Source organism: Anastrepha obliqua, chromosome 6, assembly GCF_027943255.1.
Source record: "Anastrepha obliqua isolate idAnaObli1 chromosome 6, idAnaObli1_1.0, whole genome shotgun sequence".
Lineage (NCBI taxonomy): Eukaryota > Metazoa > Arthropoda > Insecta > Diptera > Tephritidae > Anastrepha > Anastrepha obliqua.
The window spans coordinates 7,825,384-7,897,472 of NC_072897.1; the positions used below are offsets into that span (position 1 = coordinate 7,825,384).

Below are 72,089 nucleotides of genomic sequence, written 5' to 3' on the forward strand. Positions count from 1 at the left end.
AGATTTATGGATTGGTAATACTGAAGTAAAAATTAGTAATAATGATATTATTTTAAATAATAAAACTTATAATGGAACAAAATGGTTATGGGAATTAATAACTTTAAAAGAACCATCAACATCTGTAACAAATAATGAGTTACAAAATTATGAAGAAATTATATTATCAACATATGCTTACATGCAAAATAATGATAAAAATTCTAAATGTATTAAATCTAGCGTTGGAAATAAATATATGAACTTTATTAGACCAATATTGATTAAAAATAAAATTATAAAAGAAAAAGTAGGATCGGGCTTAAATTCAAAAAATAATCTTTCAAAATCATTAAAAAATTTAAAAATTAAAACTAGTTCACCTACTGAATATGTTCGTTTTGCGAACCGTTCACAATGTGAACGTGTTTATTGGAATGATATTGATGAATTAAAAGATAGATGAAATTTTTTCTTAGGTGAGTATCATGCAGGAAATGATAGTCCAGAAATACATAATGAAATTATGAATATTATTGAGAAATTAAGAGAAGAAAATATATTGACTGTTTAATTAAATTAAACATAAATTTAATAAGTTGAAAAATTTGGATTCTAATAAATGGGAATTGATAAGTTTGGACAAAAATCTCTTTCAGAATTAAATTCATCTAACGAATATTCTCTTAATAGAATAATATCGTTAGAAAATGAAGTTGAAGAAATTCGTTCAAATGGTGATAAATCAAAAGAAAGTATGTATTAGTAAATTAGCAGATTTGAATCAGGCAGCTTTTATTATTTTAAATAAAGAAATAGAACAATTTGAAAAAAATATAAATCCTAATAAGTCTAATATTATTAACATAATTAAACGAGTAGATTTTATAGATACACACATTGAAAATTTTAAAAACAGTTTAGAAAAACAATTGGATAGTTATTCAGAAAAACAAATTTTAATTGATAATTATCTTAAAGATTTAGTTTTACAAAATAAAGATAATATAATATTAATAAAAATAATACTACTAACCAAAATGATGAAACTAATAATAAGGTAATCAAGTAGATGAATTTATAAAACAATCAAATATTGAAAAAAGTGAAACAGATATTGAAGAACTTGAATCAAATATTGAAAAAAGTGAATCAGAGATTGAAAAACGTAAACTGCAGATTGAAACAAATATAATTGAAAAATAATAATATAATTGGAAATATAATTGAAAAATAATATAATTGGAAATATAATTGAAACATTTTAAAAATTTAAATATCAAAACACTATCTAAATTAATATTAATGTATAGTGGAGATGGGGTTTGTTTTAGTTACCTACATTTCCTATTTCATAATGTCCCTTGGGTAATTTATAAGTTGACAGAGTCAATATTATTTAACTTATTTTGTATTTCATTATTATTAAACTTTTTATTAAAATAAAACTTATCATCATAGGGTGACAATCCTATTTTATTTTCTTCTATAGTATATAGTTTCATATTATATGATCCAATATTATGAACAGTTTCATTTTTATTTTCTAAATTAATTAAACAATTCTTATAATTTTCAATTGTTAACTTTTTGATATTATTTTTCTTTATTCCTTTACAAACTTTTTTATCACAAACGTCTGTTTTAAATGCAAACATTTTACTTCTTAGTCCACAAAATTCTCTAATCGGTATTCCATTATATTCATCTTTGAGTTTTCCTGGTACTTTTTTGTTAATATTAGATTTTAAATTTATAATTGGAAAATTATCTATATAGATCTCCGAAGAAATCTGAGTAGATCTTGTGGTGCCAAGGAGGCACGATGGTCGCTGCTTAACACATCAGTACCAAAGACCTCAAACCTGATTCGAGCGAAGGCGGGGCAGACACACAGGAAGTGGTCCGCCGTCTCATCCTCCTCTTCACAAGCTGGGCAGAGTACACTGTCTGAGATGCTCAACCTTTCCATGTGCTTTGCCCACAGAAAGTGGCCCGTCATCAGTCCAACCAGCCGTCTGCACTCCCCTCTGCTTAATGACAGAAGGGTTTGCAACAGTCGATCGGACATGACAGGTAACATCAGTTTAGTCCATCTGCAGCCTCTCTCAGCCTGCCAAGCTGGCTTGTGGGTGGTAGTTACCCATTTACTAACCGAAATAGTTCAGCCTGGATTTACAGGACTTGACTACCCCTGATGTGGTTGGAGGGCTGTCTAAGGCTATAAACGCAGCTTGGCTGTCGCTGCAGACACATATAGATCTGCCTCTCTATCGTTTTTCCACAACAAAGTTCATCGCTTCTTGAACTGCATACAACTCAGCTTGAAACACAGATGCATGCATTCCAAGAGCAAAGTGCACTTTTGTCACGCTGGATTCCACGTAGACTCCAGAGCCGGAGCCATGCTCGGTCCTGGAGCCATCTGTAAAAATGCGAAAACAGTCTTTGCCGGGCTCATTTACTCTTGATGGCATGGAATCAAGGGGCATGGACAGAATCGTTGGATCGACGTCCATGCCTTCTCTGTGCTCCAATGCCGGACAGGGGGCGTACCAGTTCCCATTGTGTTTCAGTCTGCAGATGGCCTTCAAGGTCTCTCCTTGGACGAAAGCATCAAGTGGTGGTAAACCAATCAGAGCATCTAATGCCGGGCCTGAAATAGTCGGAAAAGCTCCGCTGCAACAGATGGCCACAGTGCGTTGAAGTCTCGATAAGGTCCTCCTGACTCCCACTAGGGAGAGTCTACTCATCCAGACCACTGATGCATAGGTCCAAACATCCATAGGACCTTGCTAGGAGAGAGACCCCACGTTTTCCCAAAGACACCTTTGCACTGCCAGAAAGCTGTCAGCTAGGATGAGACCCAGATTGCGCCGCTCACAGAACCTCACGAGACTAGTGGCCTTCCCGAGTGGTGGCCCTTCCAGAGCATCGTAAGGAAAATAAGCAGATGCAATCACAAACTTCGACCATCCGCATCTACCTCTGTAACACACATCAGCCGCTACCAGGTCTTGGCAACATAATTGCTCAAGACCACTCACAGTGAGATGGGATGATGCTATAAGACCGGTCCTAGGTCTACTCGAACTCCTGTCATATAGTAATGGGGCCCCTTTCAGCGCACTTAAGCCACAGAGACGGCCCCTAAAGACCCAGGGCTCTTGCACTGCTGTTATGTGGGGTAATGTGTGCAGCTAGGGAAGCCTTCTACTTAGTAGTGCAGTAGCGGCTTTGGAATGCTGCAAGTTAATCTGCGTCACCGTCAAGGGACGGTAGCTACAGGAACCGTCCGAGCCAATCCCAAAGAGACTCAGACGGTTCCCGTACCGTGAGCCCATAGCATCAACACTGGCCTCATCTACTCTCACCACAAGAGCAGCACCTTCCTTTCCTTCCCAGTTTTTGCTCTTGGTGTACGAGAGGACTCGCCAAAGCCTCGTGTTGATGCCCGGATTCTGAGCACGTAGACAGGAGAGGACATCCGCCGTAGACAGGTCTGGATCCGGAATCTAGCAGATGGCCTTCCTGAGGGGTACATTCTCCTCGCTGTAGACTGTGAAGCGGTCCTGATCCACTCGAAGTTGGCAGAGACGCGCACGTCACCTTTATGGTGCCGTCCTTTGTCTCGTAGCCCTTCAGGACCGGAGGCAATAACCTGACGCATCAGCTGACTTTTGCAGTATTTGATTTCTGCATCCGTCAGCTGATGGTCAGGCCCCAGTTTTCCAATCACAGTCACAGGTCGTGGGCCAGCTGCCTTCTCGCTATAGGATGGCTTCGCCGCACCCTTGGATGTGCTTGGGCGAAGGTCCAGCGCCCGATCCTCCGCTGACGAAGATTTCGCCGGGCAGACAGCTGTGCTGGACATTTTGTCCAGGCGCCGATAGGGACGTGGCTCAGCAGAACCTTTTCCCGCCACATTGACTGGCGCCAAGACCGCGCTCGTACCTTGAGGGGTCGTGGCTCGGCCATTGGCGGCAACCGCAGGGCAGGGAGGTGTGCTGCTTTCAGCCACCGTCCTTCTCCGCTTACCTCGAGAGCGGGACAACTTGGGAGCGCCCGTGCCCACCGAGGATTTGGTAGCTTCCATGGGTGTCACTTCCGCTGACCGAGGTCTTTCAGAAGACACAGACGCAGAAGGGCCGGCAGAGCCACATGAGGATTTCTCCCGCATGAGCCTTGCCCGCCGCTTTTTTCTCTGCCTCCTTGCCACGCTCTTCGATTTCCCGGCTTCTTTGGGAGGTCGTGCAGCCGCCAAAGAGACCTCACAACTCTGGCCCTCCGAAACAGGGAAACGTTTCTCAGACTCTGAAGGAGAGGAGATTGCGATAGCAACCCCCGTCTCCTCCAGGATGCGCTCTCGCTCATAGAGCTGAGAGACTTGGGTAATGGTTGGGGCCTCCAGAATCCATGCCCCTGCCACCGAAGCGGGTGGATTGCCACTTGTGTGGATTCCACCTGGAGTAATATCCTCTGTATTTTCCATTACCAAGGATGGTTTTTGTTCGGGACTCCTCCCTAGCCAGTTTGGTTCGCGATGGCACCCTGATTCTATGCCAACTTTGAGTCATCACACGAGTGTTGAACCCACCCCATGAGGGAAGGCCACTCGTGTGATGCCAGGGCTTCCCTATCCACCACCTGGGACTCGCCCGATGGGAGATCAGGCAACTCCACACGGGAGTCACTGGTATCATAATTATCTAAATCATCTTTCATTTCAACGTAAATATCAAAATCATCACCAATAAATTTTCCTTCAAAATAAAGAATAAATGCATCAGTATCTGTTCCTAATAACTTCATTCTATTACCAAATTTATTTTTCAATTGTACATACATTTTAAACATTAATAATTTTGATAAATCTAATCTAATAATTTGACCTCCAAAGACAGGTTTATTTAATTTAATAATAGAATTTTTAGCAAACACTACACATATATTACTATCTATTATTTTTCTTGATTGATATGTATTTTTATTTATTAGTTTTCTCATAAGGTTTTTCAGTTTTAACTACTCTAACATTAAGTCTATTTCTAACATTTTCCATTTGCTTACCATATACACTAGTGTTCATAACTTTGAAAAAATCTTTTTCAAAATCATTTTTAGCTTCTTTTCTAAGTATTGTATTTTTTTCAATATAATTTTTTACCCATGCTTCTTGTCTACATTTAATACCTCTATGAACTTTATTTAAAATTACACCATTCTTTAAATATTCTTTTAACCGTCCGTTGTGTGATGTGGCCTACGCAGGCCATTCCGAATTTTAGAGGGGTATATCTTTTTGTTTCGTTAAGTTTTTTTCTAAAATATACCGTACAGGTCTGTTAGATGAATCTTCTGAAAATTTTATAACCATTTCCAGCGAAGTGATTATGAAAAAAATACATTTTACACAAAAACTTCATATGTTAGGGTAAATGGCCTGCACAGGCCACCACTGCAATTTTAGTATAGTCATACACCGTACTTGGTCTAATTAGAGTACAAGAAAGAGTGAATACGGTTCTCTCTCCCTCAGAAGTTGAAACTTTAGTCGCTCTCTCGCTCTCACCGCATTTTCGACAGTTTTACTAGTTTTAGTAAAAAAAAAACACGAGAACAGGCGCCAGATATATGCCGTTAGAATTGAATTTGGTTCCATTTATTACAGGTGCACATTTTATTGTGTATGATTGATTTTGGTTTTTGCAATCATTTTTGTTTGAGTGGAGAAAAGTAAGTATTTATTAACAATTGAAATAGTGATCTGTATTATTCATAAAGCGTTTTGTGCCGGAACAGAAATGTCACTTTCAAACGAAGTAGATAGGACTCTATTAGCTATCGGTAGAGTAAGTAATCGTCTATCAAGTGAGCAAATGCGCCATCACGAGGAAGTGTTGAGCAAATTTATTGCAGCGGAGGATGAGGAAGATGATCCGTTTGTCACCGACGACGATAATGATATTGAGAATGAGCTTGAGGTTGAAGAAGAATTGCCTGAAAACGAAGAAATTTATGAAGTTGAATGGGATGAAGTAATCGAACCAGAGCCTAGTGTCTCAAATCTTGCCAGTGGAGTGAATCGATTACTAGGTGAAAAAGGTCAATGTTACGAGTGCAAGATTGACAATATGTTTTGGAAAAAGGAACTGCCAGCACCTAGAGCACGCCATTGGAACCGATTTACTAGTACCAGCACCAGACCAGTGGGACCTGCTCATCGATTTCTGCCAAATCCAGTGTCTATTTTTCGTGACATAATGTCACATAAATTAGTCGATATAATTGTTCGTCAGATGAATCGGAAAGCAGGAGAAATGATGAAGGCCTGGAACGAGGCTAATCCAACATGTAAACCAAAAGAGTGGAAGCCCACAGACGAAATGGAAATGTATGCTTGGTTTGGATTGCTGTTATTCCCCGGTGTGTTCCACTGTAATAATGTGCAAGCAAAGGATCTATGGCATTCTCGGCATTTTATAATGCAACAATGTAAGTATTTATACAAACATCCGGATTCGTACTGAAATATATAATTAATTTAAATAATGTATCTCTCACAAGATCCACCATCAACTTCGACGGCCCCAGCACAAAAAACTGCATCAAAGCTCGTAAGCTCACAGTACCGGCCATTGTGCAAGCTATGTACCAAACTGGATAAGTTTACAAGAAAGACCCGATTTACTTGCCACATTTGCAAAGATGCAATGTGCTTAACTCACGGTTTAGAAACCAAAACCTACACTTGCAGCATATGTCTAGCTGCAGTAACTACGTCAACTTCATAAGCAACTTTTAAAATTTTATATTTTTATTTATTTATTTATAAATTGAATTTTTCAAACAATTTAAAAAAAAAGTAAGAAGGATGAACCTTGATAAATAAATTTCTTTTAACACTTATCAATCTGTTTTTTTATTAATCGGTATTACACTTAAATTGATTACAGACATAATTTTCGTACCAGCCTATAAATAAAGCACGTGTTCTCATAGGTGGCCTGGCCAGGCCATTTTAAACAACGAAAGAATATAAAACTTTCACACAACGGACGGTTAATAATCTTACATCAATTATATAATTTTTCTTTGGTAACAACGTACACATTAATTTTTTAATTTTATCATTTGGTTTACTACCAATCACTTTATTAATTAAGCCTTTTTGAAGTGGTGATAAATCTTCAAATTGTGGAACATAATGATGAGGTGCAGGAGCATAGTCACTAAAAAAGTTGTGTAATTCATCAGGAATGCCGACATCAACTTCTAAAGTATATCCAATATAATTATCATCAAAATTATTATTTAAAATATTATTAATGTTACTAAAGTATTTAATTTCATCTTCATCTAACCATTTATGATCACCAACACTTAATTTTTGCGACATAGCCCATCCATATAAATTATTTGCATCTATATATAAAGTATAACTTGTTAATTTTTTAGAATCGTCTATACCTTTAAGGGGGGACTCTACTGTAAAAATCAAATTTTCATGGATTTTGTTTTCATACTTGTATTAATTTAATTAGTAAAAAAAAGTTTAGGGTTACATAAACACAGGTCTTGAGTGTACAAAAAAATTTTTTCAATTTATTTTCATTTCAAAATGGCAGCTGTACAGCCGCTTCCCCGAAACGCCTTTTGAAATCTGCCCACACTGTCGCGCATTTAAAAAAAATCTGAAATGAAAAAAACCAAATTTTTTTTATTATATATCATTATTTTTAGTTGTTAAGCCTATTACTTGCAAAAAAAAAAATTTTTTGTAAAATTTTTGAAGTTTTTAAAAAATCGACATTTTTTTGTTGTCATTTTGTTATTAAAAAAGGGGTTATAAATAATAAATTTTTTCCCACCATAGCTTTAAAAACTAGTAAATATTGTTAAAAATATACTATCAAAGTTTGAGCTTGATATGTTAATTTTTCACGGAGCTGTGATGTGGGCAATTTTGAAAACGTGGTTTCGAGAAAAACACGCTTAAACAATTGATCAAGCGCATATGACCGTAAAGCGCTCGAGCGCTCAGTTTATAGCTGCTTTGCTAAAACTTTTATAACTTGAAAACTATTCAAGATTTCTTTTTAAGATTTTCATGGAACATTCTGGAGTTGTTTCTGAGTATGTTTCAACAAAAAGTAAAAAATCGATTTTTTTTAAGTTTTACAGTAGAGTCCCCCCTTAAGAGAAGCTTCTTCTTTACTTAATTACGAAAATTGTTCTACAATGTCTTCGTGTCCTTCGGAAACGTAATAATAACAATTATTAGCTTTAGCATAGTTATGTGAAATTTGTGATATTCCACCTCTAGTTCCATTTTCATAAAATTCATATAATATGTATCTTGATCTGTTAATAATTCTAATTTTTGTTTAGTCAATTTTAGGGCAGCTGAATTACTTAAGTGTGGTGAACTTATATAATGTATAGGATCTATATAAAACATTCTTTTCTAAAATTATCTAACACATCACTTAAAAGTATAACATCTAATTTCAAATACCAATTATGATAATCTCTAAAAGTTTTACAATTACAATGTTTCCAAAATTTCTTTGCAAATCTATAATCTTTATCATTAATATTTCCATTTAATTTTGAATTAAAATCTTCATGATTTGGAAATTCTGTTATACTTATTTTTTTATAATCATCAATAAATTCATATGAATATACACCTTTAGTAGATATCATTTATCTTTTAATGGTAAATCTTTAAAAACGTTATTAAAGTTTTCCAAATGATTAAAATTAATAAGTTTTTTATTTTTAATATTAAATACTGAACACTTACTATAGGCTAGAATTTTACTCTCATTATTTACATCAAGATTCTTACAATACATATAATCTATATTTCTTATTTTCTTACATCCTACACAATATACGTTATTAACATCTAATAAATTTTTAACAGCTTTATCTAATGAAGTACTAATAAATTCCATTGAATCTATAAAACTTAATTCTATTTTTTCGTATACAGTATATAATTCTAAATCTGTTGAATTACAATTACGACAAGTGTCTCTTGTTATTAAATTATACTCATATTTACATTTACCATTTTGACCTTTTAAATAATTATTTTTATCTACAACAACACTTTTTTAATTTGTTTAAATTTTTCAATGCTTGTTGCTAAAACAGTAATTTCTGTTTCTGGATAAATTTCGTCTAAATTCTTTACAAATAACTTTGAATCATAACCTTTTAAATTATGAATACCAATTGGTAAGAATTTTGGTATCTTTAAATTTATATTACATTTATTACATAATGCCATTCTATATTTACCAGTTGTATGATCATGATCCCAACATTTTATAATATCTTTAGAAAATGGAATATTGAAAATTTCGCAATTTTTAGTATTATCAAATTTTAGTATTGATTCTTTATCTTGAATTATAATATTATTTATTTTTCTTACTTTATTATATTCTTTAGTATATTCCAATAAACCATCAAAGAATGATTTTAACAATCTTTTTTTATTAGAATCATTCTTTAAAATAAATTGTTTAGAATAAGTGTTATAAATACCATAACTTTTTGGCATATGTTCATGAAGTAATATTGTTTCAAAATCAGCATATAAAGTATATGGATCAAATAATTCTGCTCCATTAGATTTATATTTTAAAATATTTTCACCTTCTATAGGTAACTCTATATTTTGAATTATATCATTATCGTCTTTTAATGTGTAACATATTTTTATATGTTCTTCCAAGTCATTCATTGACTTATATTTTTTAAAACATTTATTACAAATATGTAGATGCTTATCATATCTGTGAATTTTACCACTAAAAAATCCAGATAAATTTTTAATTAATATATTATAAAATGAGATTTGTTATTTTCTTTAGTAATATTTTCTTCTATATATAAAATATTAATATGTTTTCTAATTAATCCATTAACTAAAGAACCAAAAGAATTACTTTTATACAGTAATTGAATTTGTTCAGTTGTATCATTTTCTTCTGAATCAAAATGATAAAAATTCATTGTAATATTGAAATAATCTTCTAATTTTTTAACATTTTCTTCATTAATTATAAATGGAAAATTTAAATTTTGAGTTTTTAAATTTATCATCATTTTCTAAATCTTCAAGATATTTTTAATATTTTGTTGGTTTTTGAGGATCTTTGGTTATTTCATCTTGATGAATAGAATATAAGATACAATATAAAATGCATTTATTATCAATATTTTTAATATTAATACAATTTCTATTAGTAAATGGAATAAATGATCCAGCAAGACATTGAGACTTATCTCTACTAAGATGTGTTTTTATAATTTTAACAAATCTAGCTGTAGATCCTTTTCTACATTTTTCTGACAGTTGACTATCTATTTCATCTGTCATTAAATCAAACTCTTTTTTATAGTTTAATTTATTAACACAATGTATTTTTGATCTATACCAAAATTCGTTTTCTTCAACTTCTTTAGTTTTAATATAAGTAGTCACAATATTTACTTCTGTTGCTAAACAAACTTTAAAATTATCATACTTTTTTAAATTTTTGAAAAAATACTTGAAACAGTCTTTTTTTACTAATTCTAAATTTTTTTTTATATTAAATTCTTCATTATTAGTAAACTCTAAATCAGCAACCATATTACCAAAACATGTATTGCTTAATGGTTTTTCTTTAATATCAATAATATCAAAATGATAATTATCAAAATTTTGAAAAATATTTTGAATAACTTCTTGGATATGTTTTTCTATTGAAATATTTATTAAACTTAATAAATTATTTTTATTATACCAATATTTTGGTAATTGAAAAATATGTTTATTTTCTCTAATATATTTTTTTAGTTTTTTTTAATTGTATAGATTTCAATTCTTTAATATTAATTGGATTGATTTTTCTTTATTTGATATTTTTACTTAATTTTTCTTTATTTATATAAAAAATTTTTTTTAAATAAATTAATTTCTCGTCTTTATATAAAATTATAATACTTTAAACTGTGATGTAAATACAATTAATTTTATTAAACTTAATTGGATATTAATTTTTATCATTAACTTTTTCATTATTTTCTTTATTGTTAATCAATTTTATTGCTCAGAGCACGCTTTATTTAATCAACAGAAAAAATTATCAAGAAACGGAAGTGCGGAGTATTGAACGTATGTTGAAAAAATATGAGACAGAATAAAATGTTGAATTAATCAAAAAATGATTTATAGATGGCGCAAAAAACTCGCAGACGAAATTGCTTCGCACTGTTGCATTTGTCCAACACCTCCCCTCGAAGAATTCCGGATGCGGCAACAATCAATTCGCATAAACCATACCCAGATCTGTGATGCACCAGTAGTGTTTTTCGGCAGGTAATCCTTTTGTGAGCACATCTGCAGGCATATCTTCAGTTGGCATAAAATTTAGTATGATATCGCCGTTTTGATGTTTTTCTCGTATGAAGTGGTGACGTACATCTATATGCTTGTTTCACGAGTTAAAAGCGTTGCTCTGCACTAACTTTTGTGCACTTTAGCTGTCATTATATATTATAATTGAGCTATGCTTTAATCCGATTTCCTTTAGAAGATTACGCAGGTATAAGGCCTCTCTTGTCGCTTCACATAAAGCCATATACTCGGATTCAGTGCTCGACAGTGAAACAGTCCTCTGCTTGCGTGCCTCCCACGATATTGCAGCTCCAGCTAGTATAAAGGCTTAGCCGGAATAAGATCGCCTATCCGCCATGTTCGCGCCCCAATCTGCATCAGCAATTGCATATCATTTTTTATTTGATTCTTTTTAAAAAATGCCGTAGTTTGTTGTAACTTTTAAGTATCTTAAAACACGCTTAGCTGCCTTCCAATGAATTTCGGTGTAGTTCGAGTTGAATTGGCTCAAAAAATTAATGCTGAAAGCCAAGTCAGGACGCGTTGTAACAGCCAAATATAATAAGGCACCAATCAAACTTTGATATGGATATTTTTTCATTTCAGTTTCATCACGTACAGCTTGTTTTTCTAGTTTAGTGTTGAATTCTAGTGGAGTTTTGACTGGTTTGCAGTCCTCCATATTAAAACGTTTTAAAATTTGTTCTGCATATTCACGTTGATTCAGGAACACACTGTGTTTTTTGGGATCTTGGTGAAATTCTATACCCAAACAAGTTTTTACTGGACCTATGTCCTTCATCTCAAAGCTTGCGGCAAGAGACTGTTTGATTTCAATTAAGAGCGATTGATCATTTGTAGCTATTAATAAATCGTCCACGTAAACGGTAATCAGCGCAAGACTCGAATTCTTACGCATAATAAAAAGGCATGGATCACATTTAGATGAATGAAATCCCATTTCACGTAATTTAGTACTCAATTTCTGGTACCACTGAAAACCAGATTGTCTTAAGCCATAAAGCGATTTTCGCAATTTGCATACGGGGTTCTTGTTTTCGGATAAAGCTGTCAACCATTTGTCTGCTATAGCTCGAATTTTACTAGCTTTTCGATCAGCTGTGTCCGGAATCTTACCTGAGATGATCTTTTTGAGGATCACTTCCATATATTCTGGTATTTGCATATAAACGCTTTCATCTAGATCACCATTCAAATAAGCAGTAATGACATCCATTTGGTGTATCTGAAGATTCATTTCCGCTGCCAAAGCTGCCATTGTTCTGATTGATGTCAATCGCGTGACTGGTGAATATGTGACGTTGAAATCCTCCCCTGGACGTTGCGAGCTCCCTTTTGCTACGAGACGTGCCTTCTTCTTATTGCCCTCTTTTGTTCGAAAAACAAATCGATTGCCAATAATCTTTCGCTTGATAGGTTGCTTCACGATGTCCTATGTTTCATTCGAAATCTGTGCGATGTACTCATTTTGAACAGCTACTTGCCATGCTGCTGCTTCGTCGCTGCTAAATGCTTCTTCCAGTGTCACTGGATCTTCACACGTTGCCATATTAACATATTCACAATCTTCAAAATCAGAGCTCGATTCTGACACACTGTCATTTGCTTGGTCCTTTGTGTTACTGGCCGCCTTTTGATATATCTTTCGAGGTCGTCCCCTTAAGCCAACTCTCATTAATCTTGGCCTACCTCTGCCGTATTTCGATTTCGAAGATGGAGAAGCATCTTCACTTTCACATTCACTGATTGATTTTTCAGCAAAGTCTTCGCAAGAAGTTTCGTTTCTAACCGCTTTGAAATCCAATTCTATTTCGAAATCTTTTTTCTCGTTATCAGATTTATGAAACATTTCTTCGAAGAACTTGACATCGCGCCTCACCAGAATTTTTTGCTTTTTGGGAGACCAGAGTCGATAAGCTTTAGCCTAATTTGAATATCCAACTAAAATACACTCTTCAGATCGTGGGTCAAATTTACCGCTTTGATTGCCTTTCATCAACACGTAACATTTAGCACCGAACGGTCTGAAATGAACAACTGTGGAGGTTTTGCCCGACCAGAGTTGTAACGGTACCTCACTTTTAAGAACTTTAGTTGGGCACCTATTCCGGATATAGTTCGCTGTGTTAATTGCTTCTGCCCAAAATGTCCCTGGTAGATTCGCCTGCGCCAACATGCATCCAGACATTTCCAAAATCGTTCTATTTTTTCGTTCTGCGATGCCGTTTTGCTGTGGTGTATAAGGCGCACTCAACCGCCTCCTAATTCGACAATCGTCCAGATATTTTTGAAAGTTGCCGTTAATATATTCTAAGCCGTTGTCTGATTGGAGAAACTTTATTTTCTTTTCTGTGAATGTTTCGGCAGAATTTTTGAAAATTTTAAACATTGGCAGTACGTCGGATTTTCGTTTTATAAAATAAACTTCACTGTAACGAGAAAAATCGTCCGTGAATGTCACAAAATATTTCGCACCTGAGTGTGAGCAAACCCTCATAGGCCCACAGACATCACTGTGCACAATTTCAAGCAGTTCTGTGGTACGCTGCTCACTTTGCTTAGGAAAGCTCTCTTGTGTTTGTTTTTGGCTAATACAAATCTCACAAGTCGCTAATTTTTCATTGCTGTCAAAATTCATACCATGTACCATACCTGCGGCACGTTTTAAATCGGTTTCATTGAGGTGACCCATACGAACATGCCAGGTGTTAAGTTTGATAGGCTTCGCTTCAGAAATATTTCCTGTCGGCTGTGAACTTTTAAGATAATATAATATAACCCACCAATGCGTGTGGCAGTAAGTACTTGCTTACCTTTCTCTATAATAAGTGCTTTATCTCGCTTAAATATTACCTCAAATCCCTTTTCTGTAATCTTCGAGACTGAAAGTAAATTTGTTCTCAGATCTGGCACGTACATAACTTGTTCGAATTTCATCGGTGCTTCTTTCCCTTCGTCGTTAATAACAACCCTGACGTTGCCTATGCCAGCGATATTCGCTGTTTGCCAAACTAAGTGTTTTGCTTATTTCTTTGAAGTTAGTGAAGTTGTTTTTGTTGGAACTCATGTGAGAAGAACAACCACTATCCATACACCAATATTCGCTTGAATTCTTTAGCAAAAGAGCCGATTCGAACAACATTGATTTTTCGATCTTTTCTTCAGTAGCGTGACGTGCATTCCAGTTGGAAGTTTTGTTATTTTGTTTTGATCGACAATATCGCGATATGTGACCAACCTCGCCGCATTTATAGCAAGTTCTATGATCAACCAATTTTGGCACTGAATTTCCTTTTCGTTTATAGTTGCTGCTAGCATTGCCGGTTTGCTTGTGAATATTTTTAAATTTTGGTTGAACATTGAATACGTTCTGTTCCGCAGCTGCCTCCTTTGCTTTTCGCGATTGTTCTTCCTCCAGTATCTTTACACGAAGAACATCCGGCTTGGGGAGTTCATCACGTGTTTCCAAGGCACATCGAAAAATCTCGAAGGAATCAGGCAAACTATATAGAAGCAAAATTGTTAAAAGATCATCACCCACAGTAACGTTTATTTCTTTTAGCTTAGTCACGGCGTGGAAAAACTCATTTAAATGTTCACGGATGTTATCTCCTTCCTTCATTCGTGCGAGGGCTATGCGTTTCAGGAGTGTTGCTTTTCTTGCAGGACCTTTTGATTGAAAAGTGGAATCCAATTTCCTCCACATATCATACGACGTTTCACATTCGGAGATCAAACCTAATTCCGAGGAAGATATTGCAAGCGTTATACCAGCACATGCCTTTTGATCGAACTCTTTCCACTTTGGAGCATTTTCGCCAGTTGGACAGGCTTTCTCTCCCGATGCGTAGCTCCACAGGTCAGCCTCTATCAGAATAGCATGCATGTGCAATTTCCAGCTACCATAATTATCCGCGTTTAATCAATCCTTATATATGTGCCAGCCATAGTTATTTTCAACGGCCGGGCTATTATCTAACTAAACTATCTGTCCCGATAGTTTTATCCAACGTAGCTTGAAAAACACTTATTTTTATTTTAGTATAGATCTATTGCTCAGAGCACGCTTTACTTATCAATAGAAAAAATGATCAAGAAACGGAAGTGCGGAATATTGAATGTATGTTGAAAAAATATGAGACAGAATAAAATGTTGAATTAATCAAAAAATGATTTATAGATGGCGCAAAAAACTCGCAGACGAAATTGCTTCGCGCTGTTGCATTTGTCCAACAAATTTAATATGAAATTGAGATTTTAAATGACGTTGTTTATTTGATAGAGTATAATTTACACCACATTCACACTCTATGATTTTATTTCTACTTGGTACTAAGATACGATATGCGAGTTTTTGATTGTAACATTTTTTACAATGCCACTAATTCAAATTAAAATAAGTTTTTTCTTCTAAGCATGAAAAACATATTTTTTCACCATTTATAATAGACAAACATATTTTTTCACCATTTACTATTTTATGATATACTATAATCTTTATTTTGGTATGTTTTTTTCGGAAACTGTTTCCTGCGCAATCATAATTTCACCCATTATTTCCAATTTATTAACAAACATTTTTTTTAAATTTATATCAATTCACTTTTCTAATATTTATCTGATACTAATTTTTTCTTTTCTAAAATCAACTAAATTATTATCCTGATCAACTATATAAATAGTTATATTTCGAATAGTATTTGTATTTACCGGATAGTATATTAAATTTTTAGGTATTTTATTTATTTTTTCAGCTGGTTTTTAGTTGATAAAAAATTCATGAATAATATTTGTTTGTTTATTATTTTCATAACTATCTCGTACAATATTACATTTTATTCTAATAGAATTAACATTCATAATATTTACTGGTAAATCAGATGGTACTAATGTATTATATTAGGTTGAATAATGTGTTCACTAAATCCTAGTAATGAAGCTATTGAATTTTTTTGTGAAAAATCATTAATATAATTACTTTTAATTTCAACTTTTAATATTGTCATATTTGGTTTAACAGTAATACCCTTTAGTTTCTCTTTTATAAAATTGTTTATATCATTTATTTCATATGAACCAGTTGGAAATGTAATTTCTTTGTTAGCATTGTCGAATGATTTCGATTCAGTCAAAATGTGTTCACTTTGTGAACCGTTAACAGAATCAACATTATGTAAAATATTATTTTTTAGTTTTTTAGATATATTCGGTATAGAATTGTAAGTAGAAAAATTAAGCAAACACATTTCAAAATCATGTTTATTATCTAAAATTGTTGGTTCATCAAAATTACATGAAATTGTTGAAGTATTTCCATCTAATGATATAGTTGGCATTATTTAATTAAGTAAAAATTTTAAACAAAGATGACCAGAAATTATTTCATTTATTTCTTGATCAATATTATTATTAAAAATTACAGTATTTTCATTAGTTTTGAAATGTTTTTCTATTAATATTGGTAATTTATTTACAGCAAAGCAATCATAGAAAAAAATATGATTATTATATTTTTTATATGCTATCCAATGTGTACCATTACCATCATTATTATCTAAATTTAATATATTATTCCACATTCTATGTCTTTTATCTTTTTTGGTAATCTATCTTTCATGAATACACCCCTAAAATTTGCTATGGTTTAATTGGAATTAATTCAAAATCAATTTTTTAAGTAACATACCATTACCAGGCTTTTTAAGTAATATACCACTACCATATTTTATATTTTTTTCTTCTAATGCTTTTTTATGACGTATTTTTTCTTCTAATAATTTATCGTTAGTTTTTTTATCATTATATGCTCTATATAATGCTCTATATAGTGCTGGTAAAAATCCACCAATTTTTTCATTATTAAAACTTTGTAACTGAGACATGGATAATTTTAATGTAAAAATTTGTAAAGTAGTTTTATTATTCAAATGTTTTTTATAGAATTAATTTGTTTTCTAGTTAATGGTAAATATATTTCGTTCATTACACTTTCTTTAGTTCTTTGTAATTGAATTGGTTCTAATTTTATAGTTATATCTGTTTTATTTTTCATTGCATCATAAACTTGTTTTTGTTGATCTTCATTTAGAGATATTGGATATTTAATATATCGTCCACATTTTGGAATAAAATTAATTTCATCTTTATTCTCATTTTTATTATCTATCAATTCTTCAGTTGATGAATTGTGAGTTGTCAAACCCATACCCATTTTTCTTTTAAATTTCATAGTATTAGTAGTTTAATATGCATTTACTTTTTCTGATAAACTAGCATCTTTTGCTAAAACTCTTGACCATGCCTTATCTTCTAAAATTTTATCAGCCTCATGTGTTTTCTTTATATCATTACTTTTAGAATATGCAATATCATGTTCTTTAGCTGCTTCATCTAATTTATTAATTGGATTCACATCTTTTTCAAGTTTTAATTCAAAATTAGAACCAGGTCCTAAATAATTATATCCTGGAGGATGTAACTCAAATGGAAGATTATTTATAAGATTATTTATAATACCGTTACCATAATATCGTACCATTTATTTTATAAAAAAAAGTGATGTATTTATTTATTTGGATAATTATTAATCATGAACTAAAGGTAAACTTGAAATATCATCATCAACTTTTTTATTTATATTAAACAATTCGTTTTTATTTTTCTTATTTATTTTAGTTACATTCTTTAAAAATCCCTCTGTTAAACTATTTGATTTAGTTTTGTCAAGAATTGTCTTCGTTTTTTTTTGCCAATAATTTCAATACCAAGTAATTTAAGTCCATTATTAAGAGAATCACGTGAAATACGATTTTCTTCGCAAAATTTTACTTTAGTTTATTTTAAAGTACTAGCTTGTTCTAAATAATTAATAGCTAAATTTCTTTCTCTAATTTGTTTAATTTAATTAGCATTTTTTGGAATATGAATATTTTTTGAATTTCTAAAACTTTTTGTTTTCCCTTGTAGTGATACAAGTGGTGAAACAGTTTAAGTAGAAGGGTTTGGCTGATTGTATAAATTAGTTATATTCTTATACATTTTGTTAATTTATAATTTATTTATTATTAGTGTTTAAATATAAAAAAAATTAAAAATTTTTTGCATAAATAAACTTTTAAAATAATTATATTTTTATTAGTGTTTCAATATAAAAAAATATTAAAAATTTTTTGCATAAATAAATTTTTAAAATATTTTTATTTTTATTAGTGTTTCAATATAAAAAAATATTAAAAATTTTTTGCACAAATAAATTTTTAAAATAATAATATTTTTATTACTGTTTCAATATAAAAAAATTAAAAGTTTTTTGCATAAATAAATTTTTAAAATATTTTTATTTTTATAAGTGTTTCAATATAAAAAAGTATTAAAAATTTTTTGCATAAATAAATTTTTAAAATAACTATATTTTTATTAGTGTTTCAATATAAAAAAATACTAAACATTTTTTGCATAAATAAATTTTTAAAATAATTATATTTTTATTAGTGTTTCAATATAAAAAATATTAAAATTTTTTTGCATAAAGAGTAAGTTTAGAGTCAGTGCGCGCCAAGATTACATTAACCATGTCCTATAGCTTTAATCACTACATTGTGTTGCACGTCAAAATTAAATTGCGCTTATCTTGCAGTTTGTGACGCATATTTACTCTGTCAATGGCTTTATGCCTTATTCTTTTTACAGTTTGTGAGTAGTGTTGATAAGATCAACTGTTCCCGAAAAAAATATATTATATCCAACTATAATTACATTATTTCTATATGTGCGGTTTAGATGAGTTGGTTTAGATTAGTTGCTTTAGACGAGTTGGTTAAGCGGTTGGAATTGTAACAATGATTTTTGTTGCGAGTTCGAATCTCGAATAAACCAACGACTCTGATTTTGGATGGAGGAGGGTCGCCGTTTTTTTTGAAAGGCACTTGTAGAAATGAAGGTGTTCTTTTTTTTTAATTTAAAAATTAACTTAATTTTTACAAATTACCTACTTGTACTATTTTAACTTTAACAATTTAAATATGGACGGATTGTCCGTACATGTTTTTTATTCATATTTTATTAAATATATATACGCTATCGTCCCCCCTGAAAATACGCGTTAAGAACATTCCAAACTTCAACGACAGTTAATTTAATATTTTAACTGTTTCTAAGTTAAACATATTAATATTTTTTATAATTTTTATTTTAAAATATATTTCTAAGTTAAATATTTGAGTTAACGTACAGTGATATTCCAGGGGGGACGCTAGCGTCCCCCTGAATATACGCGTTAAGAATATTCAAAATTTCAACGATAGTTAATTTAATATTTTAATATTTTAACTGTTTCGAAGTTAAACATATTTATATTTTTTATAATAAAATGAAGAATATGTCATCGCCGATTTTACCGGCGATGGAAAAAATTCTATTAATAATACATTTCATGTTAAATATATTCAAAATGTCAATAGTTTAGATTTTAAAAATTAAATTCAATTTTTTGAGTTGGGTCAATGAATGACAAAAAATGTTAAAATTTTGAGTTAAATATTTAAAAAATCAACCAATATGAAAAATGTTAAAATTTTGAGTTAATGAAGTTAAAAAAATCACCTAAAATGACAAAAAATGTTAAAATTTTGAGTTAAATATTTAAAAAGTTAAAAAAAATCAACTAAAATGACAAAAAATGTTAAAATTTTGTCATTACGCTGTTACCTGGGAAATTCATACTACTCACTTGGTCTTTCCTATGAAGATAAATATCTAGGAGTAATCTTGGATAAGAAGCTGACTTGGACACTGAAGGTGAATCGCGCATTAAGGATTTTTTAGCAATGCCGCAGAGCCTTTGGGCACATACAGATTGTTCAAGAATATAAAAATAAGCTTAATTCTGTTGCAAGGGTAAACAGGCTTGTACTTATATGGGTTCCAGGGCACTCCGGTGTTGAAGAAACGAAATTGCCGATGAATTGGCCAACCGTAAATCAGCGGTTCTCCCACAAGGGCCAGAGCTAATAATCGGAATCAATTCCGCAGGAATCATGAAATGGATCAGCGATTGTGTATGCAATCTACATAAAGAGCGATGGTCCGGTCCAGAACGCTGCAGAACTGGAAAGTGCTTTGTGGCAAGTCCGATTAGAAAACTGTCAAACTTTCTACTAAAACTTGGAAAGAAAGACGTTCGGTTGATGGTCGGTATCATTACAGGACACAACCCATGGGGTCAGCATATGACCATTAAGAAATTTTTTTTTTTAATGTTCATAACTTAGTCAAAAATTAACCGATTTTAATAATTCTGGGTTCAAAATGATCGCAAGAGCGACTTCATGTAGAAACAACCACGACTTTGCAATGGAACTAACTATGTTATCGAGGCAACAATTTTGACTGGAAAATTCAAAGGTGAAGACGTACTGTTGCCACGTATCCCAATAATCCCGACAGATATGCTATTCGACTCACATGGACAGCTCTATGTGGCTTGCTGACGTGTCAAAAAACCTTCTGCTTTATTCATCTACGCACTTCCATAAACATCGAATTGAAACTAAACTTTGTAATGTCACAATTTTTTCGAAAGAAACAAAATCAATAAAATGGTTTAGAATGAATTGAATATTTGTGTACTAATTTTTCTTTAGAGTTATTTTTCTTAAATTTATTGTAGTTGTTGGCGTAGCAACGCGCGCCGGGTACAGCTAGTATATATCTAGGTATATATAATTGGTGCGTACACCCTTTTTGGGTGTTTGGCCAAGGTCCTTATCCTATTTGGTGTGCGTCTTGGTGTTGTCCCGCAGACGGAGGGACCTACAGTTTCAAGCTGACTCAGAACGGCAGATATTTTTTGTGAGAAGCTTTGTCATGGCAGAAATAAACTCGGAGGTCTGCCATTGCCTGCCGGCGACCGCTATTATATAGAAAAAACTTTTTCTTAATTTTGGTGTTTCACCGAGATTGGAAAGTACGTTCTCTCTTGATTCCGAATGATAGTTACGCACCAACCCATTCAGCTACGCTGGCCGCCGTAGCCACAATTAAATTTGGAATACTTGTTTTTTAATTATATTTTATATATTATTGAATAATTTACGAAATCTGAAATGATTAACAAATAAAGATTTGTAATTGAAATTGAAGTAAATAGAGAAAATTCAAATGAATATATTATTAGTTGTCATATTAAAAAACACCTGAAACACGCCTATAGCGTTAACATTCTTTATTTCTAATTACAAACGAATTCTACTCGACTGCTGTTAATTTACGTAAGTCTCTTGATGTTAACTTTTGGTCAAAAATGTGTCTGTGGTGATTAGTTTGCGTGAGACGAGTACCTCTCAAAATTCCATGCGTTCATTTTTCATTTTTTTATTATTATTAACGCATCTTATACATTTTACAGAGATGTTGTAATATTGCAACTAAATATTGTAGTATATAAATAATTATACTAATACGCAATTTGAATTGAACTTTTCTTTTTAATTTTAAAAGGAAACATTTTTTTAAATACATGTATGTAAATAAAAATAAGATGTTTGATACTCGCTTTTCTTGAGGTTGCAACTGATATGCGCTTTAGCCATCTTTGCGTAGTATTCAGCTGAAGTAGGCTGTATGCAGCCACGTTGACATAGTTTTGTAGATGCTGTTTGTGAGCTGTGGCAAATTGTTTCCTCACCTCAGTGACAGTTAACATGCCAAGATCTCGGTGAAGATCAACCGCCCGTTCAGTTTCTTGCCAAGAAACGACGAGTTGCAAATGATGTCCAATCGCAATCAATCGGGACAGGCGGAAAGCGTATCCGCCTAAAAATGTATATACAAAACATGTCTGGTATTAGAACCAAGTTTCAACTTGTAAGATTGTTTACCTCACATCAAGAATACGACATTATTGTCATCATCGAGACGTGGTTGAACGAAAACTTCTTCAGCGGGGAGCACTTTGACTCCAACATCTACAATATCTTTCGGAAGGATAGAAGTGTCAATATAACTGGCCATATTATAGGCGGAAGGGTTCTAATCGCTGTGAAATATAACATCATGCTTCTGAGGCTGCACTTGGAAAATAGAGATGCTATGCTCGACCAAATTTGGTTGTGCTTCGTATATTATATATATATAATTGGCGCGTAAAACGTTTTTTGGGTGTTTGGCCGAGCTTATTCTCCTATTTGTGGTGTCCGTCTTAATGTTGTTCCACAAATGGAGGGACCTACAGTTTCAAGCCGACTCCGAACGGCAGATATTTTTATGAGCAGCTTTTTCATGGCAGAAATACACTCGGAGGTTTGCCATTGCCTGCCGAGGGGCGCCCGCTATTAGAAAAATATTTTTCTTAATTTTGGTGTTTAACCAAGATTCGAACCGACGTTCTCTCTGTGAATTCCGAATGGTAGTTACGCACCAACCCATTCGGCTACGGCGACCGTCTTTGTATATTAGCTACAACCGCTATACAGCCTATGCCGATAACACTCTTTCTTCGACTTTGAATAAAGTACGCGATGACAATTCTGGGCGCTGGGAGACTTTAATCTGTGCAATGTCAACTGGTCAAGAACTTTATCGAAATCAGCTCTTATTTCCTGCGATGTTAATAGTCGCATACAAATTTCTCTCTAAATTCAAAAAATTTTAAAATTCAACTTTGTTAAAGAGTATGGTGAGAAATGTATCTGTTGGATAAATGTTTACACAGAATTTATGTTCTTAGATTCGAATAAGGTTTAAAATATAAAGCGTTTTGGAATATTATAAATTTAGAAATCTGTTTTCAATATTCCGTCCGCTTTTTTTCGGTGACAAAGCAGCTAATACTCCAGATGATGTCGCTAATCTCTTCGCTGAGTTCTTTAAGTCCAATTTTGCATCTCCGACAGTGTAGGAAATGTTTCCTTCGATATATAACCATCTATTGATTTCAGGAAGCTAGTATTGGATTCAAACACTGATGTTGATGGTTTGTCTGCGATATTTCAAGCAGTGTGACTCTTTACTATCCCTCTACTGTTAATCTTTTATAAATCACTATCTTCGGGTACTTTTATTGATGCCTGGAAATTTGTTTTAATTTCACCTAATTTCAACAGCGGTAGTAAAAACGATTTTAGTAACTGCAGTTTTAATTCAAAGCTTTCCGCCACTGCAAAGCTTTTTGAGTGCATCATCCAGGACAAGTTGGTTTTTGATAGCAAGAACATGGTGCGTCCGGAGCAGCATGACTTCTTTCCGGGCCGCTCAACAGTGTTTAATTTAGCTGTGTTTTGGGATGATTGCATCGTTGCCTTCCAAACAGGGCACCAGGCTGACACCCTTTATACCGACTTCTTTAAGCCTTTTGATCGGGTTCCCTATATAATGTTAATAAAAAAAGTAGCCTGCACTGGCTTCCACTCAACCTTTTTAAGTTGGATCTCAACTTAATTGCTCAATCGCCATTAATTAGTTGTCTTCGACGATGTTAGGTCTCTTCCTTTCGATGCTTGCTCTGGGGTTCCGCAAGGTAGTATTCTGAGTCCGCTTTTTTTTTGTTATGTTTATCAATGATATTTGCTCTTGCTTCTCATCAGCAAGATTCTTGCTTTATGCTGACGACGTTAAGATTCATTCGACAATCACAAGCTCCCTCGATTCTGAATTGATGCAAATTGATTTAGATAATTTCAGTAACTAGTGCATCAATAATCGTCTGCCGCTGAACATAAATAAGTGTTTCCAAATTATCTTTTCTAAGCATGCCACTGTTATTGATTCCTCTTATCACATATAAAGAACGCCCCTGCCACGTGCAAGTGAAATTAAAGACTTGGGTGTAATATTTGATTGGAAACTTACTTTTGCCAGTCATATAACTTTTATTATTACCAAATCTTACGTCATAGCTCCGATTTCTCTGACTCTTATACGCTGAAACGTTTGTATACAGCGTATGTGCCTTCCAAACTGGAGTACGCATCCTTCATTTGGTCTCCATATTATACGTACCATGCTACTAGAATTGGACGAATCCAGGAAGTATTCTTACATTTCCCGTTGCGTAATTTACATATGAAGCGCGTATTACATATTGGCGCGTACACTCTTTTTGGGTGTTTGGCCGAGCTCCTCCTCCTATTTGTGGTGTGCGTCTTGATGTTGTTCCACGAATGGAGGGACCTACAGTTTCAAGCTGACTCCGAACCTCAGATATTTTTTATGAGGAGCTTTTTAATGGCAGAATTACACTCGGAGGCTTGCCATTGCCTGCCGAGGGGCGACTGCTATTAGAAAAATTTTTTTCTTAATTTTGGTGTTTCACCGAGATTCGAACCGACGTTATCTCTTTGAATTCCGAATGGTAGTCACGCACAAACTCATTCGGCTACGGCAGGCGCCAATGATTATTGATCAACTTAAAATCATTGCAGAGCAGGTGAATAATACTATCTTTATCTTTCTTTTTTGATCTGCCGTTCGGAATCGGCTTGAAACTGTAGGTCCCTCCATTTGGGGAACAACATCAAGACGCACACCACAAATAGGAAGAGGAGCTCGGCCAAACACCTAACAGAAGTGTACGCGCCAATTATTTATTTTTTTTTATCTTTCTTTTTTGACTTAATCCGTGGTGCCGTTGACTGTCCGGTGATCCTTGAGAGGATTTACTTTATTACTCCAGCCTACGCAGAGCTCTAGCTCGGAGTTCTTCTATGTTGGACTCTTAAAATCTCTTTAAAATCAAAATGCTCCTATTACTAAAGCCCTAATTGAGCTGAATAAAATCTCCAAATTTGTTGAGATAGATTTTTCATTTTCAAAAATCACCGATTGAAATTTCTGAATATTTATTTTATTATAAATAGTTTAATTGTACTTCCTGTTTTGAATGCCTATTAATTTAAAAATTTGACCACTTAGCCTATGAAAATCTTTTATATTCATTGGCTTAATAAATAAATAAGTAAATAAATAAATAAATAAATAAAGGATCACTGTTTCGAATGTAGTATGGCGCATTTATTATGTTTCGAAACACCTTGTTCTGCAGACGTTGAATGGAAGTTATGTACTTTTTGCTTGCACATCCCCAGAATTGGATGCCATAGGTCCAGACAGGAATTTGTTTGTGGATAAGAAATTGGTTGAAAGTTGATAATTTAGAGCGGTAATTAGGTTATGTAGTGTTTTGAGTTTCAAATCGAGCTCGTCACGTTTCTTTTTTGCGTGCGCTTTCCAACACAGTTTTGCATCAAGTATAATGCCTATTTGGCTTCATTGACGTGTGGGATTGTAGATTCATATATATGGTTTGTATTCTGTATTTTTCAAAACAAAAAAAAAAACTATTGGGCTGATTTACACTTGTTTAGTTTAATCCTCCACTTTTTGACCCTGGATGCAATTTGGTTGACAGCATCATGAAATTTAGTAGTAGCACTTTGTATTGTTTTCCACTGTAAGTAGCGCCGTATCATCCGCAAATGTTGCAGTTACATACTGGTTTGCCGATGGTGTAGACCTTGTGTGTAGAGGAGATACAGCAGATTCCCCTAGAAGCTCCCCAGTGGTCGTCAGCGCTTATTTTTTAAAACGGAATTAGCGTTTTCGTATTTAACGCAAAAGTACCTGTCATCGAGATATGACGTAAGCACCTCGCATATTTGTGCTGGCAGCATCGAATTTAGCTTTTGGAGTATCCCTACGTGCCATACCTCGTCAAATGCTTGTTACACGTCAAGAAAAACGGCGGAGCATACCTTCTTCTCTTTCATAGCGTTTTCGATGGTGCTTATAACGTGGTGAATTTGGCCGATTGCTGAGTGGTTTTTTCTGAAAGCAAATTGATGAAAGGCCAATAGTTTCTTTTCAATTAATTTTGATATCAGTCACCTACCTTCTCTTACTGAGCAGACGTGCTTTTTCTTGTGAGTTTAGAACTCAATTTACGGTGTCTATCATTTTTTCTTAATTGTTGTTGCGAACGACATTCATAAAAACAGGAAACAGCCACCTTGCTTGGTGTATTTTCTTATGCTGGAATCATGTTTCGGCGGAGTCAATCAGCCCCGGCGAAGTCGATCAGCCTCTATCCGTTTCCAGACGTTTCGTTGTGCGGGCTGAATTTTCAGACTGTGGGACCAAAAATTCCCTCCTTGGCCAACCTGGCGTTGAAGTTCCAGGCGCTCATAGAAGAAATCTTTGAGAGCATCGTCTTCTCTTCCGTCGGGGCGTGGACGCAAATGAGCGAGATGTTAAAAATTGCACTTTGATGCGGATTATTGAGAGGCGCTCGCTCACCTGAATGAACGACAGTACTTGGCGCTGAAGTCTTTCCCCCACAACAAATCCAACACCGCATTTGGCCTCCTTTACATGGCAGCTGTAGTAGACGGCGCAAGGTCCTATGGTTTTCTTGCCTTACCCTGCCCATCGCTTCTCTTGAATGGCAGTGATGTTAGCCTTTACTCTCACGAGGACATCAGCCAGCCGGGCAGAGCCACCTTCCCCATTAAGGGGCCGAACATTCCAGGTGCATGCCCTCAAATTGTAGTCCTTAGTTCATCCGAGCTTTTGTTTGTGTTTTCTTAGGAGGGGATTTTTCAGTGGCGGGTCTCAAACCCAGCGCACAACCAGCTATCCTGGGATGCTTCGCCATTTCACGTTAGCTGACTCCCGAACAGGTGTTCGGAAGCTACCCAGAGGATACTTGGGCTAGTCTCGGAAGTTGTGAGCTGCTTGAACCATATGCAGAAGAATCGTCCTGGCCACTCCCAAGTGAATGGCGATCAGTAACTTTCCCCCTTTGCGTGGACTTCTACATATGGAAGCATCCTCCAATTTCTACTATCTATTATAAATATAATAGGTCTATCGATAAGTTCGTGCGGTTTTACAACAGATGGCGTAACTTGATTATTATTCCATCGATCCACATTTCCAAACATTCATTGGAGAGCTACTGTCGTAAGGCACAAACGTCAGTATAAGTTTTTTATTTGAAGCGTAAACAACAATATTTTTACCACACTTGAAAATGTCGAATTTCGTGCCAAATAATGTGTTTTTGCGGGGAATTCTTCTTCATTATTTTAATATGAAGAAAAAAGCAGCCGAAAGTCATCGTATCTTGGTGGAAGTTTATGGTGAGCATGCTCTAGCTGAGCGAACGTGCCAGAAGTGGTTTGCACGCTTTAAAAGTGGTGATTTTGGCTTGGAAGACGAAGAACGCGAGGGTGCGCCGCCAAAGTTCATGGATACCGAATTGGAGGAATTGCTCGATCAAGATCCGGCTCAAACGCAAGAAGAGGTTGCAAAAACTTTGGGAGTTGATCAATCAACCATTTCCAAACGTTTAAAAGCCATGGGAATGATCCGAAAGGTAGGCCATTGGGTGCCGTATGAATTGAAGCCAAGAGACGTTGAACGCCGTTTTATGGCATGCGAACAACTGCTTCAACGGCACAAAAGAAAGGGTTTTTTGCATCGAATTGTGACTGGCGATGAAAAGTGGGTCCATTACGACAATCCAAAACGTCGGGCAACGTATGGATACCCTGGCCATGCTTCAACATCGACGTCGGCGCAGAATATTCATGGCCTGAAGGTTATGCTGTGTATCTGGTGGGACCAGCTGGGTGTTGTGTATTATGAGCTACTGAAACCGAATGAAACGATTACGGGGGATGTCTACCGACGACAATTGATGCGTTTGAGCCGAGCACTGCGAGAAAAACGGCCGCAATACGCCGATAGACACGACAAAGTTATTTTGCAACATGACAATGCTCGGCCACATGTTGCACAAGTGGTCAAAACATACTTAGAAACGCTCAAATGGGATGTCCTACCCCACCCGCCGTATAGTCCAGACCTTGCGCCATCCGATTACTATCTCTTCCGATCGATGCAACATGGCCTGGCTGACCAGCACTTCCGTAATTACGATGAAGTCAAAAAATGGATCGATTCGTGGATTGCGGCAAAACCGACCGAATTTTTCACAAAGGGAATCCGTGAATTGCCAGAAAGATGGGAAAAAGTAGTAGTAAGCGATGGACAATACTTTGAATATTAAATTTGTAACCATTTTACGTCAATAAAGTTTCAAATTTCGAAAAAAAACCGCACGAACTTAAACATAGTCCTATTATAATAATATTATATATAATTTTCTTCACTGTCAAAACTTTAGTTTTCCATACAAACACTATTGTATTAATAATGTTAACTAACTAAAAATTTTAGATATGTACAGTAGAAGCCCGATAAGTGCAATACCGATAACTGCAATTTCGCGGAAAGTACAATCCGATTTTGAGTCCATAGAAAACTCGAAAAGAGCAATAAAAAATTGCAATTTTCGGACGCAAAAGAATTCTTGTTCGAGGAAATTTTTTACTTAATACGGCAATGTATTTGCGTTCATCACACGCCAAGACACAGCTTTATAGGTACGCACAGTTATGGTTCTCGGAATTATTGCGACCAAAAACACTGTTCTCACGCTTTGTGATTTTTGATTTTTACAAATAACTGTAAAATTGTAGCGCTTATATCATAAAATATGGCATCGAATCGTTTGTGACATTCAACACGCGTTAGTTTCAAGCTGGTTCTTGAGAGTAAAACAATCGTTCGGAGTTTGAATCATTTTTTTTTTGCTTTCATCAAATAACATCATGGGAAAAGTGAAAAAGAATCTACATTTTCTTACATTGAAAGAAAGAGATGAGATTCTCCAAAAAATTGAAAAAGGCGTTAAACAACGAGATCTTGCATTCGAATACAAACTTGATTGCGCAACGATTTGCCGAATAAAAAAACAATCCCGTTCATTAAAAGAAAATGCATACAATTCATTTTCACTTGGAAATAAACGGAAAACTTTGCGGTTTGGCAATCATCCAGAGCTCGAGAAGCGTTTGTGCCAGTTTTTCATGAATCAGCGGCGACGAAATGCTCCTGTTTCTAGCTTGATATTGAAAAGCAAAGCATTAAAAATATTTGATGAAATAAAAAAGGATGGAGAACAATTCAATGCAAGTGGTTTTCGCGATTTCGAGGTATGAACTGCCACTCGATTCCATTCTCCAGGCATGTACGTTGAACCTCTTCTACATGTTCCTTGGTAACGAAAGCGGACAAAAGCTGGCGTAGTTCTCGATTGGCACCCACAAAATTGGTAGCATTGTCGGACACTATTTTGCGACTTTTCCCCCGTCGAGCAATAAATCTCTTTAAGGTACCTATAAATGCTTGTGTGGACAAATTGGGTACAACTTCTAAGTGTACTGCCTTAGTTACAAAACAAATAAATACTGCAATATAAGACTTAATTGGTGAACGGCCGCGAATTCGTTGAGTTATAAGGACAGGTCCACAATAATCCACTCCTGTCACTTCGTTTGCTGGACTCGATCGGCTGGAAGATGCCCCATAATTTGCTCAGCAATAATTGGGTTACTGCGGTAGCATAATACGCAATCGTGAATTACCCTTCTTATAACATGGCGTGCGTTTGTTATCCAGAACTTGTCTCTCAAAATGTTTTGAAGTGTTTGGACTCCGGCGTGCAAGTGATGATGATGAAAATGTCGAATTAATGTGTTTACAAATGCGTGTGATGATGGAAGTAGAATTGGATGTTTACTGTTAAAAGGCAATAATGAATTTTTAAGTCGCCCTCCAACTCTGAGTAAGTTCTTATGCAAGAATGGCGACAATGCAATTAGCTTTGAGTTGCGATGTTGTTCTCCAATCTCAATGGCGTGGATGTCTTCTGAAAATGAAATATATTGAATGTGTCTGCATATCAATTCTAATGCTTCATCCATTTCAGGTGCCGATATGTTGATGCAATCATTAACTGATGACTGCTTTCGACATCCACGAATAAATCGACTTACATAAGCAAAAATTCTCAGCAATTTCATGTAGCTATTAACATACTTGTGTTTACTAATGAAGTCAGAAGTTGGAATAGCAATTAATGCAGTTCTTTGAAGCCGCTGTTCTGGTAATTCGTTTTGTGGTACATGCACTGCTGAAGGCCAATAATCACAGCTCTGTTGGATAAATTTTGGTCCGTGCCACCAAAGTGTATTTTGCAAAAGTTCGCTGGCACATGCTCCACGTGATACAATATCAGCGGGATTCTGGTCTGTTGGTACGTGATTCCAGGAAAAGGTTTTCGTTAATTGCTGTATTTTTGCTACCCTGTTGGCCACGAAAACGTTCCATCTCGACGGTTCAGCTGCTATCCAAGCAAGCGCAATTGTGCTATCTGACCAGCAGTATACATTTGCGCCAGGAAGATTGAGTATGTTGTTAACTGCTGACATCAGTTCTGCGGCCATTAGGGCTGCACAAAGTTCTAGCCTAGGTAATGTAATCTCTTTCGTTGGTGCCACTCGAGATTTAGCACAGAGTAGTGACGAATGCTCACCATATGCATCACTCCATGCTGCATACACACATGCTCCATATGCCTTAGTGCTTGCATCTGCAAATGCGTGAAGTTTAGTATCGATATCAATATTAGCATACCTGGGTATTTTTAATGTTTGTAAAAGCGGTAGTTGTTTATTGAATAGTTCCCAATGAACCTTGATCCCGGGTGGGACCTCATCATCCCATGGCGACTTCAGCTTCCACAGTTGTTGCATCAAAATTTTACATGTTACAATCAAAGGATTGAGGAGACCTATCGGATCAAAAAAACTTGCCAATTTTGATAGAATTGAACGCTTTGTAGTTTTAACGCTATTATCCGCTACCAAATGAAATAGAAAGCAATCCTCAACTGGTGACCATTTTAACCCTAACGTTTTTACAAACTCAGTGTCATGGAAACGAATTGTCTCTTCCTTGTCTTCTGGTAAAATATCGGCAACAATTTCGGATGCGTTCGATGCAAATTTTCGTAAAGGAAATCCCGCGCAATTCAGTAAGTTTATGGTTTGATTTTTGATTTCGATGACCTCGCCGATACTAGCTGCGCCACTTATTAAATTGTCTACATAGAAATCGCTTAGTGTTACCTTTGATCCGATTGGGTAAGTTTTCGCTTCATCAATTGCCAGCTGTTGTAGACATTTTACAGCAAGGTACGGTGCGCAACTAGTACCATAGGTAACTGTTTGTAGCTGATATGTGGTAAGTGGTTGTTGAGAAGTGGGGCGCCAGAAAATGCATTGCCATTGGGTATCTCGTTCGTCGACCCAGATTTGCCTATACATTTTGGCAATGTCAGCCATAATGACATATTTGTGTCTTCTGAATCGGGTCAAAATTGTGAATATCGTATCTTGTAGCTGGGGACCGACTCTCAACATATCGTTTAGGCAATATCCATTTGAGGTTTTGCAGGAGGCGTCAAAGACTACCCGCAGCTTTGTAGTCGAGCTATCAAGTTTTGTAACCCCGTGGTGGGGAATATAGTTTAGGCGATTTCTTGGAGAATATTCTAAATTAACTGGAATCATATGCTTCATATTGATATATTCTTCCATGAATTCATTGTAATCTCTGCGAAGATTTGAGTTTTGATTCAGTTTGGATTCTAACGAAAACATTCTTTTGCCTGCGGTTTCTTCTGAAGCACCCAGGTGATGCGGTTCTTCACGAAATGGAAGGGGAACAATGAACTTGTTGGTAACGGGACACCTGTGAGTAGTAGAGCTGAAATAGGATTCACATTCGAGCTCATCCGATGATAGAGTCGACGATGACGATGCTGGAATGTCTTCGATTGCCCAAAACCTTTCCAGGAGCTTATCTAAAATGGACTCTGATGTGACTGATGTGAATGCTTTGTATGGAGGTGATGGATCAGCTGCTGATGTTACGTGCGCAGGAATTGCACCTGCAACCACCCAACCAAATTTGGTATTTTGTATTACTGGACCATTGAGACGTATTTGGCCCTTACTAAGTATCTCAAAAAATAATCCTGCTCCAATGAGTATGTCAATCTGTCCTGGTATGTTGAATGTCGGATCAGCGATGGAAATGGTATCTGGAATCGAAATGGTTGCCTGATCGATGCGACGACTAGGTTGACAAGACGTAATGGATGGTATGATTAGTGCATCAATGGTAGCACTATACTCTTCGGTTAGAGATTTAATCGTTATGCAACATAAATGTTGTGCCTTTGCTCTCCTTTGACCTATTCCACTGACGTCGATATCTACGCCCTTTCGAGTTACTCTTAAATGTTGTGCCAATTTTCCGTGATGAAATGCAGTTGAGATCCGGAATCTAGCAGAGCGCGAGCTCGGATGCTCACTCCCCGAGAATTAAAAACATGAATAATTGCTGTTCCAAGAATAACTTCTGATTGATCGAGACTCACCTTAAGAGCAGATGATGAGAGCAAACCTGCTCTTGGTGATATGTTGGTAATGGCTGAATCATTTCGATGTAATAGTGTATGGTGTTTTACATTGCAGTGTTTACAGCGATGGACTGAAGGACAATCATTCGATTTATGACCTGATCCAAGGCAATTCAAGCACAAGTTCAGTCCTTTCACACAGTTATATCTTGCAAGTGGATCCATGGCACGGAACGTGTCGCATTTGAAGGCATTATGATGGGGAACCGCATTGCAAAATTCACACTTTGCTTGTTTGGTACTCACCATGGCCCATTTTTCGTCACGTTTGTTGTGCCTATGTGTTGTTAGCTGAGTTCTTGGTACGAGTGTTTTAGGCTGCCCGGCTTCCAAAATATCTGCAATTTGACAACGACGTTCTAAGAATTTTGCTAAGTCCTCCCAAGTGGGCAGTTGAAAACTCATGGCAGTTGATCGCTGATCAAACAAGTGGGTAACCTCTTCCTCCCACTTGGCCTTCGTGTCTGTATTGAGCTTTGAGGATACCAGATGCAAGAGTATGCCATCTGATACTTGCTGATTTGAAGCTAGTGATTGCACAGCTCGTAAGTTGGTATTGACGACGTCTATGAACGCCCTCATCGATGATGCATTCGGCCTTGTTTCTCCCTGTACTTCGAAAATATGTTGGATATGAGCTTGGAAAATTAGCCGCTTGTTTCCATATCTAGACTGTAACAGATCCAACGCCTTGATATAATTTTCATCGGTCACCTCAAACGATTGTATGAGGCTAGCTGCTGAGTCGACGAGACATGATCGGAGGTACTGAAACTTCTCGATGTTTGCTAATTGGCTGTTGTTGTGAACGAGCGCTAAGAACATGTTGTAAAAATCCATCCAATTTCTATGATGACCATTGAATTTCGTGAGTTGAAGTTTCGGAAGGTTGACTCGATGTGACGGAGATGCAATCGCTGTGCTGTTGAATATAGTTTCTCGGCGTGCGGGGTTAAGCACATTTATGCGCTGCACTATTATTGCCTTCGCCGCACAAAAGGATTCATCGAATGTATCCCGATGTGGTTGATTGAGTTCTTCATCGTTCATTAGCTCCAATTCTGATTGTAGATGGTGAAATGATTCGTACTGACGTTCCAGTACCGATAATTTTGCCTCGAGCTCGTGCACGGAAATACTGCTAAGATGCGGAAGTATGCGATCGATGTTGATTCTATCCAGAATTTGTTGACGCTGTTTGACCTTGATGCGGTACTCATTTTGCGTTTTCAAATGAGCAGACGCATCATTACCCTGAGACCACACGGATTGGGAAGTTCGTGGTGTTCCCGCCTCATGATGCACCGAATCGCTTTCTCTAAAGGGGGTTGTTGATGGTGGTGACGTATCCGCAGGTATATTGTGAGGCTCCATTTCCAATACTTGTATGTGTTGATTAAAACTTAAGTCAATTGGTTGACAACGATGGCGATGGCTAGCTCTTCAAATCCGGCTCGAAGGACCAATTTATGGATGATGACTGGCCAACCCAGTTGACTTAGGTTTATCCGCAAAATTGAAACGAGAAAATTAGATTCAAAAACTAATTCTTTATTTTATAAAAACGTACACTATTTAGACCCGAGGCAAAAAAAGGGCGACGAAGTAATTTGCTTAATTTAATTACAAGTACCGGGGGAGCCGTGATGGCAAACGAAAACGAAACTGTCTGAAACTGTATCAAAAGGTGCGTAGGCTGGTCCTTTTATAATGGTTTTGGGCACCGCTATCCCTTTATCGATGCTAGGTGAAGGGAAGATCATGCGAAGACGATGCGACGTGGGATTTATGTATTTTTTCGGCATACATATGTATCGATGTGCATGTATGTTGTTGGCAATGCAGATGTACTAAATTCTGCACAAAATAATGATCAGTTATTGATAACAACAATGTGTAAAGCAGCGAAGAGCGAAGTGAACGATGAAATGATGAGTAAGTGATAACAACAATGTGTAAAGCAGCGAAGAGCGAAGTGAACGATGAAATGAAATGTGAGCGATAACAACAATATGTAAAGCAGCGAAGAGCGAAGTGAACGATGAAATGAAATGTGAGCGATAGAGAAGTGAAAGGAATAGGGTGAGCCCAAAATTGTGGGTGATGCGAAAATAAAGTTAGGGTGAGCCCAAATTGTGCGAAAATAAACCTTAAACCCTTAACACGCTTCGGACTTCGCTATTTGACTGTGACTGGTGAATCATTATCTTGTGATCCAGAAGCCATTGAGCCATTTAAGGAAAAATTGACGGCGGAAATCGCTGAAAAAGGATATGTAACATCACAAATATATAATGCTGATGAAACGGGGCTCTTTTGGAAACTTTTGCCAAATAAAACCTACGTTTCGAAAGATGAAAAGAGTGCTCCAGGCAAAAAAGTTTCAAAAGATCGAATCAGTGTTCTTTTGTGTGCAAATGGTGATGGCAGCCACAAAATAAAACCATTAACGATCGGCAAATCTATGAATCCGCGTTGTTTTAAAAATTTTCGTCTACCGTTGAATTATGCTAGCAACAAGACTGCTTGGATGACGCGGGGTATTTTCAAAAAGTGGTTCTTTGATAATTTTGTCGAAGAAGTGAAAAAATTCGCCAAAGAAAATGATGTTCCACCCAAAGCATTACTCTTGCTGGATCAATCCCCATCTCATCCGCCCGAAGAAGAATTAGTTTGTGGTGAGATCGAAGTGATGTATTTTCCGGCCAATTGCACAGCGATTTTACAGCCAATGGATCAAGGTGTTATTAACTTGACAAAAATTCAATACAAAACATTGCTAATGGAAACCATAATTAGTGAAAAACATTCTTCATTACATGAACTATTGAAGAAAATTGATTTGAAAACCGCCGTGATCATGTTGAGCCAAGCATGGGGGAAATTGCTCCCTGAAACGATCGCTAAATGCTGGAAAAGCGTATTGGGTACAAGCCCAACAGTTGACGCGATTATTGAATCTAATCCAGACGATATGCCATTGGATATCGAAATTGACGACGCCCTTCTTGTTGGAGGATTACAACGGTTAAATGAGATGGTCGAAAACTATGTGGGTGAAGCAGACACAGATGACATCCGCAATTGGGTTTTGGAATTAGGAATAGATGAAGGTGATAGTGAAGCCAATGAACCCGAAGATACTACTCAAGAAGAAACAACCGAAAAAGTCAAGCATGAATCGATTTTTGGCTGTGTCAATACAATTTTGAAATGGGGTGAACAGAACGATGTTCTGTCATTCAATCAGATCGCTTGTTTGCATGATATCCGATCAAAAGCACTTGAAAAGTGTTACGAGAAAACGCAATCGAAAATAACAAAGTTTTTCCAAAAAAAATAATTGAATTTTGGAGCACACACTCATATGTCCTTCCGCATTGATCTCTTTGTATTAATTTCAATAAATATGTGTTCATTTTTCTTGAATATCGACCTTTTGTGCTCATTAATTGCATTGAATAGAGTTAAAATATTTTTCCCTAGGTATTCCTCGATCCACAGGAGAAATTCGCAAAAGTGCAATTTTTCGCTAAGTGCAATCATTGCTGAAATTTTCCAATTGTACTTATCGGGCTTCTACTGTATGTTGACAAAACATTGAACTTTTAACAACATTTTATACATGTAGAAAAAAACTTAACTCTAAATTAAACAATGTAAAACAGCTTACATCTAAGTATAGTAAAATATTATTTATAATTAAGATATTATACAGGGTGGGCCAAATAAGACCTACTAATGTTAAACAAAAATAACTTTTGCAATAATCATTTATTTTGGTTAATTGTTTTTATACAATGTTTTATGAAAACATTTTATTGAAACTATGTATGAAACATTACATCAGGCAAATGTCCACCATTTTTCTCAATACAAAGATTGACTCTTTTTAGCGCGTTTTCCATTACACCACATAATATTTCTGGTTGAGGGCTCAATATTTCGTCTCGAATATTTTGCTTCAGCTGTCTAATAATCTCTGGTTTATTGAGATACACTTTATCTTTTAAATATCCCCATAAAAAGAAGTCGGGCGTAGTCAAATCTGGCGAACGAGGTGGCCAAGGGAAATCTGAATTTTTGGAAATCAGACGTTCGCCAAAAATTTCACGCAGCACGTCCATAGTTTGCCTAGCAGTGTGAGCAGTTGCTCCATCTTGTTCAAACCACAAATTAGGATACTGCTCCGTCATTGGCCGCAAAAAGTTTTCAATCAATGTTCTGTAAGAAGCTCCTGAAATCGATTCAAGCGTTTCATCCCCATTTTCGAAAATATATGGACCGATAACTCTAGTGGCCATAACACCGCACCAAACAGTACATTTAGATGGGTGCAACTGATGTTGGTGTGTTGCCCTTGGATTTTCAGAGCCCCACAATCTACAGTTCTATTTGTTGACATAACCATTTAAATGGAAATGCGCTTCATCCGACATCAAAACATTATTTAAAAAATCAATTTGTGTGGCTAATTGTGTAAAACGAGTAGCGTATTGTAGTCGTTGTTGGTGGTTCCAAAATAAATTTGCAACATTTCAATTATAACCTACAAAAGGAGAAAAATAAATATATCAAAAAATTAAAAAGGTATTTGTGCTTAACATTAGTAGGCTTTTGTTGGCCCACCCTGTACTATTATATATAACGAAATCTTTAATTTCGTATGTAATTGACTTCGGTCAAACTATTTATTGGACAGCGCACCAAAAGTAAACTGGGTACTGCTGATACTGAACTGTATCATAAGCCCTATACGCAAAAGGGATCAGCCTCTTCTTTAAGCCGACCTTTACCAAACCACCAAAGTATCCAACTTTTACCCACCATTTTTATCAAACAATTTTTGGACTACCATAAACAAACAACCAATACTTTAGTCTATCAGAAATTAGTTTTGGAAATCATAGAAAATTCAAAAACAGTATTTTGTGGTAGTATCAGAAGAGAGAAAAACAATTCAACTGGGACTGCTTTTTGCGCACCATTCAGTTTCGCGGCTAAGTCGATTGTCATAAAATTTTCTGTGAAGTGCTAGTAACGGTTTTATTATTTATTTAACTATTTAATTGTCAATTTATTATTTAATTTTGCTATAACATTACAAATTTTTCTTTTTTTTTGTGAATTGTCAATAAAAACGAAGTGGTTCTACGACGTCTACCATTGAAGCTGAACACAGCGAGGTTTTTTCTATTAATGTTTCTTCTTCATTAAAATGAAGCCGGAGCCAGGGACTATTTGAAAATTCTTAATCATAGCTACTAAATTTTTATATCGATTCAACGAAGTTCATCTACTACTTTATTTACAATAGTAAACCAGCGTTTATACACTTCGTTGCCTGCTAAGTATTCTACATTGTACCGTAGTCACGTGGATCACCTAAACTTAAAAAATGTTGCTATCAAAACGGAGTATCTTAGCGCACCGATTGAAGACCAATGAAGAACTTACTCGCACCTTCAGCGTTTCCTACATCGCTTTTAAGCAAAACCAGCTTTCACAACTTTAAACCAGGTCATGACGACATTTGCAGTCTTGCCCGATCATATGCCCGATTGACGTCCCCTGCCTGAGTGATAGAGTATTTTACGATTGCTACGACTCCCACATTACGTTAAAGCGCAAACTACTCGACTTGCAAATGAAACTTGCGCTTCGGACCTGGTACTCACCCTAGCACCTTTGCATTTAACACCACTCGCAACGGCTCTATTATTTGGAGTGGATTCCATTCCGCGATATGTTTCTGTTGCTTGTTCACAACAACGCCACCCTTACACAGGTACAAAATATTTTAACTTAAAATGTTCATGCACTGGAACTTCCAAGGAAATGGTGGAGGGGTATCCAGCTACAAATTCTAGCTTCGAACCAGCCTGATCCGCACTGGTGAATCGATACCACAACAAACGCAAACTCGTTAACCAAATCCTCAGAAAATCGTTTAACAAAACGCCTACGGACGTTTACATAGTATACAAAAAATATTAGATGTTACGCGTAATTGCCTGCCACTTTTAAGAACATTGGATGTGGATACTTCTAACTCAGACTTTTTCCTTATGTTTTTATAAACTCGAAAGGAATGTGAGCAATCTTTTAACGAAGAAGACATTCCTACAGGGAAGTAACAAAAAATTCTTACGTCCAATAGGCGATCTCGTCAAAAATATTACACAAACACTGTTCATACAGCAACAAATCGAACCACATCAGATACCATTTACCTCTTTTTTTTTATATTTGTTTATTTATTATCAATTAATATTATTAAGTACTACAATAAACAATAGTATTAGTATATTAATGATGTGTCGTACAATGTCTCTAGACGAGCTCTCAAGTACGTATATTATCTGATGTCTAGTAACTTTTCCTTAGTATTGAAATTAATTTTGTTTTAACTTACAAGTTATTAAATATTTTGTATCTTTGATGCAGGGAAAAAGGCAACAAAAACGATGCATAGATTATTGTTTATAATAAAAGGCTTAAAAGTAGTAAAAGAAGGTAGTCAGACTAGAAAGGTGGTATGAATTAGTGTTGTGTGTCATTTGTTAACCACCAACAGTTTTTAATAGTAAGGGTGGATTCGATTTTGTCGCAGCTTGAAATATATGTATCAAAACGTTTATTATTTGCATTAAGTGTTTTCGATGTGATTATTTTATTGTTCGCTCTTCTGAATATGTGATATATTATTGGCGTGTGGTTTTCGTTTTGTATATTAATATATAAAGCCATTTTTGTCGAGGTATAAGAAGGATTCGGCAGGTGCAAATCCATTAGAAATAGCTAGTGAGAAATAATCGTCGCTTTCGTAGTAAAACGCTCTTATTAATATGTTTTTGGTATTGCCTCTGCTTTAATCGAAATCATCTTCTATACAAGTGTTTCAAATTCGCTGACATAAAAGAGTCAAGGTCACACCAGCAGTAGTTGTACAACAACATCACATTGCAAAACCGTATAGTAGAAAATTCTATTTTTAAGCTCTTGTCGATCAAGGAGCTCGAAAACACGTAGCAGGAAGGCCAATGGATCGCGCATAGGAAAGTCACAACCTTTTATTGCACGGAAATTTGTTAAGCTTAATTTACATTCACACTACAACAAACTGTTTAACATTGAACTATACTACTATATTCCGGCAGCAATAGAAGCAAGTTCTCTGAAAACCTTACACAACGGACTTTCTCGCCGATCCCAACTTCAGTTCTCTAGCTAAAATTCATTTTATTTAATTCTGATTCATACTGAGAATTATCTGGAATTGGTTTTGGAATTATCAAATGGGAAAATCGTTTATTTCTACAAGAAGTATATTTGGGAGGTTAATCTCGGGTCCATTAAAATCTAATATTAATAACTGCAATCTTTCCATCACTTTAGTTACACTGGAGGATGTGCAACTACGTTAGATTTGGGAACAGGAAGACTTGATTGAAAATATGCTTAGGAACCTGCTGTTGCGAAATATTTTTCGGAAATTTGTTCACGAGATAGGACCGGTCAATATACCGAATTTTGCCCTTTAAGCGTTATTTTTCTACAAGTAGAACTCCCATCATTTAGTAACACTTATTTTAACGCACATCGAAGACTTAGCCAGCTTGAAAGCGATTTAAATTACAAGCGGGTTTCGCAATGATTACAAGAGTTGGAGTTGCTTACGTGGATGAGTATGTGAGCTTAGGGCATATGAGCGAGATAGGTGAGTATCCGAAAGACCTTCCAGTAGATTCATATTTCCTCTATCATCATGACGTCTTAAGACAAAACAGCAGCTCTACTAGACTAAGAGTAGTATTTGATGGTGGTAGTTAGAACATCATGGGATGAGAGGAAATCTCTTGAAGTTCTTCGCCACTTTCTTAAAAGGTACGAAAATACTAGTGAAAATTGGGCCCATTGCGTCTAAGATCATAGTCAATGTATGGTCTGGTATACCGCAAGGACCTCATTGCGGGTCATTGCTTTTTACTATCTTTATAAATGACTTACCTAAACATTTTAAGTTTGCATACTGTTTAATGTTTGCGGGCATTATACAACTCCTCAAAGACATATTGGTCCTTAATGGTACCAAGCTATGGAGCCTGACCCTTACGTTTCCTTGTAGTAGGCTTCTTGTAATAAACCTGTGTCTTTTGCGAGTCTAAGTAAGCTCTGAAGCTCCAACCCCGAGAAACATTCTAACCTCTCATATTGTAGAGCTCTTAAACATTTCATTCAGGTTCTAGCTAATGCAAGGCAAGAACATGGGTGGTACTCAAGAGTTTACCTCTTTTCTAGTTCATTGCAAAATCTGCAGCTGTCATTGTTTGCAATTCCCATCTTGTATGCGTGTGCCGCTAACAAATTGTGGCCTGTCAGTATACCTATACCTGCTTCCCTTTTTAGACAGGGCTATTACGAATCTGGCGTATTTGTCTGCATTCCGTGTACACATTATTTTCGCGGTTTTACATGTGGCTAGATTATTCCACCTCCTGTCTATCCGTGTTTTCATGCCCGCAGCGATGTCATTATATATCGTATTTAAAGTTTTCAGTATGTCGTTTTCTTGTTCGAATTCATTTCCTGCAATGCCCTTATGTCTGGGTACCCAATAGCTGTGTAACCGTCTGTCTGCAGCTAGTTCCTCTATGGATTTCCTGGTCCTAAGAACGTTTTTAGATGAAATTGGTCCGATAACTCATACCTATTGAGCTTTGTCTGAATATTTTATAGGTAAATTCACCCGTTGCGTTAGGTGTTGCGGAAGATCTAGCTGTTAGACCTTCTGCCGCAATATCATTCGGGGATAGGTTGAGTATTCTTACAAGTGCTGCCGTAGTAGTTGTTTTAATTGCCCCTGTTATGTAAAGTGCACCAAGACGATGAATACTTTCCATAGGTGCTTTGTGTGTCGTTTTTCTCAATGCAGTCAACCACACTAGAGCACCATAGATGTCATCTGCATATGCTATTAGTTTAGATGTCGTCCCTTCAAATTTCGTTAATAGCTCATTAGCTGCGAGTAACCAGAGAAGTGGCGGTAGAACGCCACCTTGTGGCATACAGTCACATGCTAGTTTAATGAGTTTAACTTTGTTCCATTCCGCACGTATTATTCTACAACCTAAAAGGTTCTTTATCCAGGAATAAATAACGGGCTCTTTTTTTTATATATCTAAGCCCCTTAGAATAGCTTCCCTCCACACATTATTGAATGCACCACTAATGTCTAGAAATACTCTATAACTAACAGTTAGTTTAACGTAGTCTAATCCTTAGACATAAAGTCTGACATCCTATTTTCTCTAATGTAGGCGTCAAGGATTTTCTCAAGCGTTTTCAGAAGAAATGAGGTCAAACTGAGTGGCCTATATACCTTTGAGATTATGGGGTTGCTTTTACCTGCTTTCAGTATAAACACAACCCTTGTTTCTCTCCAGAGTGCTGGCGCATAGGTTAACCTCAGGCATCCTGTGTATATCGCTTTTAACCATGGTACCAACAGATTTCCCATCTTTTGGAGTATGGCTGGAAAAATTGCGTCTAAACCCGATGATTTAAATGGGTCAAAAGTGTTTATTCCCCACTCTATTTTTTTAGTTGTAATAATGTCTTTCGGGATGTTTACTACGTTATTTCTAACAGGCTCTTGACCTAAGTAGTCTTTGCATCCTGAAAAATGCGTACTGACTAGATCTTGTAGTGATTCTGCGCAGTCCAGTCCCCGTTGGACTTACGTATTAAGTTGGGCATAGGCGGGTGCTTTGATAACAGTTTTCTGAGCCTAGCCTCTTCGTTTGTGCTTTCTATACTGCCACAGAAGTCTTTCCATGACTACCTCTTGGCTTTACGCGCCTCTTTCTTGTATGTTCATCGTAGATCATTATTATTATTAGAAGGCCATTACGCACTGCGACCAGAGTTGATCTATTGTGCAAGACCTATTTTTGTAACCCTAGAGTTTAAGGCTTTTTATAAATTTTAGCACTATTGTGGGTTTGTTGTTCCAAAGATTACATGGAGATACTACGATACCACCAAGGTGGTGAAGTCTTTGTCTGCCCAGCGCAGGACATTCACAAAGCACATGTTCTGAGCTTTCTATATCCATTTCGCAAAAGCGGCAGACATTGGTCTCTGAAAGACCAATGTTATTTAAATGATACCTCAGGCTGCAGTGACCTGTGAGGTATCCTGTTAAAAGACGCAGATCTACTCTGTTTAGTGAGAGTAGCTTGTCTGATATTCCTTTGTTGGGACTAAGAAATTGTTTGGCTTGACGCTGACCGGCACAATTTAGCCAGTGTGCAGCAAATTTCCTTTCTTCCCATTTCCTGAGGAATTCATTAATGTGGCTTTTCGTGAGTCCACAGAAAGGCTCAGGACCAGTAAGTTGCATATTTGCTCCTTGTTTTGCGAGGTCATCAGCCATTTCATTCCCCTCATGCCCTTCATGTCCCGGAATCCAGACTAGAGTTACTGTGTTGAGGTTTCCTAACATGTTGAGAAGGTTTAGGCAATCATTTACTAATTTAGTTTAGTGATAGTTGTTGATAGAAGGGCTTTTAGAGCCGCTTGACTATCTGAGAGTATGTAGATGTGAGTACCTCTCATTTTCCTGCGAAGGCATTCTCTCACACATATTTCAATGGCATGTATTTCTGCCTGGAATATTGTTGGGTAGAGTCCCATCGGAATCGATTTTTTAAATTTAGGCCCATTGATTCCTGCCCCTGCTCTACCATCTTCCAGCTTGGACCCATCAGTGAACCATAATTGAGATCCAGGCTTGAAATTGATAGAATTAGTTCTCCAAGTTGTTCGTTCATTAATAATAATTCGGAAGTTTCTGTAGAGAATGGGTTTGGGAGATATTGTATCCACCCTGTGTAGTATAGGAGTGTGTCGAAAGTCTTCTAAGATCTTTGGATGTCCTCTCATATCTCCACTTTTAAGATCGGCGTTGCCTTTTAGTCTTAAGGCACTCAATCTTGCTTCTTTTTCATTTAAGATGGGAAGCGGTGGTATACCTAGGAGCACGCCCAAAGCGTCAGTTGGGCATGTTTTCATTGCTCCTGTTATACCCATGCAGATGAGGCGGTACGATTTGTTAAGATCGCTTGCCGCCTTTCGTTGCTTAACTTTGGGCCACCATGCTATGGAAGCATAAGTGACTACAGGCTTAACAACTGTAGTGAATGTCCAGTAGGTCATTCTGGGGCTGAGCCCCCATGTTTTACCAAAAAGCCTTGTGCAGGCATAGAATGCCCTTGTGGCTTTTACAGTAACTTTCTCAAGATGCGAGTTCCAGGGAAGCGCTTTGTCAAGGTTGATACCAAGGTAGTTCGCCTCTGTGGAGAGTTGTAGAGTCGATTCATTCAGGACAGGACATTTGATGTTGATATTCCTTTTCCTGGTGAACGGCACTAGCGCAGTTTTAGATGGGTTGATAGAGAGCCCTTTGTCAGTGCACCATTTGTTTATTATGTTGAGGGCTTGTTGCATGCGGTTAGAGATGGTCTCTTCATGCCAGCCCACTATATATACTACCAGGTCATCAGCATAGCCCTGGGTGTGGAATCCTAGGTTGTTCAGTTTGTGGAGAAGTTCATCTATTACTAGTGTCCACAGAAGAGGAGAGAGTACTCCCCCTTGCGGGCAACCTCTTGTGGCCTTGATAGACTTTATTCTTCCTCCTAATTCTGTACTGATCGTTCTGGATTTCAGCATCGATATAGTCCATCGTCTGATGGGTTTAGGTACGTCCTTTTGAGATAGGGCATTGTTGATTGCCTCATAGGACGTATTATCGAAAGCTCCTGTTATGTCAATAAAAGCGCAAAGTGCGATTTGTTTTGACTCAATAGCTTTTTCAATAATGGTTACCAGACTGTGTATTGCAGTCTCAGTAGATTTACCTTGTTGGTAGGCAAATTGAAGTTGGTGCAGTGGGAAATTAACCAAGTTATTCTCCCGTATGTGCTGATCCAATATTTTTTCCATTGTTTTTAGGAAAAATGAGCTAAGGCTAATCGGTCTGTATGACTTAGGCAATTGTTCGGGTTTTTTCCCTACCTTTGGAATGAATACGACTTTTACCTCAGCCCATTTCGTAGGAATATAACCTAGCAATAGGCTTGCTTTATGTAGTCTGGACAAAGTAGGGACAATGTATTGGCTTCCCTTTTGCAGAAGGCAAGGGAATATCCCATCAGGTCCAGGAGATTTGTATGGGCTAAATGTAGATATAGCCCATTGTACCCGATTTTCATGGAATAGCTTATTTGCCAGCTTTAGGTCCTCCCTGTCAGCATAAGTGGTAGGTTCTACCAACATTGTGGACTCATGTAAAGCATGGCATCCCGGGAAATGGGTGTCCAGTAGAAGTTGGCTAGTTTCTTCTGGGTTTTTAGTGTAGCTACCATCTGGCTTTTTCAGGGTACATATGCCGTTTGAGTGGTCCTTTGATAAGGCTTTCTGGAGGCGGATAGCATTAGGAAGATTTGAAATCATTATACTCTTCCCAGCAGGATTTATTATCGGCTACTCGAGCCAGTTTATAGAATTCTGTTACGCTGCGTTGACCCCATCTTCTTTGTCCACCAAAGTCGCTTTGATCTGCGTTTTAAGCGTAGGGGAGTGCATGCTGCATGATATTCTTTATTAAGTGCCCTTGTTACCATTCTAACACTATATTCCAGTTCAACACAGGAGCGGAACCTGTGAGGTCTCAATGGTTTTTGCAATAGTACTTTCCTAAACAGATCCCAGTTTGTATTTCTATAATTTCTGAAGGTTTAGCTTTTTTACTTGGGCCAGAATGTTAATATATTTTGAATTGAATGTTTTTGTGGTCGGGGAAAGATGGCGTTTTTAATACTCTCCAATCTTCCACAATCGTGAAGTTATTCGTAAAGAGAGTTATGTCTAGAACATTTTTGGAGGTGAACGCAATAAATGTTGGTTCCTCACCACGATTTGCTATTTCTAGACTAGTTTGTAAAATAAAGTTAAGTAGGTCCTTACCTCTATGGTAAGCTCCGCTAGAGAGTCTGAGGAGAGTTAGCATCGGACCCTATAACCAGAGCTAGCTTTCTTCGGTCGGCTTCCTTAACCAGTCTACGAAGCTCATCTGGCGGTGCTTCGGTGCTGAATAGTCACCACTGTCAAGTCATCTGTGGAGACATTGGTATTATAGTAGGAACATACACTTTTCTTAACAACTATTACTGCTCTTACCCTGTTCGTAGAGTTCGGGAAGTATGTCTTGTAGTTTGGTGAGCTCAGTCCAGATACCACTTTTGCCGAACCGATCCATGGCTCCTGGACTAGAGTTACGTCGTAGTTAACCCCCTCTAAATTTTGAAGGAGCTCAACTGAGGCTTCCTTGCTTTTGTGAAGGTTAATTTGAAGGACCTTCAGCATCAGGCTTTGGTTCCTTCACGGGTTGGATACCTGCTCCAGCTCACCCACCTTCTCGTGCACCTCCCCAGTTTTGAGCGTGTTTTCATTTTCATCCGTTGAGTTCCGTTTTTTTTTTGAGGCGAAAGAACACGCTTCCAATGCCTCACGCCAATGCCATAGGAACATACACTTTTCTTAACAAGTATTACTGCTCTTGCCCTGTTCGTAGAGCTCGGGAAGTATGTGTTGTAGTTTGGTGAGTCCAGTCCAGATACCAATTTTGCCGAACCGATCCATGGCTCCTGGACTAGAGTCACGTCGTAGTTGACCCCCTCTAAATTTTGAAGGAGCTCAACTAAGGCTTCCTTGCTTATGTGCAGTTTTGAGCGTGTTTTCATTTTCATCCGTTACATACTTGAATATATATATGAATAAAAGGATTGAAAACAAATACATATTTTATAGCTTCAAATGCATTTGGGGATGTCCAGGGCCTTTTGTGTGATTTTGAAAATCAAGTAGTAATAATAATCCTACGAAGCGAGATACATTTTTTAAATGTAAGTGATAAATATGAGTTCTGGAGAAATTTAGAAAACAGTTTGTATCCTCAACTCAAAGAATTTTCTTATATACGAGTATATTATCACTTTTTCTTTCCACGTACTCTTTTCTGATTTTAAATTTATTTGTTCCAAGCAAAGAAAAAAAATAAATAAAGCCATTTAAAAAATATCCTGCTAACCAAAACCTGGTGATATATATCTATATATATATCTATATAATTGCGCATACACTCTTTTTGGGTGTTTGGCCGAGCTCCTCCTCCTATTTGTGGCGTGCGCCTTGATGTTGTTCCACAAAATGGTTATATAGAATAAATATTACTATTGAATAAACTACGTTTTGAAGTAAATGTTTTTTTTGCCGTGAATTTAATTTCTTTAAAAATAAACTAGGATTAAGTACAAAATAACCGTTACATAAGTTGGCCTGAGCACGCGAAGAACACCTTTTACAGAGCGTCGATTTACGTAATAAATTTGTAAACGTTGTTGAAGCGTAAGGGTTTCCACAATGAAATGTCAATGAATACTAAAAAAATTAAGTACCTGTTGGAAAAAATACCTCTAATCTGATCACCTGTTACAAATATATGAATGATAATTTTAAACATGTATACTATATGTCATATGTATAATAATGTATAGTATACTAGCTGTATAATATTAATATATATACTAGCTGTACCTGGCACGTGTTGTTACGCAAACAACTAAAATAAATTTAAGAAAAATCAGTACACAAATATTCAATTCATTCTAAACCATTTTATAGATTTTTTTTATTTCGAAAAAATTGTGACATTACAAAGGTTAGTTTCAATTCGATGTTTATTGAAGTGCTGTGGGATACACAATATTTCTTATTTATTTATTTATTATTATTGAAAAAAGATAATATAATTATGCCTTAACAATCTAGAAAAAGCATTAGCAACTAAGGCCATCAGCTTCTTAAAATTAATTTAGGTCTGATTTGTGTACAAATAAGACTTATGTATATATCACACTTCGAAATAAATGTTTAGTTTGGTTATAAAGCTTATAAATTATTTTATGTTGGTGTGTGTTACATTTGAGAACAATTCCCTAATGTTGGGGTTGGCCATAGATTGGCATATTGTTTCAAGTGTTGGGCATCCTTCGTATCAGTGGTTGGACGTTTTGGAAGAGATGTTGTTGGGTTAGCCTGGTGTGTCCTAGACGGAAGCGGGTGTATGGTATATAATCTGTTGCCTTCTTGTTATTTTTGTTGGTAGTGTTGTTGGCTGACGAGTTGGGCTTATCTCTTTGTAGTAATGAGTATATTCAGACCATTGGGTAATTTCATATCTGAGGCAGTTTTTGTAAGCTAGTTTTTAATGTCCTTTTTGTTGATGGTACGAGTATTGATGAGTTTAACCGGGGGCTTAGTAGCTAATTTGGCAGCAGAGTCGGCAAGTGTATTGCCTTGTATTCCGATGTGGCCTGGTTTCCATAATAGCTTGATTTTTTCAGTAAGAATGTCTCTTATCTGTGATATTGTTGGGTCGGCAAAAGTAGCACTTAAGATTGCTTGGATTGCTCCTAGGGAATCGCTGCATATATGTTTTGCGGCATATCGGCAGGCAAAGAGGATTGCTGTTGCTTCTGCTGAAAAGACTGATGAGTACCATGGTAGTACTGCAGATAGAATTGTTGAGGTAGCGTCCACTACGCTACACCCAATGATATTACTGTTTTTGGATCCGTCTGTATACTATAGGCTCTCCAGTTTACATGGGAGTTGCGTATCTTTAGAAAGGATTGTAAATATACTGATATAGGTGTAGTTTCTTTTTTGTATCTCGTTGGGTTGAGCATGATAGAGTTTTTTTCCATCTAATCCAACATCCTTCGTTATATGTCAACTTATATATCATCCCTGTATTGATGTAAACTATCCGACCCTTTAGTGTTGGGAGTCCAGCTTCTGTTAATATATATATGATGGGGATGGTACGAAATGCTCCAATGACCAGTCTTGCTGCTGTATGGTAGATTGATGATAGTTTTGATAAATTTCTTTTTGAAGTTAGGGAGAATATTGGAAGGCCATAGTCTATTTTAGCTAATATTGTCGCTTTTATAATTCGTGTGGTTTGGAATTGCACTCCAATTTTATTTTGCTTAAACATTTTATAACATTCAATCTTTGAAGTGAGTTGTGAAGATATGTGATGTGATCATTCCAGGTTTACTTATTATTAAACACTAAGCCTAGTATTTTAAGACTATTTACATTAGTAATATTGTTATTATTTATACATGTGTTTATGTCTTGACAATTTTGTTTGACGTGGTTGAAAAACTTGTGTTCTTTTATAAGACAACTTAGTCGGTCGAATGCTATGAGAAATATTGTTACAGAAAGAGGTGACGCTTGGGGGATGCCATTTTCGATTGGGCACTGCTCAGATATCTTATTGCCGATTTTCAGACAAATTTTTCGATTTGGTAAGTAGTGGCGGTTTGAAATCGGTTTGATGGTTTGAAAATTGTTTTTGTGTTGTTGCAAACCACATTAGTCTTCGTGCTATCATTTTCTTTTGATAAACAAGGTATAAGTGATACGGGGCGGTATCCCTCAAGGGTATTTTTTGGCTTATTAGGCTTGGAGATTGGAATAATTAAACTGATTTTCCATTGTTGAGGGCTTATGCTCGTTGAGAAAATTATATTGTAAAGGCTGCATAAGATTTTCCTATAGGCGGTAAGTTTTTGATGAAAGGGGAAAGAGATGTTATCTAAGCCTGGGGTTTTGCCTTTAAGTGTCGAAATGCAAGCATTGAGTTCCAGTGGAGAAAAAGGGGCTTATAATTGCATTGCCATCTTATCAGCTAAATAGCCAGTGTTGACAGGAGGATGCGGAGAACTTTTCGGATGTTTGTATGACGCTTCCTCGAACTTTGCCCACCTTTTTGGATTAAATTATTGTCATTAGGGACTGCAACATCAATCAGATATGTTTCTTTTTGTTTTTTGTTTATAAGTGTGATGTCTGGTCTATTGCTTGTAACTGTTAAATCCGTAAGGATCGCTCTGTCCCAGTAAAGCTTTATTTCTTCGTTTTCCATTACGTTTTGAGGTACATATTTGTAGTAAGGTTCATCGGTGTTGTTTGTTAACTTATATTTGATGGCCAGTTGTTGATGGATTATTTTGGCTGCTATATTGTGTCTCTCAGTGTAATCGGTTCCTGCAAGTATTGAGCATCCACTTACGATGTGTTCTATAGTCTCTCTTTGCTGATAGCATTTTCTGCAAATATCGGAATCTAAGCGCTCATTGAGGATGTATTTCCTGTAGTTCTTCGTTGCGATTACTCCGTCTTGAATTGCTAGCAGAAACCCTTCAGTTTCCGGAAACAGACTACCTTGTGTTAACCATTTGTAGGAGAGTTCTGTGTTTATTCTACTATTAAGCATTATGTTGATATGTTTTCCATGTATTGGTTTTTGTTTCCACGTTTGTTTCTTTGACTCAGTTGTTATTATTTGTGTGGTGATGTTTTCCTGTTTTAAGGGGTTAGGGGTAGTCAGAGGCTCGAAAAAATGATGATTTTCACGAATTTTTTTTTGCTACTTAATTAATTTATTTAACAAAAATAAAAACATAGCATAAAAACATCATGTTTTAACTTGACTTCACCAAAATTTCAAAAAAAAAAATTAATAATTGCAAAAGTTATCGCTGTTTGTGTGAAGCCCGTTTCTCCAGAAGTCCCTTGCGGTGAACATCACAAGTCCTTGCAGATTCATCTAAAACCAATCGGACAAGAAAAATTAGTTTTATTAATAGATAATCTTGTGCCTGATCGAAGCTTTTTTTTTTTTTTCAAAATGAACAAAATGGCGGCCTCAGAAAATTTTTTTCCAGATTTTCGGGAAAAAACCAACAGTTAATTGTTAAAAAAAAATCGAAATTTTTGAAAAAAAAAAAATCCTTCGATCAGGCACAAGTTTTTTATGTTTTTCAAAAGCTGTATAAATTTTATTGAAATCTACGTAGCGGTTTTTAAGTTACAGTGTTCACCAGTTTGAAAAACATAGTTTTGAGAAAAACGCATTTAAAGTTTTGCTATCGGTTCCGGAGCGGCCGAGCGCCCTTTGTTAATTGTTGAATAACTTGAAAAGTATTTGTCGGATTCACTTCAAATTTTTACACAATATTTTTAAAACATTATACTTTAAGAAAATGCAAAAAAAAAAAAATAAATTTTTTGAAAATTCTGACTACCCCTAACCCCTTAAGTTTAGTGGGGTGAAATCATCATCTGCCTTGGCTATTGCTTTGTGTAGTTGTGTTTGTTGGTTGTGAAAGTATTCTCTTAGATTTTTTATTTGTGTATTGTGTAATGCATGTATATCAATAAGTCCTCTTCCACCTTCCTTCCGTTTGATCGTGATCCGCTCTGTACACGAATTCGGGTGCAGGTAGCGATGTTTTGTTAGAGTTGTTCTTGTTAATCTATTGAGACTTTCGAGATCCGTATCTGTCCATTTAATAATTCCGAATGAATATGATAATATGGGTACCGCGAATGTGTTTACGGCTTTAAATGTATTAAGTGCGTTTAGCTGGATTTTAAGTATAAGTTTGAGCCTGTGCCTGTATGCATTTTTTAATTGATTTTTAATCACCCCGTGGTTAATTTTCGTATTTTGTTCAAAACCGAGGTATTTGTATGTTTCGTCAGCTTTCATATTACTGAGGATTTCACCATCAAGTGTCTCGTTTTGTTGTTGAAGCGTTAGTTTTCCTCGTTCTATGTGTACAAGTTTGCATTTTTCAATTCCGAATTCCATTCCAATGTTTGCCGTGGTTTTTTCAACTATTCTCAGAATACTTTGCATTTGTGTTAAATTAGGTGCATACATTTTTATGTCGTCCATGTATAGTAAATGATTTATTTTGTGTAGTGTTTGCTTACTGTGTTTTATTTGCAAACCATACTGCGTGTTATTTTATGCATTTGAGATGGGGTTTAATCCCAGACAAAACCAAAGCGCACTTAAAGAGTCGCCTTGAAAGATACCTGTGTTTATTTTTATTTCGTTTGTTTTAATTTTATTCATTCCGTTATTGAGATAAATCGTAGTTCTCCAAGATTGCATTGCACTTTTAAGGAAGTTTTGTATTTGTAGGTCAATTTTATATATTTCAAGGACTTTTTGTAACCATATATGGGGTATTGAGTCAAATGCTTTTTTATAATCGATATAACATGTTACAAGATTTCTTTGAGACTTTTCGGTTTGTTTCATTATTACACTATCAATAATAAGTTGCTCTTTACATCCTTGACTATGTTTCCTGCATCCTTTTTGTTCTTCTGTAAGTATGTTGTGTTGTTTGATATGTTTCTCTATTTTTGTGGCTATTACTGATGTTATAATTTTATATAGAGTCGGTAAAAAAGTTATAGGTCTGTAATTTTTTGGATTTTGGGTATCTGAGTTTTTAGGTATTATATATGTTTTTCCATGTGTGAGAAATTTCGGTAACTCCTCTGGTTTACTTAAAATATAGTTTATTTGTATTGTCAATGTGCTATGAAGTGCTGTAAACTGTTTGTACCAGAAATTGTGAATATGGTCGGTTCCGGGTGCTTTCCAGTTATGAGTTTGTTTGATAATATTTGTAAGCTGAGTTGTGGTTATTGAGTGGTCTATTTGTTGTGGTATATGTAAATGGTTTTGCTTTTCTGTTTTAATCCAGAAAGCATCTTCTTCTATTGTCTTTGAGTGCGACCAGATGGATTTCCAAAAGTCTTCTATCTGGTCCTTGCAGGGAGGTATCATGTCAATGCTTTTGTCTCGTGTCAAATTCTTGAAAAATTGTCTTTGATTATTGTTGAATTGATTATTATGTGTGTGTCTATCATTTGATTTTTTATATCGTTTCAGTCTCTTTGCATACACTGAGAGTTGTTGTTTCATTTTGTCCATTGCTTCGCATGTATTTTCGTTGCGGTTTGCTATAATGTGCTTAATGTTGGTGATAAGTTTTTTTGATCGTAAACCTGATATATATTGTGTTAGTCTACCTATGTTTTTTCTGAGCGCGTTGATTTTGTTTTCCAGTCTAATTTCCCATTTCGGTTTATTGTTGAGTTTTTTGTTCTTGATATTCTTATCGGTATAAATTTTTTGATTGTTATTTAATATGATTACTGTGGCTGCAGCATATATCAGTAGATGTGTTTCTGATATGGTTTGTAGGTTTAATGCATGATGTTCCAGCACAGAGTTTATATTGGAAATAAGGTGCTTGGTATTTCTATTAAATTTGAGTTTTGGTAGTTGGTATCTATTTTCGGGTTCAATGTCTTGCCACTTTATTAATTGTTCTTGTAATTCTTTCTCATATTTATTTATTGCTATATTTTCTTCGTTGTTATTTTTATTATTGTTACAGTTGTTATTGTTTATTAAAGTAGTTTGTAGAGTTGGGGTATTATTATCATTTGGGTTATTGTTTTCAATTTCTATATGTTCACTGTGTTGTGCAGTATTATTTGGGTTATTGGTTTCCAGTTGTGATTCTATTGTTGAGTTGTTGTTGTTATCCTGACTGCCACTTTGTAATTCTTTTGCAATTTCCTCTTTTATATTTTGCAGTTCTACAGCTGTTAGACGATTGTTTGTTACAATAGTGCGTTTCTGGTCTACTACTCTCTGTTGGGTTATGTTTGCATATTGAGGGTATATTTCAACGAATAATCTATGCAAATCTTCACGGTATCCAGTTTTATTTGTTTCTATGTTGGTGCTTTTGTAATAACATCGCATGACATTTATATTCATTTCTCGTGTCCAAGTCATACGTTGTCGTGGTTTTCCAGCTTTGGTGGTTGCTTCTTCAGAATGCAAAACACTTCCAGCTTTTTGTTGTTCGCGGTTATCCGTGGAGTTCGGGTTCGTTTCTGCATCTTGGTCGAGCAATGTGTTCCCGCGTCGTCCTCGACCCTGACGACGCTCGTCCGAGGCTACATTTTTATTACCAGGAACAATTTTTCACATTGGTGGGTGGTTAGCCCATACCAATGGTAAACTGAGGAGTGCGGGGTTGTCACACCCGAATCATATTGGATTCCTCTGCACATTTTTGTTTACAGTTTTCATCTGGGTTCACTGTTTCCTTCAGACATATATTTTACTAGCCAACATGTTAGGCGGTTTGCGAAAATTTTCTTTTTATCGCTCAGACTCAGGTTCCGTGGATTCGTCACATCCATAGTTTCCTTGTTAGGGACTTCCTTGCGGGTTTTCGACTAGGGTCCGCGGGCTTGTCACACCCGTCATCTCTCTGTGAGCGATGCCCTTGCGGGCTTATTATAATTATAATTATTTCTTCCCACGCCACTCTCCTCCCTGCATACCGCGCGAGGCGGGGTCCATTTTCACCGAGCATGACGGCAGTTTCGTGCTGCAAGTCGTGTCGGCACTTTTTTTTTTTGTGTTATGTTTTGTATTATTTTATTAATATTTATGTCAGTGTTTATTTATTCATGTCAATGTTTTTCTAATAATGTTGCATGTTTTTAAAATGACTGCTTTTTGTATCTTATGATGTATAATTGGGTTGATGTTGAGTTCTTTTAAGTTTTTAATAAATGTTTTGTGGAGTATTCCAGTTGCTGAAATCACAAATGGAATTGTTTTTACAGTTTTTTGTTTCCATATTCGTTTTATTTCTTGCGTTAGTTCACTATATTTTTCAATTTTTTCTACATATTTTCTGTGTATGTTGGTATCATTTGGGGTGCTGATTTCTATGAAGTATGTTATTTTGTTTATTTTATTTATTAAAGTAATATCCGGTCTATTGCTTGTTATAGTTTTATCGGTGTGTATTGTAGTGTACCAGTAAAGGGTATGTTCTTCATTGTCTAAGATGTTTGAAGGGATATATTTGTAATATGGATCTTTGTTTTCTTGTAAATGTTGTTTATTGGCTATTTCTTGATGTATTATTTTTGCAACTATGTTGTGTCTAAGTGTATATTCTGTGCCTGCTAAAATTTTACATCCTGCGGTTATGTGGTCTATTGTTTCTGGGTGTATTTGGCATCTTCGACATTTGTCGTTAGTTATACTTGGGTCTTTGATTATGTATTTTTGATAGTTTTTGGTGAGAATTACTTGGTCTTGAACGGCAATTATAAACCCTTCCATTTCAGGATGAAGCTCTCCTCTCTGAAGCCAAGTGTAGCTATTTATTTTGTCAATATTTGGGTCTTCCATAAGATGTAAGTGTTTTCCGTGTAACTGTTTCTGTGCCCAAATAGTTTTCTTTTCGTCAACAGTTGTTTGGGTGATTGTTATTTCAGTGTTTTGTAGGTTTAGTGGGGTGTAGTGCTTATCTGCAAGGACTATTGCTTTGTGTAGATCAGATGTGTGGGTGTGGAAAAATTGTCTTAATGTTGAGATTTGGCTATTGTGAAGGTTTTGGATATCAATCAATCCTCTTCCTCCTTGTAGTCTTGGTATTGTAAGTCTTTGTGTGCATGAGTTGGGGTGAAGTTTTCTATGTTTGGTAAGTTGTCTTCTCGTTGTTCTTTCCAGGTTGTCAATGTCAGTTTTGGTCCAGTTTATTATTCCAAAGGAGTAAGTGAGTATTGGTATGGCATAGGTGTTGATTGCTTTACAGAGGTTTTTGGAATTTAGTTGTGTTTTAAGTATCTGGTTAAGGCGTTTTTTGTATTGCAGTGAAAGGTGGTTTTTAATAGAGGTGTGGTCTATTTTTGTACTTTGTTGGAATCCAAGATACTTGTACGTTTCATGTTCTTCCATGTTTTCAAGGAGTTGATCGTTTAACGTTTCAGTCAGTGCGTCAGTCCATTTTCCTTTCTCTATGTGTTGTGCTTTACATTTACTGATGCCAAAGCTCATTTTTATATCGTTTGTTATTTGTTCTGTTATTTTTAAAAGTGCTTTTAAGTGTGTTTGTGTGGAGGCGTATAGTTTGATGTCGTCCATGTATAGAAGATGGTTTATCGTGTGTTTTGTAGTCTTTTCGTGTATTATATTGTATCCATATCTTGTGTTGTTGAGGGTGTTGGAAAGAGGATTCAGACAGAGGCAAAACCAAAGAGCACTTAGAGAGTCACCTTGGAAGATTCCTTTTTTTATCTCTATTTGTTCTGTTGTTATTGTTTCTGAAGATGTTATTAGATTTATTTGTGTTTTCCATTTATTCATTGTGTTTTGTAGAAAGTTTATTAGTTTTGGGTGTATTTTGTATATTTGAAGCACTTTGATTAACCAGCTATGTGGCACGGAGTCGAAAGCTTTCTGGTAGTCTATGTAGCATGAATGTAGGTTCCGTTGTTTTGATGTGGCTTGTTTCATAATTGTTGTATCAATTATAAGTTGCTCCTTGCAGCCCTGACTGTTTTTTTTGCATCCTTTTTGTTCATCAGTTATGACGTTTTGTTGTGTTAGATGAGTTTCTATTTTCGAGGAAATTGTGGAGGTGATTATTTTATATAGTGTAGGTAGGCATGTTATTGGTCTATAGTTGGACGGGTTGGTGGTTTCATTATTTTTTGGTTTGATGTATGTTTTGCCTATTGTAAGAAATTCTGGTAGGGTTTGTGGTTGGTCTATTATTTTATTAATTGCTAGTGCTAGGTGATGGTGTGTTGAGGTGAACTTTTTGTACCAGAAATTTTGGACGTTATCTATTCCTGGACATTTCCAGTTGTGAGTTTTATTGATTATGTTGGTTAGTTCCTCTGTTGATAGTGCGATATTGTGTTGTGGTTGTAGATCTTTTTGTCGGTGTTCTTCTTGGCGAATCCATGTAGCTGATTCGTTGTGCTGAGTAGGTATTGACCATATGTTTTTCCAGTAATTCGTTATTTGTTCTTTTGTTGGTGGGATAATTTGAAAGTCTTCTTTGGATGCTAATTTTTTGTAAAAAGTCTTTTGGTTATTTGTGAATAGCTTGTTATCAGTCCTCCTTTGATTGGATTCTTTATAACGTGTTAGTCGGGCCGCGTACACCTTAAGTTTTTGTTTATGGGTGTCTATTATTTCGTCTAATGGTTTGTTATTTTTTTGTTGTAAAACGTTTATGTGTTTGATTATATTTTTTGATCTATTACCGTTCTTGTATTGTGTTAGATGTCCTAAGTTCCTCCGGAGTTCATTTACTTTATTTTCAATTCGTATTTGCCATTTATGTTTTCTCGGGTTAAATATCTTGTTGTTTTGTGTTATAGGATGTTGGTTGTTAAGTATTGTTGTAGTTATTGCAGCTACGTATATATATGTGTGAATGTTTTCTATTGTGGAGTTATCATTGAGCATTGTTGGTAGTATAGTGTTGTTTATAGTTTCGATATATTTAATGGTGTCTTTTTTAAATATTAATTTTGGAATTCGAGGGCGACTAACTGGGTTTACACCTTCCCACTTTATTAGATTAGTGTTTATTTCATTTAGAGTTTTTGCGATCATATCGTTGTCCGGGTTGTTTGTGATTTCAGCTCTGTTTGTGTTTCTATTGGGACTTTGTTCTTCATTATTATTTTGGTCTATTAAATCGTTTATTTGGTTATTATTATTAGGATTTTGTGTAATGTTCTGCTCTATATTGTTGTTGTGTATGTTAGCTATTTTATTGGCTACTTCTTGTTTAATATTTTCAATGTTGACGTCGGTTAAAAGTTTATTTGTCATTATTGCTCGCTTTTGGTCTGATATTCCTTGTGCAGTTATTTTGTGTTCGTATTGTGGATATAATTGTATAAATAGTCTATGGAAATCTGTTCTGTATCCTGTTTTCAGTGTGTCCAATTTCGTTGCAGTGTAGTAGCAGTGCATAATATCTTCATTCATTTTTGTAGCCCATGCTATGCGCTGCCTTGGTTTTCCTGCTTTTGTGGTTGTCTGTTGTTCAGGCAAAACATTTGGAGCAGGTTGTTGGCTATTGTCATCATGATCGGGCTCTTGATTCCCGCGTCGTTCCCGACCGTTACGACGCTCGTCCGAGGCTCTCATATTTCGTGGAACCGTGTTTTCACACTAGTAGATGGTTGGTCTATTCTAGTGGTTGACTGGGGTCCGCGGATTCGTCATTTCCGTAATGCCAAAGAGGCATTCCTTTGCGGTTGGTTTACAGTTTTCCTTCTGGGTTCACAGTATCCTTCAGACATACATTTTACTAGCCTGCATGTTTGGCATTCAGACGGTAGGTTTGTTGTTCTCTCGTCCGGACTAGGGACCGCGGGGTTGTCACACCCGTCACACCTCTTTGGGTATGCCCTTGCGGGCTGTTGTTCTCTCGTCCGGACTAGGGACCGCGGGGTTGTCACACCCGTCACACCTCTTTGGGTATGCCCTTGCGGGCATTATTATTATTATTATTATTATTATTATATTTATTATTATTATTAACATAAGGTTAATAACCGATATATTAAAGAATAATGAAATAAAACGTATATAAGAATTTTCAGTAATCGCTTCATTGTAAATCAAGTGATTCGTAATTGGTAACAAAAATCAGTTTTATTTTTATAGTAGTGCTTTATGATATACAATGTTTTTTGTTTAATTACCTGGTGAATATAAGTTATTAATTTATGAAATTAATTTTATTTTTAAAAAAAGCTAGCGGACTTGTGTCCGCTTTTGACTTTATTAAAGTGAGTCAAACTTAAGATTAATTACATTATGTTTCTTACTTCTACATTACACCTATAATGGCCATCAATGTGCTGACTGTTGTTGACTCGTACAATATGCTGACTGTTGTTGACCCGTATTGATTGGTAATTTGCTGATCGTTGCTTACGCAACTGGGTTGAAGCATCAGCGGTTATGCTGATGCGCGTGCAGGGTAGTTGACCATTGTTAAGCGTCAACTTTGTTGAAATTTTGTAAGTTGTTGCGTTAACTCTTCCCCTCTTAAAAGCGATCGTCCTCGAGCGTTACGTGTTGTAGTTGAAATATGGTGCTGTACTATTCGTGTGGTCATCGTATTCTGTTGACTGTGTGTTAGCCTCTTCTTGTGTAGTTTTCATTCTCTCCAATGGTATTTGTTTTACGTATTTTCCGATTAATTTATTTTCCTTTATTGGTCTAAATTTCATCATTAGCCCTATTATTAGAACCAGTAATAGGCTGGATACGCCAAAATTTGTTACTGTTGATATTAAGGTTCTTCTTTTTGCTTCTTCGATGTGCTTAAGGTTTTTTAAATGCAATTCCTTCATCATTTCAAGACTTAGAATTTCTTCCTCTGGGTTTATTGTATTGCTGGGCTGGAGAATAGCAGGAAGTGGGTTGTTTGCTGATATTCCGTTGAAAATGTATTGCTGGTTGTCGATGATAACTGTGGAATTTTGGAATTGGATCGCATATGATCCATTGAGTCGCATTTCTTCATTGTCCAATGTGACTGACCCTTCATATTGGTTTAAAAATAGTATTCCTGGTAAAATGGCTTCTATTGCGGATACGTGTTGGTTGTTGATTGTTGTACAGTTAGCTGGATGACTGTTGAGTAGGTTTGGTATGCACGAGGAGTTGCTTATGTCAATAATGTCCTTATCATTACATATTTCTAATGTGTTATGCTTTTCGCACTCATTTCTTTTTCCAAATATTTTATTTTCACATATTAAAATTTTTTCGAATTGTATTTTATTTATTGTTTCCCTTTTTTATTGGTTTTATTAGTAATGATTCGCATGTATTTTTATTGGTTAAGGGAATATTTACTACATATAATATTACTGAGTTATTTGAAGCTACATTAACGTTAGAAAATTCTAAGGCTTCGTCTATATTATTAAAGGGGTTATTTTGATTTTCATGAATGCTTTTCATTAAATTTATTTCATTATTTGAAAAAATGTAAGAATTTACTGTGCCTGTTTTTGCCCAATGAATGGCGTAATTTATGTTAGCAATATCTTCCTTTATTATATCTAGCTTATACTTAATATTAACAGCTACATTATGCTGTATGTTTTCATTATTTTTTAATGCACTTAGTATTTTATTAGATTGTTCTGTAATGTTTTTTATTCTTTCACTTAGTACTCTATTTATAATTATTTGATCATTACTGTTTTCCAATGCATTATTAATTTTTTTACTTAAGATTCTAAAGTCGTCATAATCTGGGCTTCGTGCAAGCCATTTCCAAGCAGTGCCTAATATTTTAATTGAGCGTTTATTTTTATTATGTTTTGGTTGTGTTTTCAATTTATCCAAATTGTTCTGGATGTTTTCAACTTCGTGTTTTAGGAAAGGAAGGAGTGGGTTAGTGTTAATTATTTTTTGCTGTATGGTAGTGTTAAGGTAGTCCAAGGTCTCTTGGTATTCGTCTAAGTTAATAACGTGTACGATCCTATATGTTCCAGTTTGCAGTCTTGTCCATCCTGTATTAAATGTAACTAATTGTGCGTTCGTATAGTCAATTATTCGAAATCCTGCGTTTGTCATTTGAAAATATAATTTTATTAGTAGGAATATCATCCTTTCTGGAACCTCGGGCGGCTAGTGTTTGCTTCCACTCCCCTTTTGCTGCTCTACTCAGGTGCCTCGTTTCCCGTGGATTTTTTTGTTGGTTGGACCAGTAGATGTCTCCTCCTTTTTTTCGCTGCAGGCTATCCTTGTAGTCCGAGTTACGCGATTTGGAAGTTGTCCTCGGTCGGTTGTCCTGCGGTTACGGGTGATTATCTGCGGCGGGCTGCTTTAGGCCGACTTATGCGGAGAAAATATTTTTTTTTTTTTTATTATTTTCACACTCGTTTTTTTTTTACCGATTGCGGCGGGCTACTTTAGGCCGACTTATGCAATTTTTACTGGGACGTTTACCGACTGATCCTTTTGACACTACTGGTCCCTGGACCCTTGGGGTTCCTTGGACCCTTGGGGTTCCTTGGACCCTTGGGGTTCCTTGGACCCTTGGGGTCCTTGAACCCTTGGGGTCCCTGCTCGGGCGCCAGTTATTAATTTATGAAATTAATTTTATTTTTAAAAAAAGCTAGCGGACTTGTGTCCGCTTTTGACTTTATTAAAGTGAATCAAACTTAAGATTAGTTACATTATGTTTCTTACTTCTACATTACACCTATAATGGCCATCAATGTGCTGACTGTTGTTGACCCGTATTGATTGGTAATTTGCTGATCGTTGCTTACGCAACTGGGTTGAAGCGTCAGCGGTTATGCTGATACGCGTGCAGGGTAGTTGACCATTGTTAAGTGTCAACTTTGTTGAAATTTTGTAAGTTGTTGCGTTAACTTATACAAGCAAATCTAATGGCAACATACTATTGACCGTGTGAGAAACATGGGTTTTCTAGATTAATTAATAATGTTTGTCTTTTGTTATTCTTCAAATGCATATGTTTATCTTTTGGTATTCTTAAAATATGTTTGGATTTGTTCAGCCCTGCATGATTATTCTTAGAATTTATTTTATTTATTTATATAACTTAACTATTTTTATTTATTATTAGTGAATGACATATTCCTTAACTTGTTCTGAAACTAAAACAGAAGAAAGAATATTGCGAGGCCAATCAAATCTATAGCTCTTACATTTTCTGACTTTTCAATTTGGTCAGGTTCACGATATTATCACTTTTGTGCAAACGCATTAGATTCTCTAATGCGAACACCCACACACACGAACGCGCAATTTGTATGGGAAAAACATAAGAGCTGTTTTAGGGTTTTCCAGGAAATTATTCGAATTTTTCTCGCCGTACAAACCATCCTTGGACTTCAAGGAACATTTTAAAAAAATAATTGTTAAGATTGGTTCATGCATTGTTGAGTTATGCGCTTATCAACACATTTTGCGATTCATTTTTACAGGGTGGCTGATGAATTTTTTTACATTAAGAAACTCAAATAACTTTTTTTTAGTGTATGGAATTCATTTATTTTTTTTTTTCAAGTTGAAGGTCATTAAATTTTATTAAATGTAGCTTAACTAGTTTTAAAAATAATTGAATTTAAATGCCCCCCATGCTCGTTGACACAAGTGCGGCATCTTAGTAAAAAGTTGTTCATTGCTGCTTTGAGAGTTGCGACAGGAATAGCCGCAATTGTTGCCCGAATGGATTGTTTTAGTTCATCCAAATTTGTTGGCTTTGTTTTATAAACTTCTTGTTTACATAAACCCCACAAGAAAAAGTCAGGTGCAGTAAGGTCAGGCGACCTGGGGGGCCAACGAAATTCGGAGTTTCTTGAAATCAGTTTATTGGGAAATTTTCGTCGCAACTCTGTCATAACAGTCTGGGCTATGTGAGACGTTGCCCCATCTTGTTGAAACCACACAGAGTTGAAAGGAATTCTCTTTCGGCGTAGTTCTGGATAGAAAAATTCTTTCAGCATTTTCAAATAACGGTCTCCAGTAACCGTAACGGTGTGACCATTTTCTTCAAAAAAATAAGGCCCGACAATACAGCGTGAAGAAACCGCACACCACACTGTCACGCGAAGAGGATGTAATTCCGTCTCGTGGAGTATCTGTGGGTTAGAAGTACTCCATATTCGACAATTTTGTTTGTTCACATTGCCGTTTAAATCGAAATGGGCCTCATCAGACATGAAAAGGCAGTTTAACATGTTTTGGTCTTCTTCCACCATTTGCAGGATCTTCTGGCAAAATTCCAAGCGAATCGACAAGTCTGCTGCATTCAGTTTGGTAACCATTTGAATTTTGTAGGGAAATAAGTCTAAATCTTTGTGCATTATTGTTTGCAAAGACTGTCGGCTGACACCAAGTTGAGCAGATAAGCTTCTTGTTGAAACCCTTGGATTGCTTTGTATAGCTGCAGCTACAGCAGCGATCGTTTCCTCCGTCCGAACTGGTGGGTTTCGATGATAAGGCCTTCTTGCGACTGTTCCTTGCGCAGCAAAATTATTCACCAGTCTCATTATGGTCCATCTGCTCGGGGGATCGCCGCCAAACATCCGCCTGTACTCTCTCTGTACCAAAACTACGGACTCCAGTGCGTGATAGCGGCGGACTATCCAGATTCTTGTTTGCGTGTCCCAGTTATCCATTTTAATACAATTTAAAGATCAATCTGCAAATTAAAACAAAAATGGAACAGATAACTTAAAAAGAAAAAAAGTTTTTCAATTTTTTTTTGGTAGCGGCTTTCATAAGCCACCCTGTATATTATAGAAGATAGAGAACAACAGTACTTATACTATACATCGTTGTTGCCATAATTGGTATTTAAATTGCACTCTTTTCACCACTGCGTAGTGCGATTACTCTGTGCGCACCTACACACTCGCAAAGTCAATTTTGCCGACTACTTCTTTCATCTCAAAATGCATAACACATGGGCTGAAAAGTCCCGGGCCTAACCAAGAAAACAGTTTTTTTGTTTAAAATTAGTTTTATTCATCGACATAAATTTTATCCATCATTCCAGCCGCTCTATAAAGCGTGCGATGCATATGCCACTAGTTTTGGTGCCCCTCCGTCAAATTTCTTGAGCAGTTCACAAGTAACCATAATAGCGGCCGCCGTAGCCGAATGGGTTGGTGCGTGACTACCATTTGGAACTCGCAGAGAGAACGTAGGTTCGAATCTCGGTGAAACACCAAAATTAAGAAAAGCATTTTTCTAATAGCAGTCGCCCCTCGGCAGGCAATGGCAAACCTCCGAGTGTATTTCTGCCACGAAAAAGCTCCTCATAAAAATATCTGCCGTTCGGAGTCGGCTTGAAACTGTAGGTCCCTCCATTTGTGGAACAACATCAAAACGGACACCATAAATAGGAGGAGGAGCTCGGCCAAACACCCAAACAGGGTGTACGCGCCAATTATATATATTTATATAACCATAATAGCGGCAATAGTACCTCACTTGCGGAGTGCCTCTACATGTATATTTGGTGACGCTCGTATCGTTCCATTCTGTTCTTATCTTTCTGCTAGCTAATAGCTGCCTTATCTCCCGTCAGGGAATGGGCCTAATTCTAAACTTTCACTTTACATGGCAGCTCTAGTAGACGTTGTAAAGTTCAATGTTCTTCTTGCCTGGCCTCGTCCATTGCATCTCTTGAATGACAGTGATGTCAGCTTTTGCTCTTCCGAAGAGATCATCCGGGCGGGCAGAGACCGCTTCCCCAACACGTTCGCAGGACTCGTCATAAGAGTAGGCATTTCCCATCCGAGGTTTTGTTCGGTTTTTCGTAGGGGGAGGATTTCACCGTGGCAGGTCCAAAGCCCAACGCTTAACCAGATACCCTGGGTTGCATCCCTTTCTCACCTTAGTTCTCTCTCAAACGTGCTGGGAAGCTACCCCAGTATACTTGGGCGAAGCCGGGAAGTAAAGACTATGATGTGAGGGCATATACCAAGAATATTCGGCCCCTTAATGTGAAAGGTGCCCGGCTGGTTGATGTCCTCGTGAGAGTAAAGGCTGGCATCATTACCATTCAGAAGAGAGAAACTTCGTCGCCAAGTACTGTCTTTCATGTTCATGGACGAGCGTCTCGAAATAATTCGCATGAAACCAAAATTTTTCAACATCTCGCTCATTTGAAGAGAAGGACGATGCGACCAAAGTTTCGTTCTATGAGTGCCTGGAATGTTTTCATGGGGACTGACCCTGCTACAATATAAAAATCGTGATGGAGACTTCAGTGCCAGAGTGTTCAAGAAACGAATGTTCAACCAGACTACGCACACGCCACTCTGCAGCAAACACGTACATCTAACTACTCAAAGTATGTTAGACATCGGAAAGCAACAACCACAACATAAAGCCAGAAGATTCTCACTCGTCCTCTCAGAAAGTGCCATCGAACAACACGCATGCAGGAGCATTGGAACAACATGTCTCGGACTGACGAAGGGAGAATAGCGATAGCGCGTTAAAGAACGACAAAGCCGCGAGAGTCGACGGCTGAGCTATTCAAACACGGTGGTGTGAAGATGGTAAGGTGGAAAGCATCAGCTCTTATGCACAATATGGTCGGATCGAAGCATACGTGCTGATTAGAATTTAAGTGGGCTCTGCCCAATCCACAAGAAGGGCGATACTTCAATATGTGCAAATACCGCGGGACTACTCTTCTTAATATCTCATATAACGTCCTAGCAAACGTATTGTGTGAAAGGTTGAAGCCCACCATCAACCAAGTGATTGGACCTTGCCAGTCTCTTTTTATATAACGAGGTTTCAGACAGGGTGCTCTCTGTGGTATGAGTTATTAAACTGGATGCCGGAAAAGTTAGTGCGAGCCGCACTACTTAATCGCTCACGCACAAAGTTTTATAAGAGCGTACACTTGGTGACGTATGCCGTGAAGTACCTCCTATCATCGATCAAACATTCGGCGCACTCGTGTATCGGCATCCACGTCACTGTTGACAGATTTCGTTGACTGTTGACAGACTTCGTCAGCCTTGAGATCTAACATAGAATCTCTTGCCAGCAAGTGCTACCTTGGACTGAGTAGTAAAGTCCTCTCCCGACGGACAAAACTAACACTCTACAGGGCTCTCATCATGACCGTCCTAACGTATGGCACAGAAGCTTGGACGATGACAACATCCGATTCAGCGACGCTTGGAGTGTTTGAGGAAAAGATTCTGCGGAAGATTTTTGGACCTTTGCACATTGGCAGCAGCGAATATCGCAGGCGATGGAACGATGAGCTGTATGAGCTTAAGGACGACATAGAATAAAGATCCAGCGGCTACGCTGCCTGCGTCATGTCGTCTGAATGGATACAAAAGCTCCGACCTTGAAAGTATTCCATGCGGTACCTGCTACTGGCAGCAGAGGAAAAGGAAGGCGTTCTTTGCGTTGGAAAAATCAGGTGGAGAAGACTTGACTCACTTCACAACAGGCGCCGAACTGAAGAACTTGACTGAAGAAATCCAGTAGAGCTTGGAATGAGCACTGAAATGGCTCGCTACTTCGTGTTGATCTCGTTTGAAATCGTTCAGTGTGGAAACGAAAAATTTGGCTGTCGTCATTTATGTCGACGACGTACTCTTCCTAAGCAACGATAGCGCTATGGAAGGCAAGTTGAAATATAAATTGTGCCACAAGTTTTAAATGAAGGACTTGAGCTCAGTACTGGGAATTAGAATAACGCGAAATAAACTTATTTACTTGCCAAATACGTCTATATTTTGGGCAACAAAATTTTTGTTTTGTGCCCGCTCAGAAAGCGCTGTGCGACGCAGCCTAACAAGAGCCGTGCAGGGCGTGATTCGGTAACTCTCAAATGTTATATAAAAACACTACAGTAAAAAAAGGCAATTTCTGTAATAGGTATGTTATCAATACTGTGAATATATATCTTAAGTAAGTAATTATTTTCTATAAGAGAACAAAAAAGAATGGATTTGCAATTTTTAATACCACAAAATGTCGAAGAAGTAACCATGTTTTAAAAACCACCATTCGCTACGACTGTCACCATTGTGTCGGGCATTTAGAAGACATATTTACATATGTAGGTATATGTATATGGTACATATGAATATAGGAAGATGCAGGCACTTGCCACGACAAAAATTGCCAGTTCAACAAATCAAGACTTATGGATGGCTCTGGAGCGTGAGGGAAGGCGTAATGGGATCGTTTTATCAATGAACGCGCCTTGCTTTGAGAAATATGCCCTTGCGGTCATGAGATATTACAAAGGGTGGTTAAGTTTTAAGGGCCGGTGCTGATTTTAAATAAAATACAATTTGTTTAGAAAATTAATGTTATTTCTCTTTATTATGACAATATTGGTATGGCTCAATTACGTATGGGACAAAATATAGGCCAAATAGCCTCGGCGGCACACCTCCATCCGATGGTCAAAATTTTCGACTTCGATTATGCTGACTTAGCTCTTGAATTGTTGCTGACTTATCGACGTACACCTTTTATTTCAAATAATCCCATAGAAAGAAGTCCACCGGTGTCGAGCCACATGAGATCTTGGCGGTCAATTGGCATCGCCGCGACGTGAGATTATTGGGCCATCAAATTTTTCGCGCAAAAGAGCCGTTGTTTCGTTAGCTGTGTGACAAGTGGCAGCGTCCTGTTGAAACCACATACCGTCCACACCCATATCTTCCAATTCGGGCCATAAAAAGTTAGTTATAATCTTACGATAGCGAGCACTATTCACAGTAACTGCTTGACCGGCCTCATTTTGGAAAAAATACGGCCCAATGATGCCGCCGGCCCATAAACCGCACCAAACAGTCACTCTTTGTGGATGCATGGGTTTTTCGGCCAAATGCGGCAATTCTGTTTATTGACGAATCCACTGAGGTGGAAATGTGCCATCATCATCTTCACAAAATCACGAAGTGCGCGATATGCATTTTGATTTGAACGCCCGTTTTCATAATAAGCCTGAATAACTGTAACAGGTTGTTCGATTGTGTATCTTTCCATTGAATTAGTCTCAAATTGAAAAATATCAAATGAAATGTAGAAGAAAACTTGACGTTTAGGTGTGGTTCACATTCAACATCGGCTCTTGAAATTTAACCACCCTTTAGAACATTTTAGAAAGCTTGGCGGTGCGCATGCTGCTGCTTCTGCGCCTATGAAGGTATTTTGCTTTTGTAAGTACAATATTTGGAATATCGACTGGGGGACAGCAAGTTTCATTGAATAAATGATAAGAAAAGGACATATATTTGTATTAACCTTGATAGGTAAGTACAAATATTATGTACATATATATAGTATATATAAGATCCTATAACTCCTAGTTGGAGCAATCTATGGTAAATATAAAATTATCTACTTTTACGCGTGATACATATTTAAATAAGATACATATGTACAAAATATTTTCTATAAAAATCCTCCAAAAATCAAAAATAGGCAAATCGTCGTCTACTGCGTTGAGTGTTGTGGCCACTAAAACAATCCATCCTCCTCTTTTGGGGAGACTCCCTTTCCGGAAATACTTTCTGCATTACTTCCGTAGGGCACAGAACGGCGTCCATGAAGTGAGTCGTTCTAATCACCCACACCTAGTTCTACCATATGCGTTGCCAATTTTCTGCTATAGTCTTGTTTTCTTGTGTGTCTATCTGTGGCGCGTTTGTGTCTATTAACCACATTTGGTTCCTTGCACTATGGTCTTCTGCTGTAGACATATGGAGCTTTTATGTCATCCATTGACTCCATTGCTCCGCTTTTTGAAGCAAAGAGAACATCGGAAGAATACGATATCAAATTTGTTAGAATTGACTTTCTCCCGTTTGATATCAGCGTGAGCGTTACCTCAGGTGTTCATTAGTCAAACAATTAGCGATTCCTTACTCATACATATTTATGTTTGTATGTTACCGTACGCTTGCTCAGAGAATAGGCAAATACAAATCGACAACGCACTTGCTTCGTGTCGCATTATTTTTGCGTATACGAGCAAAGACATGGTTCTCGCCAATTAAAACTCGGCACGATGTCTTCCCTTCGTTTTCTTTTCAATATGTTCAAAATATTTAAGATATATTTTCCGTAAAATCTTTACTTCATTGTAACATAAATTTTGAACCTCCACAATGCACAAATTGGCAAAAATATAGCCGTACAAAACATTTTTGCACTAAGATCCCAGTCTATGGTGGACACAAAACAAGTGACTGCAAACTAATTATGGAAAACAACAAAACTAAATGTGCCCTATGTGGAGGAAATCACATACAAAGAATGTATTGAGTACAAACCACGAAGAATTCAACGCTCTCCAGCGCTACGACTAAAAACCTTGACCACAAACAATATAGAGGACAACATGCAACCATCGACACAATCTACAAAAGACAAGCCATCGCAACCATCAAACGTCACACCTAACTTAACATTCGCCGAAACAGCAGCTTTAAACGCCACACCACCTGAACTCACAACAACAAATAACGTAAACCACGAAATTAAAGATATGATGAAACAAATAATAGCCCCATTGGCGAACATGATGTCCATAATCACACTCCTTGTTACAAAACTAAATGAACAGACAAAATAAATTAAAAAATACAATAAAATTATGGAACGCAAACGGCCTATGCCAGCATATTCATGGACTCAAATCTTCCCTACTTGACTACGAAATAGATATTTTACTAGTGGTCGAAACTCACTTGACAAGCTACGTTAAAATTTCTGACTATAAATTATTTCACACCATTCATCCAAGCAACAAGGCGCAGTGTGGCACAGCCGTAATTATACGACAAACCGAATAGAAATGGCCTCTTACAAAAGAGATAACATTGAAGCTACGACGATTCAAATTAAAAATCAATCCGGATTCTTGACAATATCCAGCACCTACTCCCCGCCGAAATACAACAATACGTCTACCCAATATCTTGACTACCTGAGAACTCTTGGCAGCCGGTTAATTCCCGGAGGCGACTACAATGAAAAAAATATAAAAGGCAACGAATTACTCGACCCGATTAAACAAACAAAACAAAGCACTGGTGAGCTCACCTACCGGCTCACTGACATGAAAAAGAAGCCAGACCTGATTGACTTTTAAAGGGTTTTTAATAAGAGGTGTTATTTTGATATTCAAAAATGATCGGTGGCTTATTTCATTATAAGGAGGAAGGTATGCTGGTAATAGTGGAAAAAACAACAGACAAACGACCACCACGACTACGCTCACAGCACAATATCCTTTTCATGAAATTTTCCATAACCGAATTGCAAAGCGGCTGCATTATGTCATCAATAGCTTCACGAATTCCATCTTTGTAGTCTTGAATCGAGTGGGCTGTTGGCGTAGACCTTCTCTTTCACGTGGTCCAAAGAAAAGAGTTACAAGATGTTAAATCACAAGATCTCGGTGGCCAATTGGGATCACCTCTTTGAGAGATAACGGTCCGGAAACTCTCCCGTAAAATATCAATAGTTTCGTGGCACGTAGCGCCGTCTTGTAGAAAATAAAATTTGTCCAGATCAATACTATCCAATTCCGGGTGGAGGTTTATATTTTCTGGTAAATAGCACCAGCTCCGTTTTGTCAGAGTTGACTCGGAGGCCGCAAGTGGTAGCGCAGCGACTGAGTACAGCAAGTGACCTTTCCAAAATCTCAGCCATGCCAGAGGGAAACGGTCCCGATACCATCCGAACCAAGTCATCGGCGTATGCTACTAGCTAAGCCCCACCCTTATTTAGCATTATCAGAACTTCGTCAAAATCAACTAGCCAAAGTAGGGGCGAAAGGACACCACCCTACGGTGTCCCCCTGTGAACGAATCTAATGACTTTATTCAGTCTTCCGACCGCATTACCTTCCCTGCAGCCAAGCAGGGACGAGATCCAGAGACAGATAGGTCTTTCCACCTCTAGTCTATCTAACACGGTGGTAATTGACTCCGCACTGATGTTATTAAAAGCACCTTCTATATCTATGAAGGCCGTCAAAGTGAATTGCTTGTCTTCCAGAGATTTTTTCACAGTCCCTACGACCACGTGTAAGGCTGATTTTGTGGATTTCCCTTTCAGGTAAGCGCTGGAGATAATTTGGATTCGATGTGCTCTCGGATATGATGATCAATCAATCTTTCAAGCACTTGAAGGATAAATGAGGTAAGACTTATAGCCTAAAGTCCTTGGCCGAGTCGTAACCCCTCCTCCCTGCCTTGGGTATGAAAACAACCCTCGTTTTCTTCCAGCAAGCGAAGACGTGTTTAAGAGCGATACATGCGCAGTAGATTTCTTGCAGGACAGGAACCACCGAGGTACTTGTTTTCTGAAGCCTCACAGGCAAGATATCGTCAGAACCAGGAGATTTAAAAGGAGAAAAACTATTTATTGCCCACGTGATTCTGTCAACTGACAGGATAGATTCCAGGGAAACATCGAGTAGCCCTACCTGTCGACTTGTGTCGACAATGTCACGTGGTTAATAGAATTTTCCGCAAAATGATTATTCACCAGGATAGTCAAAGATTTTTCTGCAGATTCAGCCCACTTCCCATCCTACCTTTTTACAAGATTTCTGCAGGAGTGGTCTTGCTTAGCCTGGCAGAACCTTTCACGGATTCAATGGACTCGCAGTACTCCTCCCAGGAGTTGCGTTTCGCATATTTAATGGCTTTTCTGTATTCCTTCAAAATTGCACGGTAATTTTTAAAGTTTTTAGTTTGGTAGCAAACTCTCCTAACTTTTTTTCCAAGTCGGTCAGCGTCTTGCTCCAGCAGGGAGGAAAGTCTTTCTTGCTAAAAAAGTCTGGACAAGCCACTTTGAAGGCCGTCTGATAGGATCGCTGCAAGGGTTTCATCAGCTTGTCCAGTTGATCAGTGGATGAGTAGGGAAAAGTTCGCCTGTTCAATTTATTATTGAAAACCCTAATAAACAGAGACCAGTTGGTTTTTTTAGGGTTCCTATGGGGAGATGTGGTTGATTTGGCCAAATTGATTTCGAAAGGATCAACCTGTGATCCAAGAGAGAGTTTTTCTGAGACACCTTCCAATTATCAAGCCTACTGGCAGACGAATTAGTTGAGAGTGTGATATCAAGAACCTCCTTCCAACCGTTTGATGTTTCCGATGCTGGAAATACAAACGTGGGGGTTTTGCCCTTGTTCCAAATAAGGAGACTTCGACTTATAATGACATCAAAAAGTGACTCACCTCGATCATTTATCTCGCTGCTTCCCCAAATGGTATGTCTCTCATTGCCGTCGCCTCTTTATTAAATGACTCAACTCCACCAGGAGGTGCTGCATTTTCGTGGGCCATGTATGTATGCAGAAACCAAATAGTATGTAGATACTTCTACTTCTACACGCACCACTGTCATGTCTGGTGAGCTGAAATGAGAAGTCAGAAAGGCATTAATAGTATTCCTAACGAGGATACAAACCCTAGGCTTACCTTCCGGCTGGACATAAAATAGATCATAGTGTCTGCTCTGGAGGCCCATGATTTTAGACTGCAGAACTCAGGTTTCTTGGATCAGGCAGATATCTATGTCTTCCTCACTGAGGATGACACAGAGGCTATCGCTGGCTAAACTAGCGTGGCTAAGAATAATTTGAGCTACCCTTAATATTTCTTTGTTAAAATATGCTCACCAAAGCCTGTTTTATGGCCGAGCTCCGAGGATTTCATGGAGCTCTTTGGGTACCGGGTCCATCGCAGACGGCCGAAGTTGAGCAGACGCCGAGCTGATTTCCTACTTCCTCTTTTCCCTCCAGTTCGCCATCCCGAGCACCAGACGCGGGGAAGATCTTAAATTTGGCCGTCCTGACGCCAAAACGCAACTTGTGCTTCTTTTCCTCGAGTACCTTCACGGACTCTTCAGAAATTAGCAGCAGT

At 36.8% G+C, this 72,089-nt stretch overlaps 1 protein-coding gene across 1 annotated transcript; it reads right to left on the reverse strand.

Moving 5' to 3' along the window:
* Nucleotides 1-30,108: 30,108 nt before the first annotated feature.
* Nucleotides 30,109-57,792, reverse strand: LOC129250077 (uncharacterized). Its single transcript, XM_054889721.1, has 6 exons — nt 57,198-57,792; nt 53,199-53,771; nt 33,036-34,171; nt 32,748-32,800; nt 30,298-32,680; nt 30,109-30,170 (listed from the first exon to the last, which is right to left on the reverse strand). Exons 1-6 carry the CDS (start codon nt 57,790-57,792, stop codon nt 30,120-30,122), a joined length of 4,791 nt encoding a protein of 1,596 aa, XP_054745696.1. The 3' UTR covers nt 30,109-30,119.
* Between the last annotated feature and the right edge of the window lie 14,297 nt (nt 57,793-72,089).

Excerpts from the sequence above, each read along its gene's own strand:
- LOC129250077 (XM_054889721.1), bottom strand. The coding sequence starts at position 57,792 with ATGAGAGCCTCGGACGAGCGTCGTAACGGTCGGGAACGACGCGGGAAT. Across the intron at positions 34,172-53,198 it reads TTTAATAAACAATAACAACT|TATTGGAAATGGAGCCTCAC; the intron begins GTAACAATAATA and ends AACACATACAAG. Across the intron at positions 32,801-33,035 it reads GTGACGAAAAATGGGCCATG|CCATTACCAACATATCACCA; the intron begins GTGAGTACCAAA and ends GAAATGATTCAG.